Source organism: Chiloscyllium punctatum, chromosome 10 (assembly GCF_047496795.1).
Source record: "Chiloscyllium punctatum isolate Juve2018m chromosome 10, sChiPun1.3, whole genome shotgun sequence".
Classification (NCBI taxonomy): Eukaryota; Metazoa; Chordata; class Chondrichthyes; order Orectolobiformes; family Hemiscylliidae; genus Chiloscyllium; species Chiloscyllium punctatum.
Window position 1 is genome coordinate 101,759,532 of NC_092748.1, and position 72,089 is coordinate 101,831,620.

Here is a 72,089-nt window from a genome sequence, read left to right on the forward strand (position 1 = left end):
ATACGCGCTCACAGATACCCACACACACCCTTACAGACAGACACACACTTCCACACTCACTAATGTACCCCCTCACAGGTTTAAGACACTCTGCACTCACTGCACACACACATACACTTTCTCACACTCACCCCAACTCAGACAGACAGACAGACAGACACACACACACACACACACACACACACACAGAGACAGACAGACAAAGACCCACATGCACACATATATTTTGTGGGGTGAATTTGTACTTACAGAGTTACATTGTACTTTGCTCAAAAACTGCATGAATTTATATAAAACTCCGTTATCTCACTTTTTAGATTAGAACCAATCTAAACATCAGGTCATAGACAGAGAACACAGGGGGGGCAACACCTTCAACATATTGTCTAGCTATCACCATTGTTAACAGCTAACCCAAGAATGCAACTTTTTAAAAAAACGGTTTTGTGATTTATACATGAAAGAAGTGAAACTATCACTGTATTCTAACAGATGAAAGGCTTAACAGACAATCAATTTTTCAATGTATAATTTCAGTTACATTACACTGGAAATTTTTGCTATAAATTCTGTGTGTTAGGATTGAGCCCTCCACTACCACCTGATGAAGGAGCGTCGCTCTGAAAGCTAGTGTACTTCCAATTAAACCTGTTGGACTATAACCTGGAGTTGTGTGACTTTTAACTTTGTGAATTAGGTGAATAGCTGGTGTAAAATATCTTTGGATCTATGACGTAACTGCATTGAGTCACTACCTCCTGCAAAATGAGGTGAAACAGTCTCAAATCTACACCCCACCCAACCTCGAAGATGTCATATGGAATGGAGTATTGATCTTATTTTGATTAGCAATCCTGGGTAAGGCTGTATTAAATCTGTAGGGAGTGTAGACAGTGCATTACGTGTTCTTGACTGAGAGATTAGAAAGGAGATAATTAAGTTATTCTGTATGTGGGTGTGCAAGATGTTTATTTCAGAGGTTCAGCACAGATCACAAAGATATATTTTAGATTAGGTTAATTAACCCCTCTTTGGTGCAAACATGTTTCTCGCTGCTTCATTTTATACTTCATTTTATACCTCATTTTATTTGGTTCCTCTGTGTTGCTACCTGTTTTGTCCAGGAGAGGGTGTGTGGTTCAGGCCTCTGTCTATATTTCTCGAGAAACAGGTAGGAACTTGTTGTTCAATCTTCCCTTTCTTGTCTTTGAGGAAGAGCTTGGTCTGTCCTGAATAGTTCTACCTGAAATTAGGGGCTTGCTATTATGAAAATTATGACACTTTGTGTCAGTATTCACCAAAGAGAATGGTGGGGGTGGGATGGGGGAGGGGGGTGGGGGGTGGCAGGACAGGGGTTTGGTGGTGGAGGATAATCTCAGGGAAGGAAGTGTTGAATCTCTAAGCCAGGTTGCTATTAAAAAGGCAGAGGCGTTGTGTATCTTAAAAGTATTAAGGTCGGTAAGTCCCCAGGTCCTGATGGGATCTATCCCAGAAAATTGAGGGAGACAAGAGAATAAATTGCTGGAGCATTGATAGACATCTTTGTATTCTCTTTGGCCACAGGTGAGTCTCCAGAGGACTGGAGAATAGCCATTGTTTCCCATTGTTTAAGAATTTAACAGGGATAATCCTGAAAATTACAGGCCTGTGAGCCTGACTTTGGTAGTAGAAAAATTATAGGAAAGGATTCTCAGGGACAAGATCGAGACACGTTTAGAAGCAAATGAACTTATTAGCAATAGACATCATAGGTTTGTGTGAGGGAGGTTGTGTCTTACTAACTCGATTAGGTTTTTGAGGAGATGGTGAAAATGATTGATGAAGGGAAAAACTGTTGATGTTGTCTGCATGGAATTCTGTAAAGCCTTTGACAAGGTCCCTCATGGCAGACTGAGACAAAAGATGAAGTCACATGATATCAGGAGTGAGCTGGCAAGATGGATACAGAAGTGGCTCAGTCTTAGAAGACAGAGGGCAGTGGTGGAAGGACTCTTTTTGGAATGGAGGGTTGTGACTAGTGGTGTTCCACAGGGATCAGTGCTGGGACCTCTGCTGTTCATGACCAACATAAATGATTTGGTGGAAAATGTAGATGGTTTAATTAGTACGTTTGTGGACAATACAAAGATTGGTGGAGTTGCAGAGATTGAGCAAGATTGTCAGAGGATATAGCAGGATTTAGATCAGTTGGAGGCATGGGCAGAAAAATGGCAGATGAAGTTTAATTCAGACAAATGTGAGGTGATGCATTTTGGAAGGTCAGATAGAGGTGGAAATTATACAGTGAGTTACAGAACCCTTGTGAATATTCATATGCAGTGGGGTCTGAGTGTGCAGGTCCACAGATCGCTTAAGATGGCAGCGCAGGTAGATAAGGTTGTAAAAAAGACCTATGACATGCTTGCCTTCATTGGACGGGCCATTGAGTGTAAGGATAGACAAGTTATGCTGCAGCTTTATAGAACTTCAATTAGACCACATTTGGAACATTGAGTACAGTTCTGGTCACCACACTATTAGAAGGATATGGATGTTTTAGAGAAGGTACAGAAAAGTTTTACCAGGATGTTGCCTGGTATGTGGGATTTTAGCTATGGAGAAAAGTTGAATAGACTTGGCTTGTTTCCACTGGAATGCAGTAGGTTGAGGGGTGACCTGATAGAAGTTTATAAGATTGTGAATGGCATGGATAGAGTGGGAAGTATGAGGCATTTTCCTAGGGTGGAGAGGTCAATTACTAGGGGACACAGGTTCAAGGTTTGGGTGGGGGATGTTTAAAAGAGATGTCCAAGGCAGGTTTTTCACACAAAGGGCAGTGAGTGCCTCGAACGTTTTGCCAGAGGAGGTGGTGGAAGCAGATACAATAGCAGCATTCAAAAAGCACCTGGATGAATACATGTATAGGAAAGGAATAGAGGGATAGGGATCCTGTAAGTGAAGACAGTTTTACTACGGAATGGCAAAATGTGCCAGTGTAAGATTGGAGGGCCGAAAAGTCTGTTGCTATGCTTTATTGTTCTTCATTCTATTCCTCCCCCCCATGTTTACATTGGGAGGGATTTTAACTTATAAAGTGGGGTGGGTTTGGTTTGGGGTTTTGGGTCGGAGGTGAAGTGTGAGAAATCTGTTCCCTGACTGAAAACTGTAACTAGTTAGGAAGATGTAGTGAGTGGTATCCCACAGAGATCATTTCTGGAAGATGAGCTTTTTACAATTTAGGTAAATCACATGGATGAAGTGCCAAATTGTGGTTGCTAAATTTGCTGATGACAAAAATTAGTAGGAAAGTAAGTTGTGAAAAAGACATAAAAAGGCTATGAGGGCATATAGATAGTTGAAGAGAATGGGTTAGGACCATTTTTCAATGAGAGCAAGCTGAACTTTAAAGTTGCAGACATTTCCTCTTGTCTGGGAGAATCTGGAACAAGGGATGTCTGTTTCAAAATAAGGTGCAACCCATTTAAAATGGTCATAAGGAGAATATTTATCTGACAGAATCATGAAGCTGTGCAACTCTCTTCCTCAGAAGGCAGTGGAAGCAGAAGTTGGATAATTTTAAGGCAGAGATAGATGGATTATTGATAAGCAGTGGTTTAAAAGGTTAGGAGGGTGGGAATGTGGAGTAATCAGGTCAGCGTTGACCTTGTTGAGTGGTGAAACAGGCTTGAGAGACGAAATAACCTACTCCTGCACATTATTTGTATCTTTGTATGTATGTTCATATATATTTTCTAGCTGTGAGCAGCTCAGATAAGATTAAGGAAATACCAGTCTAAAATCTCTCCTACTTAACCCGATAGAGGAAACATGAAGTAATCGAGGTTAATAATCCATCTCCTTTTTCAAATGATTTGACGAATTGATTTATTTTTGAACCTGTGCTCCATTGTTTTCAGATTAAGAATGAGGTCAGTAGGTATTTGGGTTGGTCTGCTTCAGACAGCTACCTGAGTTCAGTTTTGTGTAATTTGTATTAATCTCCTTTATTGACAACCCCTTTACCAGTGTTCCATTTGCAGACACTTAGTACTTAATTAATTAGAATACTGCAAACAAAACCTCACATTTTATCAGATTTTTGTCTCTGCTTACTAGCTTTCCTCTTTTGTTAAGAGGGTGGGGCCGTTATCTTGTGTTGGGAAACTTTCTTGCACCTCTTGCTATTAGTAGCGTGTTCTTTACTGAAACTGTTTGATTCTGTAAAGCAATTTTATTATAGTTTCACTTCCATCCTGAGTTATAATGTGCCATTGTACACACCCATGAAGAAACCACTTAATATGGTTAAAATGAGTCAGTTTAAATATTAAGCACTGTCTGATTTATTTGCATCAAACAAACACAAATGCACTCCATGCCTACACACCCTGTTCTGGGTGTTATTACATTTCTGCAACAGCAGTTTTATCAAGCCCTTTTAATGTAATAAAACATCACCAGACACTTAGAAGCATCATTAAACAAAATGTGTTTAAAATATGCCAGTTACCATTCATTCAGTCTACTCTCAATCAACAGTAAAGTGATGGAAGGTGTCATCAACAATGCTATCAAGCAGTACCTGCTCAGCAATAACCTGCTCAGTGACGATCAGTTTGGGTTCCAGCAGGGACACTCGGCTCCTGACCTCATTATGGCCTTAGTGCAAAGACAGACAAAGGTGAGAGGTGAGATGAGAGTGACAGCTCTAAATATCAATGCCACATTTGACAGTGTGAAAAGAAGGAGCCCTGGAATAAAATGGAATCAATGGGTAACAGGAGGTCAGTCTTCTCAGCTCCAGGACATCTCTGCAGAAGTTCCATAGGGTAGTATCCTAGGCCCAACCATCTTCAGCTGCTTCATCAATGACTTTCCCTCCATCATAAAGTCAGGAGTGGAGATGTTCACCAATGATTGTGCGATGTTCACCATCATTTTCCACTCAGATACTGAAACAGTCCATTTTCACATGCAGCAAGATTTAGACAATATCCAGGCTTGAATTGTCAAGTGGCAAGTAACATTTGTGCCACATAAATGTCAGGCAATGAGCATCTCCAATAAGAGACAATCTAACCACCACCCTTGACATACGATGGTGTTACGCACACTAAATTGCCCATTATCAGCATTGTGGGGGGGGGGGTGTTAACATTGACCAGAAACTCAGCTGGACTTGCCATATAAATACAATGGTGACAAGAGCAGGTTGAAGGCTAGGAATACTACAAAGAATAGTTCACCTCCTCACTCCTCAAACTCTGTCCACCATCTCCAAGCACCAGTCAAAAGTGTGAAGTAATACTCCCCACTTGCTAGATGAGTGCCACTCCAACAACTCTCAAGAAGCTTGGCACCATCCAGGACAAATCAACCCACTTGACAGGCACCGCACCCATGTTACAACATGGGGAAACCCCTCTGCTAATTTAAACCAGATACACGGAAGAAGTTTACCTCACGCCATAATCTGTTAAAATTCGAGAGGCAAAGAGCTATCCCAGAGATCACTGTTTTAAGTAAAAATTAAGTATTTTATTCTTTAAGTTCAACAGAGAATATTAAAGCCAACAACTATTTATAACTCCTTTCTCTTAAAATGATCTTTTACCTCCTGCTCTATAATACTAGTCTGATAAAAACTCTGATAAAGATTTTAAAATAAATCACGTTTCCAAAGCCAGTCGGCTTTGTTGATTTTCCTTTGTATATTTTTCTCTATAGATTTTCTTTAGGTTGGTTTTGATGTTCTGCTGCATAAACTTATAGACAGGTACCTTTCAGAGAGCTTGTTGGTGGCTTGGCAGTTCTCCCTCTAACTGCTCAAAATGTCTGGATTTATACCCAAAAACATTGGATTGTTTCATTGGTTTTAATATTATCAAAATACTAAATTAAATTTGATTGAATTTTTGTATCTTGGGGCATAATTTAAACTGATTGGCTAAATTTGCATTTGTTTCTTTGTTTCAGGGCAACTGATCTGCAGCTATTTGCTTCTCAAGTGTTACATTCTTACTTTGATCAAGATTCTCTGTGCTTTATCAGTCCTTGCTAGTTTTTCAACTCTCTTAAAGGTATAGTAGACATCTGCACCTTCATAACATCCACAAGCATTCACTTGTTCCACCACCAGCGTTCATTGGCAGCAGTGTGTACTGTCTAAAAAATGCCTTGCAGAAATTCACCAAAGATCCTCTGACAGCACCTTCTAAGCCCATGACCACCTTCCATCTAAAAGGACAAGGGCAGTAGATACATGGGAACAGCATCATCATCTAGTGTATAAGCTGCAGGTATCAGAGAGCATAGAGCATCGAACAGTACAGCACAGAACAGGGCCTTCGGGCCTCAATGTTGTGCCAGCCTTTTATCCTACTCTAAGTTCAAACTAACCTACATACCCTTCATTGTACTATCTTCCATGTGCCTATCCAAGAGTCACTTAAATGCCCCGATGTCTCTGACTCTACTACCACCGCTGGCAGTGCATTCTGTGCACCTATCACTCTCTGTTATAAGAACCTACCACTAATATCTCCCCTAAACTTTCACTCCCATCACCTTAAAATTATGCCCCCTCATAATAGCCATTTTCACCCTGGGAAAAAGGCTCTGGTTGTTCATTCTATCTATGCCTGTTGTCATCTTGTACACCTCTATCAAGTCACCTCTCATTTTTCTTCGCTCCAATGAGAAAAGCCCTAGCTCGCTCAACCTTACTTCATAAGACACGCCTTCCAGTCCAGGCAGTATCCTGATCAATCTCCTCTGCACCCTCTCCAAAGCTTCTACATTCTTCCTATAATGAGGCAACCAGAACTGAACACAATATTCCAAGTGTGGTCTACCAGGACTCTTTAGAGCTGCAGCATAACCTCGCGGCTCTTAAACTCAATCCCCCACTAATAAAAGTCAACACACTATAACCCTTCTTAACAGCCCTACCAACTTGGGTGGTAACTTTGAGGGATCTGTGGATATGGACCCCAAGATCCTTCTGTTCCTCCACACTGCCAAGAATCCTGTCTTTTACTCTGTATTCTGCATTCAAGTTCGACCTTTCAAAATGAATCACTTCACACTTTTCCAGACTGAATTTCATCTGCGACTTATTGGCCCAATTCTGCATCCTGTCAATGTCCTGTTGCAACCTACAACAGCCCTCCACACTATCCACCACATCACCGACCTTCGTGTCATCGGCAAACTTAATAACTCACCCTTTCGCTGCCTCGTCCAAGACATTTATAAAAATCACAAAGAGCCGAGGTTCCAGAACAGATCCCTGCGGAACACCATTAGTCATCAAGCTCCAGGCTGAATACTTTCCATCTACTATCACCCGCTGTCTTCTATGGGCTAGCCAATTCTGTATCCAGACTGACAGATTTCCTTGTATCCCAAGCCTCCAAAAGAAAGAAAAATGAAGTAGAAAGGTTGAGAGAAAAATAGAAAATAAGAATGGGGTAGGCCATTCAACCCTATAAACCTGTACACTGTTTAATATAATCATGGCTGATTACCCAATTTGGTACCCAGTTACTGCTTTTGCCCTATACTTTTGATACCTTTAACCCTATGAACTATATTTATGCCCTTCTTGAAAACATTTAATAAATTGACCTCAGCCATCTTTCTGTGGCTGAGAATTCCATGAGCTTACCACGCTTTGGATGAAGAATGTTCTCCTTATCTTAGTCCTAAATGGTTTACTGTGTATCCTTAGTTGATGACCCCTGGTTCTGGACTCACCCAGTCTCCGGAATGTCCTTCCCATTTTTAACCTATCTATTCCTGTTAGAATTTTCTAAGTTTCTATAAGATTCCGCCTCACTCTTCTAAACCCCAGTGAATAAAGTCTAACCAATCCATTGTCTCTTCATGAATCAGTTCTGTTATCTCAGGATTAAGTCTGGTAAGTCTTCATTGCACTCTGTCCATAACCAGATCATTCCAGAAACGTGTAGAGAGGATCTGTGGATCAAAGTGTATAAGGGATGAAAGCATAAAACAATTATCTTAATAAGGAATGCTAAATCAACGACACCATTCAAATGAATACTGGATCATTGTTTGAAAGATACAAAATTGTTTGTGGAAAAGCTGAAAAGTAGAACTGGTAACATTAGCGCCCAAGAAGGGTCTAAGTTTAAAGTCAAAATGAAAGCGCTAAAGATTTTCTTTTCTTGGTTAATATCTTGAAGGGTGATGTTTGGGAGAGATTAGCAGAGAAAAAAAACCCATCAAATCAAAGCAAATTATGTTGGAAATCTGAAACAAACACAGAAAAAGCCAGAGAAACTCAGCAGCTCCTTGACCAGCGGGGTTAAGGAGAATCGAAAAGTCTGGGGCTGGAAAAGCACAGGAGGTCAGGCAGGATCTGAGGAGCAGGAGAGTTGATGTTTTGGGCATAAGCCCTTCATCAGGAATGGTGAAGGGCTTATGCCCGAAACAGAGACTCTTCTGATCCTTGGATGCTGCCTGACATGCTCTGCTTTTCCAGGCCGACACTTTTTGACTCTGATCTCTAGCATCTGCAATCCTCACTTTCTCCTTGGGTTAAAGAAAATCTCATGGTACTTTATGCATCTATGAGGAGCAAAATGATAGCTGGAGAAAGAGTAAGCCTGCTCAAGGATAAATGAGGGAGGTTATGTTTGGAGCCACAGAAAATGAGTGAGATCCTTAATGGGTACTTTACATCTGTATTCAAAAAAGGAAGGGCTGTTGAGGTTAGAGAAAGATGTGCGAAAACTCTCGGGCAGGTCAACATAATGATGGAAGGTAGAGCAAGATTAAGGTAGAGCAAGATGGGATCTATCCCAGGATGCTGTGGGAGGCAAAGGAGGAAATAATAGATATCTGTGCAATCTCTTTGGCTTCAGGCAAGATTCCAGAGAACTGGAGAATGTTTCTTTGTATAAGAAGGGAAGCCAAGATAATCCAGGCAATTAGAGCGCGGTGAGTCTGATGTCAGTGGTGGGGAAGCTATTGGAGAAGATATTGAGAAATATGATTTATTCACATTTGGAAGCAAATTGACTTGTTAGTGATAGGCAGCATGGGCTTGTGTGGGGAAGACCATGTCTTACCAACTTGATTGAGTTTTTTGAGGAGGTGACAAGAATAATTGATGAGGAAAGAGCAGTGGATGTTGTCTTTGTGGACTTTAATAAGACATTTGATAAGATAATTCATGGCAGGCTGGTACAAAGGATAGAGTCTTTTGGGATCCCAGGTGTGCTGGTTAGATGTGTTTAGAACTTGCCTGGTCATAGAAGACAATGAGTAGTGGTGGAAGAATGGAGATCAATAACTATTGTTGTTCTGCAGGGGCCAGCGTTTGGACCTTTATTGTTTGTAATATATATATAAATGATCTGGAAGTGGTCTGATTAGTAAGTTTGCAGATGACACCAAAGTCGGCAGAGTTGCAGATAGTGGGAAGAATTGTTAAAGGAGACAACGGGATATAGATAGATGGATTGCAGATTTGGCAGAGAAATGAGATAGAGTTTAATCTGGACAAATACATTTTGGAATATCAAATTCAGATGCAAATTATACAATAAATGGCAGAACTCTCAGGAGCATTCTGAATTAGTGGTGCTGGAAGATGAGAGGCACAGATAGGGTGGATAGTCAGAAGTTTTTTCCCAGGATGGGAAGGTCAACTACAAGAGGGCAGAGGATCAAGATGACAGGGTGAGGTGTAGGGAAAGTGAAGTGCAGGAGAAATGTTTCATGCAGTGGGTGGTGGGTGGAGGTGGCAGAAGCAGGAACATTAGCCATGTTTAAGGCATTTTTTGATAGACACATGAAGAGGAGGTGAACCGAGGGATAAAAACCATATATGGGCAATAAGTAACAGATCTAACTAGGAATTACAAATTGGTGGAGTCTTGGTGTGCTGAAGGGCCTGTTCCTGTGCTGTCTTGTATTATTGTATTGTAGGTCTGACAGCAACTGTGGAGAGTGAAACATAGTTGATGTTTTGCATCTTGTATGACTCTTCTTCAGCTTTGGGTTCTTCAGTTCAGAAGAAGAGTCATAGTCTACTAGAAACATTAAAAAAACTTTCATAATCAGTATAGTTCCATCACTGCAAAAGTGTGAAGGGACAAATTGACATTTCTGGCATGTACACTGAGTGGCCAATTCTGATCTCCATTGTGAATATACTCGAAAGTTGTAAGACATATTTACAAATATATTTCAAGTTTAGTTCTGTCTCCTTGTTTATGTTTTTGTTTTAACTGACAGTGACCGCAGTACAAATGAACACCAATTGAAGATCATTCACAAAGGTAGTGTCGTAGAAGCAGCAATTAATATTAAATCAGTGAGTTGTTGCAACCTGGAATACACTGCCCTAAAGAAAGTTTATGGGAGATGGTAGATTCCTGGTAATGTCACTGAATTGTTACTCCACAGCCCAAAGCTGTTACTCTGAGGACCTGTCATGACAGGTGGCGAAATTTGAATTCAGTAATAATCTAGAATTGAAATGGAATGGCCATGGAATCATTGTTGTCTGTCATTACAACAAACCCCATCTGGTTCACTAAAGTCCTTCATGGAAGGAAATCTGCCTTCCAGACCTGGTCTGACTTATGCGTGACTCCAGATTCACAGCAATGTAGTTGATGCTTAACTGCTTTCGGAAATGGCCTAGCAAGCCAGTCAATCCAAGGGCATTTGGGTGACAAATGCTGGCCCAGCAAAGAGCATCCACATCCCATGGGAGAATTAAATAATAGATACTATAGTAATCCCGAAAAATGTATTGGATTTATAAGAAAAATAACTGCAGGGCTTTGTGGGAATACTAAAGGTATGAGGTTGATTGGATAGCCTCCACAATGAGCTGACACTGATGTGATCAATGATTATCCCATTCCACTTAAAATGTTATTTTAGAAATGTGCTGCCATTTTTTGTTTCTTCTTTATTCATTCACAAGATGAGGGCATCATTGGCTAGGCAGCATTTATTGCCTTTCGCTAATTGCCCAGGGGGCTGTTAAGAGTCAGCTACATCGCTGTGGGTATAGAATCACATGTACGCCAAGACAGCTGAGGAAGGCAGTTTCCTTCCCTAAAGGACATTAGCGAGGCAGATGGGTTTTTCCAACAATTGACAATGGATTAATGATTTTCATGAGGCTCTTAATTCTAGATTTTTAAAAAATTGAATTCAAATTCCACCTTCTGCTGTGGTGGGATTTAAACCCGTGTTCCCAGAACCTTTTCTGGATCTCTGTATTGACAGTCCAGTGATAATATCACTAGGCCATCTTCCATGCTATCTGATTCCATGATAATTATGATTGAAAATATTGACCACAACATAAAAAAATGCTTTTTTGAGCCAACCCTAACTTTTTCTTTTAAAGATTATAATTGTTGCATGATAATCCTTATTTCAGCACTAGATGCAAGTCAGACAGTGCAATGTGTAAAGGTTTTCAAATACATTTGGACCAATTTGAGTGAAAGTGCTTATTTTTAATTAATAGCTTTTGCTGGTTACATATTGTTGATTAGATATTTTTATATCTTCCATGTAGATTTTAGTACCCAAGAAGAGATTGCTATGCTAAGAGATTGTTTGAACTTCTCAAAAAAAAGGCTAAAAAAAGGTCATTTGTATCATTACATTGAGGATTTTGCTCAACTCCCATTGAATATATATCAGATCATAAGAACTGCTCAGGTCTTTACTTTTATATTTCAGTGAGGAATAAAGTCTTGAATGTGCTGTCAGGCATTTGGCAGAACAGAAAGGTGTCCCATCGAAAGGTAGGTTTGGGAATGATCCCATCAATTGGCATCATTAAGGGATGGCCTAGGATTTGGAGTTGATGGGGACGGTCCTTCATTTGGACAGTATAGTGATGGTCTTGGAAGATGCTGGCAGGCTTGTTTCAGGCTGAAAAAATGTCAGCAATGGATATTGAGGGAGCGAAAGGTGGAGAACAACAGGCTGACCCTGATGGTGAAGAATGGATTAGGGTCAAGGCTGAACACGACAGATGAAAATGGGCTGACAGACGGATATGGCCATTGAGGTAGGCTGCACGCCTGAGTTTCAGACACTTGCCAATTCCTCAAGAAATGAACTGAACAGATATATTTCTAACAAGCACGTAGCAATTTAGTTGCCTGAAAACCTTCTCTGCAAAGCATTTGCATTTGTATGTTAATTATGGAATAAATTGTAGTTTTCAAAATTGTCTTCAGTCAGAAATTCTTCAGGAAATATTTTCTTTTTCCTTCTTGCTGACAAATTTCCACTTGAATTCCACACAACTAATAAATTTAGATTTGTGCCAGCTATTTAGAATTAATTTGCATTATCTGGCATAAATTTGCATATCAGACAACTATGTAAAATGAATATATGTCAATTTTGGCAATTAACCAGCAAGGAATCCAATAAATATTAGTACTAGCAGGGAAACCGATAGGTAAATATAAATGTCATACACCATTGTTTGACTGCGAGGGCATCTAGGTTTCATTGTCAGTCCTGTAAATAAGATCGACTTCATTGTTCCAAAGTCCCTCTGGAACGCTTGACTGCATTTTGGTTTAACTAATACTAATTTGTGAAAATTCCTGGAAAAGCACAGAACTCTTGAACATAGGATTGGTCCATCTGGGATAAATTGAACATTTACAATCATAAAATCCCCACAAAGCAGATAGTGGTCTTTCAGCCCAACAAATCTGCACCGGCCCTCCGAAGATCATCCGAACACCCCACCCTATCCCCATAACTCCACAATTACCATAGCTAGGCAGACATGGGTTCTGCAGATGCTGGAGATTAGGGTCAAAATTAGAGTGGTGCTGGAAAGGCGCAGCAGGTCAGGCAGCATCCGAGGAGTAGGAAAATCGATGTTTCAGGCAAAAGCCCTTCATCAGGCTGGGAGCCTTTGGGGTTGAGTGATAAATGGGAGGGGGGTGGGGCTGGGGAGAGGTAGCTGAGAGTGCAATAAGTGGATGGAGGTGGGGGTAAAGGTGATAGGTCGGCGAGGAAGGTGGTGCGGATAGGTGGGAAGGAAGATTGACAGGTCAGACAAGTCATGAGCATTTTGCTGAGCTAGAAAGTTGGTACTGGGATAGGGTGGGGGGAGGAGAAATGAGAAAACTGGTGATGTCCACATTGATGCCATGGGGTTGAAAGGTCCCCGGAGGTGGACGATGAGGAATTCTTCCTCCAGGTGTTGGGTGGTGAGGGAGTGGTGGTGAAGGAGGCCCAGGACCTGCATGTCCTTAGTAGAGTGGGAGTGGGCGTTGAAATGTTTGGCCACGGGGTGGTTGGGGTTGATTGGTGCGGGTGTCCCAGTGATGTTCTTTGAAATACTCTGCGAGAAGGCGTCCAGTCTGCCCAATGCAGAGGAGACCGCATTGGGAGCAATGAATACAATAAATGACATGTGTAAAAGTGGAGGTGAATCTTTGATGGATGTGGGAGGCTCCTTTGGGATCTTGGATGGAGGTGAAGAGGGAGGTGTGGGTGCACGTTTTGCAATTCGTGTGGTGACAGGGGAAGGTGCCAGGAAGGGAGGGTGGGTTGTAAATGGGCATGGAAAGGGGTGGGGAGGGAAATATATCCCTGGTGGTGGGGTCCGTTTAGAGGTGGCGGAAATGTTGGCTGATGATGTGATTCATGTGGATGTTGGTGGGGTGGAAGGTGAGGATCAAGGGGGCAGTTCTGTCCTTGTTGTGCTTGGAGGAGTGAGGTTTGAGGGTGGAGGTGCAGGATGTGGATGAGATGTATTGGAGGGCATTTTAAACCACGTGGGAGAGAAATTGTGGTTTTTAAAGAAGGAGGCCATCTGGTATGTTCTGTGGAACTGGTCTTCCTGGGAGCAGATACGGCGGAGGCGGAGGAATTGGGAATATGGGATGGCATTTTTGCAGGAGGAAGGGTGGTAAGTGGTGTATTCCAAGTAGCTGTGAGAGTCAGTGGGTTTGTAGAAAATGTTAGTGTTGAGTCAGTCATCGTTGATAGAGCTGGCGAGGTCCTGGAAAGGGAGGAAGGTGTCAGAGATGGTCCGGGTGAATTTAAGGTCAGGGTGGAATGTGTTGGTGAAGTTGATGAACTGTTGTGCTTCCTCACGGGAGCACAAGGTGGCGCCGCCATTTCCACCACCTCCAAACAGACCCTACCACCAGGGATATATTTCCCTCCCCACCCCTATCCGCTTTCCACAAAGACTGTTTCCTCCGTGACTACCTGGTCAGGTCCACGCCCCCTAATAACCCACCCTCCCTCCTGACTCCTTCCCTGTCACCACAGGAATTGCAAAACGTGCACCCATTCCTCCCCCCCCACCTCCGTCCAAGACCCCAAAGGAGCCTTCCACATCCACCTAAGGTCCACACATGTCATTTATTGTATTCATTTCACCCGATGCGGTCTCCTCTACATTGGGGAACATTTCAACTTCCCCTCCCACTTGGCCGAGGACATGCAGGTCCTGGGCCTCCTCTATCACCACTTCCTCACACCCGACACCTGGAGGAAGAGCGCCTCATCTTCCGCCTCGGGAGCCTTCAACCCCATGACATCAATGTGGACTTCACCAGTTTCCTCATTTCTCATCCCCCGACCTTATCCCAGTTCCAATCTTCCAGCTCAGCACCGTCCTTATGACCTGTCCCACCTGTCAATCTTCCTTCCCACCTATCCGCTCCACCCTCCTCTCCGACCTATCGGCTTTACTCCCACCTCCATCTACCTATTGCACTCTCAGCTACCTTCTCCCCAGCCCCAACTCCCCTCCCACTTATCTCTCCACCCCCGAGGTTCCCACCTCATTCCTTATGAAGGGCTTATGCTCGAAACGTTGATTTTCATGCTCCTTGGGTGCTGTCTGACCTAATGTGCTTTTCCCGCATCACTCTAATCTTGACCCCAATTACTATAATAGACAATAGACAATAGGTGCTGGAGTAGGCCATTCTGCCCTTCGAGCCTGCACCACCATTGTTTATGATCATGGCTGATCATCCTCAATCAGTATCCTGTTCCTGCCTTATTTCCATAACCCTTGATTCCACTATCCTTGAGAGCTCTATCCAACTCTTTCTTAAACAAATCCAGAGACTGGGCCTCCACTGCCTTCTGGGGCAAAGCATTCCACACACCCACCACTCTCTGGGTGAAGAAGTTTCTCCTCATCTCTGTCCTAAATGGCCTACCCCTTATTTTTAAGCTGTGTCCTCTGGTTCGGCACTCACCCATCAGCGGAAACATGTTTCCTGCCTCCAGAGTGTACAATCCTTTAATAATCTTATACATCTCAATCAGATCCCCTCTCAGTCTTCTAAACTCAAGGGTATACAAGCCAGTCACTCCAATCTTTCAACATAAGATAGTCCCGCCATTCCAGGAATTGACCTCGTGAACCTACGCTGCACTCCCTCAATAGCCAGAATGTCTTTCCTCAAATTTGGAGACCAGAACTGCACAAAATATTCCAGGTGCGGTCTCACCAGGGCCCTGTACAGCTGCAGAAGAACTACTTTCCTTCTGTACTCAATCCCTCTTGTTATGAAGGCCAGCATGCTATTAGCTTTCTTCACTACCTGCTGTACCTGCATGCTTGCCTTCATTGACTGGTGTACAAGAACACCCAGATCTCATTGTACTGCCCATTTACCTAACTTGACTCCATTTAGGCAGTAATCTGCCTTCCTGTTCTTGCCACAAAACCATGTATTTATCCACATTAAACTTCAGCTGCCATGCATCTGTCCACTCACCTAACCTGTTCAGGTCACCCTGTAATCTCTTAACATCCTCCTCACATTTCACCCTGCCACCCAGCTTTGTATCATCAACAAATTTGCTAATGTTACTATTAATACCATTTTCTATATCATTGTAAAAAGCTACGGTCCCAGTACTGATCCCTGTGGTACCCCACTGGTCACCACCTGCCATTCTGAAAGGGAGCTGTTTATCACTGCACTGTTTCCTGTCAGCCAACCAACTTTCAATCTAAGTCAGTACTTTGCCCCCAATACCATGCGCCCTAATTTTGCTGACTAACCTCCTCTGTGGGACTTTATCAAAGGCTTTCTGAAAGTCCAGGTACACTACATCCACTGGATCTCCCTCTTCATCTTCAGAGTTACATCCTCAAAAAATTCCAGAAGATTAGTCAAGCATGATTTCCCCTTCATAAATCCATGCTGACTCTGACCTCTGCCCCTCTACTGATATGAAATTGTTCTTCTAAACTGAAATCTAATTCTTCCGAACTGAAACTATTAATGGCCCCTGACATTTTGATGGTCAGATGTCGTAAATAAATAAAAAATTAAAATTTTCATCTTGTTTACAAATGTTAAAATTTTATTGGCTTCAAACCTAGCAAAAAGAAACATTTGAAAATATTTCATTCTGCTTGAGACTGTAATCCCTGATATGCCTACAGTGCACAGAGCAAAATAGATAGCCTTGAATGGTATATCACTTAAAAGGTCTATGCTGTCTCCAGGAAGGAGATAGGCCATTTCACAAAAAAAAGTATCATATCACACGTATGTGTGTGTGTGTGTGAATCATATGTTCAGTAATTTTGATTGATGTGTTTTTTTTATCTTATATGCTTGCAATTCATCCTCAGTTCCATATAAAATCCATTTTAAGCAAAAGTCTGCTTTTACTGCACCATGGTTAACATGCCACTTCCAGGACTACAAGTTCTTGAAGTTAATTAGACCTTCATTTGCTAGTTTGTGGTTAAGGTGGAGTTCACACCCTGCATGAGTGTCCAGAAATAAAACAATTGCACCTGACGACCTAAGGCAACTGGCACAAATGCCACCAAATTACCCCAACAGAAAGAAAACCGAGAGGGTCCTGAATATCCCATTCCCAGATTTGCAACTATAGAGTTTTGCAGGTGGCTGTTGGATGCCGTACAGCATTGTCCCAGCTTTGCCTATAAAGTTCACTTCCTTGAATCAACAAATCTTAGAGATGGATGTCAAACATGTGGGAATGTTGTACTCACTCTGTGGTGTACTTGTAGATACTGCAACATCCTGTGTTACATTACCAAATTACGGATTGTTTTGATGTATTGTTTGCTGTAAATTGTTTTTCAAAAGCAGACTAAAACAATATTAAATACCCTTTCTTTGGAAACTTATTATTGTGTGTGTGCGTGCACTGTTCTGTTAAGTCTGCATTGGTGCCAAGGAAGGAAAACTTGTCATCTGCAATGCACATAGAACATAGAACATTAGAACATAGAACATTACAGCGCAGTACAGGCCTTCGGCCCTCGATGTTGCGCCGACCTGTCATACCAATCTGAAGCCCATTTAACCTACGCTATTCCATGTACGTCCATATGCTTGTCCAATGACGACTTAAATGTACTTAAAGCTGGTGAATCTACTACCGTTGCAGGAAAAGCATTCCATACCCTTACTACTCTCTGAGTAAAGAAACTACCTCTGACATCTGTCCTATATCTATCACCCCTCAATTTAAAGCTATGCCCCCTCGGGTTCGCCGTCACCATTCTTGGAAAAAGGCTCTCCCTGTCCACGCTATCTAACCCTCTGATTATCTTATATGTCTCTATTAAGTCACCTCTACACAATACTCCAAGTGCGGCCGCACCAGAGTTTTGTACAGCTGTAGCATAACCTCCTGGTTCCGGAACTCGATCCCTCTATTAATAAAAACTAAAACACTGTATGCCTTCTTAACAACCATGTCAACATGGGTGGCAACTTTCAAGGATCTGTGTACCTGGACACCGAGATCACTCTGCTCATCTACACTACCAAGAATCTTACCATTAGCCCAGTACTTTGCATTCTGGTTACTCCAACCAGAGTGAATCACCTCACACTTGTCTGCATTAAACTCCATTTGCCACCTCTTAGCCCAGCTCTGCAGCTTATCTATGTCTCTCTGTAACCTACAACATCCTTCATCACTATCCACAACTCCACCAACCTTAGTGTCGTCTGCAAATTTACTAACCCACCCTTCTACGTCCTCACCCAGGTCATTTGTAAAAATGACGAACAGCAGTGGACCCAACACCGACCCTTGTGGTACATCACTGGTAACTGGACTCCAGATGAACATTTCCCATCAACCACCACCCTCTGTCTTCTTTCAGCAAGCCAATTGCTGATCCAAACTGCTATATCTCCCACAATCCCATTCCTCCGCATTTTGTACGATAGCCTACTGTGGGGAACCTTTTCGAAGGCCTTGCTGAAATCCATATACACCATATCTACCTGTTTTGTCACCTTCTCAAAGAGGTTTGTGAGGCACGACCTACCCTTCGCAAAACTGTGCTGACTATCCCTAATCAAATTATTCTTTTCTAGATGATTATAAATCCTATCTCTTGTAACCTTTTTCAAACTTTACCAACAACTGAAGTAAGGCTCACTAATCTATAATTACCAGGGTTGTCTCTACTCCCCTTCTTGAGGGAACCACATTTGCTATCCTCCAGTCTTCTGGCACTACTCCTGTAGACAATGACGATTTAAAGATCAATGCCAAAGGCTTGGCAATCTCCTCTCTGGCTTCCCAGAGGATCCTAGGATAAATCCCATCCAGCCCAGGAGACTTATCTATTTTCACACTCTGCAGGATTTCTAATATCTCTTCCTTGTGAACCTCAATCCCACCAGTCTAGTAGCCTGTATCTCAGTATTCTCCTCAACAACATTGTCGTTTTCTAGAGTGAATACTGTCAAAAAATATTCATTAAGTGCTTCCCCTATCTCCTCTGACTCCACACACAACTTCCCACTACTATCCTGGATTGGCTCTAATCTTACTCCTGTCATTGTTTTATTCCTTAAATACCTATAGAAAGCCTTAGGCTTTACCCTGATCCTATCCACCAACAACTTCTCATGTCTTCTCCTGGCTCTTCTGAGCTCTCTCTTTAGGTCTTTCCTGGCTACCTTGTAACTCTCAAGTGCCCTAACTGAACCTTCACATCTCATCCTGACATAAGCCTTCTTCTTCCTCGTAACCAGAGATTCCACTTCCTTCATAAACCACAGCTCCATAAACCACATAGGACACACAGGAGCTTTTCCTTGAATAAGCTCCACATTTCTAATGTGCCCATCCACTGCCGTTTCCTTCTCCATCCTATGCTTCCTAAATCTTGCCTAATCACATTGTAATTGCCTTTTCCCCCAGCTGTAACTCTTGCCCAGTGGTACGCACCTATCCCTTTCTATCATTAAAGCAAACATAACAGAATTGTGATCGCTATCACCAAAGTGCTCACCTACTTCCAAGTCTAACACCTGGCCGGGCTCATTACCCAGTACCAAGTCTAATGTGGCTTTGCCCCTTGTTGGCCTGTCTACATATTGTGTCAGGAAGCTCTCCTGCACACACTGGAAAAAAACTGTCCCATCTATAGTACTCGTACTATAGTGTTTCCACTCAATATTTGGAAAGTTGAAGTCCCCCATGACGACTACCCTGTCTCTCGCTCCTATCGAGAATCATCTTTGCTATTCTTTCCTCTACATCTCTGGAACTAGTCGGAGGCCGATAGAAAACTCCCAACAGGGTGACCTCTCCTTTCCTGTGTCTAACCTCAGCCCATACTACCTCAGTTGACTTGTCCCCAAACATCCTTTCTGCAACTGTAATACTATCCTTGACCAACAATGCCACCCAACCCTTTTTACCATCTTCTCTGTTCTTACTGAAACATCTAAATCCCAGACTAGTGGTGCTGGAAGAGCACAGCAGTTCAGGCAGCATCCAAGTAGCTTCGAAATCGACGTTTCGGGCAAAAGCACCTTTATTCCTGATGAAGGGCTTTTACCCGAAACGTCGATTTCGAAGCTCCTTGGATGCTGTGCTCTTCCAGCACCACTAATCCAGAATCTGGTTTCCAGCATCTGCAGTCAGTGTTTTTACTGATCTAAATTCTGGAACCTGCAACAACCATTCCTGTCCCTGCTCTATCCATGTCTCCGAAATGGCCACAACATTGAAATCCCAGGTACCAACCCATGCTGCAAGTTCACCCACCTTATTCTAGATGCTCCTGGTGTTGAAGTAGACACACTTCAAACCAACTTCTTGCTTGCCGGTGCTATCTTGCGTCCCTGAAACTTAATTTTGGACCTCCCTACTCTCAACCTTTTCTGTACTCGAACTACAATTTTGGTTCCCATCCTCCTGCTGGATTAGTTTAAACCCACCCTAATAGCCTTAGCGAATTTCCCCCCCCCCAGGATATTGGTACCCCTCTGGTTCAGATGAAGACCAACCTGCTTGTAGAGGTCCCACCTACCCCAGAAAGAGCCTCAATTATCCAAGAATCCAAAACCGTCCCTGTTGCACCATTTCTGTAGCCACATGTTCAACTCCTCTCTCTCCCTATTCCTTGCCTCACTAGCATGTGGCACGACCACAAACCAGAGACAACAACTCTGTTCGTCCTAGCTGTAAGCTTCCATCCTAGCTCCCTGAATTTCTGCCTTAAATCCCCATCTCTCTTCCCACCTATGTCGTTGATGCCTATGTGGATCACGACTTGGGGCTGCTCCCACTTCCCCTCCCCCTTAAGGATCCCAAAATCATGATCAGAGACATCATGAACCCTGCAACCTGGGAGGCAACATACCAACCGTGAGTCTCTCTCGTCCCCACAGAACTTCCTATCTGTCCCCCTTTAACTATGTTTCATAAACACTTCATAGAATAATAAGATCCATGTAGTGTGGAAGCAGCCCATTTGGCCCATCAAGTCCACAGCAACCTTCCGAAGACTATCCCACCCAAGCCTACTCTCCCTAACCTATCACTGTGACCCAGAATTTCCTATAGCCAATCCACCTAACCTGCCCATTCCAGGAGACTATGGACAATTCACCATGGCCAATCCACCTAACCTGCACGTCACTGGATTGTGGGAGGAAACCGGAGCATTCGAAGGAAACCCATGCTGACAAGGGGAGAATGTGCAAACAGCCAGTCACCTGAGGGTAGAATCAAACCTGGATCCCTGGCACTGTGAGGTAGCAGTGCTAAGCACCGAGCCACTGTGCCACCCTGTGTCACTTCTCAAACAATTGAAAAGGTGATGCCACTATTTAAGAAACATAGTTAGGAAAAGCCAGGGAACTATAGCCCAGTGAGCCTGACATTGGTGATGGGCAGGTTGTTGGAGGGAATCCTGTGGAACAGGATTTACTTGAATTAGGAAAGGCTAGGAATGATTAGGGGCAGTTAAGATTGATTTGTGCGTGGGAAATTATGCCTAACTTAACTGAGTTTTTTCAAGAAGGAACAAAGAGGATTGATGAGGGCAGAGCAGTGGACGTGATCTATGTGGACTTCAGTAAGACATTTGACAAGGCTTCTCACGGTAGAGTGATTAGTAAGGTTAGGTAATATGGAATATTTGGAGAACTAACTATTTGGATACAGAACTAGCTCGAAAGTAGAAAACAGAGGGTGAGTTACTTTTCACAATGGAGACCTATGACCAGTTGTGTGCCACAATGATCGGTGCTGGGTTCACTGCTTTTCCTCATTTATGTAAGTGATTTGAATGCATACATTGAAGGTACGGTTAGTACGTTTGCAGATGACACCAAAATTGGAGATGTAGTGGACAGCGAAGGAGATTACTTCAGAGTACAATGGGATCTTACCTTAGAGGTCAATAGGCCAAGGAGTGGCAGAAGGAGTTTAATTTAGAGGTGCTGCATTTTTGAAAGGCAAATCAGGGTAGGACTTATACACTTAATGGTAATATCCTGGAGAGTGTTGCTGAATAAAGGAACCTTGGAGTGCATGTTCATAATTCCTTGAAAGTGGAGTTGCAGGTAGGCAAGATAGTGGAGAACATGTTTGGCTTTATTGAGTATGGGAGTTGGGAGATCAGGTTGTGGCTGTACAGGACTTTGGTTCAGCCACTTTTGGAATATTGTGTGCAATTCTGGTCTCCCTACTATAGAAAAATGTTGTAAAAGGGTTCAGAAAAGATTTACAAGGATGTTGCCAGGGTTGGAGGATTTGAGCTATATGGAGTCACTGAATAGGCTGGGGGCCTATTGATCCTTGGAGCATCAAAGCCTGAGGGATGACCTTACAGAGGATTATAAAATCATGAGGGGTATTGATAGGGTGAATAGCCAAGGTTTGTTCCCCAGGCTAGGACAGTCCAAAACTAGAGGGCATAAGTTTAAGGTAAGAAGGGAAAGATTTAATAGGGACCTATGGGGCAATATTTTCATGCAGACGGTGTTGCATGTATTGATTGAGCTGTTTGAGGAAGTGGTGGAGGCTGGTACAATTATAACATTTAAAAGGCAGCTGGTATATAAATAGGCATACAAATAATATAAAAGGACGGGTTTAGAGGGATTTGGGTCAAGTGCTGGCAAATAGGACTAGATTTATTAAGGCTATCTGATCAGCATGGATGAGTTGGACCAAAGAGTCTGTTTCTGTGCTGTACATCTCTATGACTCTATGACTCTAAGTGATATAATTAAGTTGGCAGTTCAGCAGAGTGGCGCACAGAGCTGTGCAAAAGTTTCAATGCACAGTGAGATAGTTGCAAATGCTTTTGATAAGAATTGAAATATACCAAATGACAATAATGTTCCTCCTTTCAGACATAATTGCAATGCTTTGTGTGTCACAATATGTACAATTCCCATCTCACTGCAATGCTGTATATTCCTGTGGGAGAAACAAAATCCCGTTTGCAGGGGCAAGTCTGGAAAATAGCTCTGCGACCCCTTCAGGTGGGCAAAGTTAATCCTGTAGAAGGGTTCTGACCTGAAGAAGGGTCACTGAACCCAAAAGGTTAATTCTGTTTTCTCTCCACAGATGTTGCCAAATCTGCTGAGTTTTCAGGAAAGTTTTAGTTTTGTTTCTGACTTCCAGCATCCGCAGTTCTTTGGGTTTTTTTTGTTCTAAACCAGTTGATCCCTGGTTATGCAAGTATACCTATATTTTGTGCAAGGTGAACTCCATCTGAGTCAGAATTAGGTCTTGCTTGAAGGAATTTTCTGAAGTAAAACTCAGGGTGGCACGGTGGCTTAGCTGTTAGCACTGCTGTCTCACAGCAACAGGGATGCAGGTTCAATTCCATCCTTGGGCGACTGTCTGTGTGGAGTTTGCACATTCTCCACGTGGCTGTGTGGGGTGCTTTGGTTTCCTCCCACAGTCCAAAGATGTGCCAGTTAGGTGAACTGGCCATTCTCAAAAATTGCCCATAGTGTTAGGTGCATTAGTTAGAAGGAAATGGGTCTGGGTGGGTTAATCTTTGGAGGGTCAGTGTGGACTTGTTGGGCTGAAGGGCCTGTTTCCCCATTGGTGGGAATCTAATTTAAATTCTTTGGGGAAAGCACCAACTCTTAAACTGTAACATAACTTGACTTTGTGAACAGTTTCCCGGCTGACCTATTGAACTGAAATAACAAAAACTATTTATTTCCTTTGTTATTTAATGAACATTAACCATATCTGATCTAATTGCATTTCTTTAAAATGTGCGCTTTTCATCTTCATTCCTGATGAAAGGCTTATGCCCGAACTGTTGATTCTCCTGCTCCTTGGAAGCTTCTAAGGGCTCATGCCCGAAACGTCGATTCTCCCGCTCCTTGGATGCTGCCTGACCTGCTGCGCTTTTCCAGCAACACATTTTCAGCATTAACCAGAATTATAAATATAAACCAGTGATGGATGAAAAGTCAAGCCCAATGGGTCTGATATTGAATGGGGTATGATTACAGGGTTTATGTCAATATTTTCTCTGCTGGTACAAAAACAAAATCGTGTGGATACTGAAAATACTTAGCAAGTTTGGTAGCATCTGTGGAGAGGGAAATAGAGTTAATGTTTCATACCTGTGATCGGGCGGCACGGTGGCACAGTGGTTAGCACTGCTGCCCCACAGCGCCAGAGACCCGGGTTTAATTCCCGCCTCAGGCGACTGACTGTGTGGAGTTTGCACATTCTCCCCGAGTCTGCGTGGGTTTCCTCCGGGTGCTCCGGTTTCCTCCCACATTCCAAAGATGTGCAGGTCAGGTGAATTGGCCATGCTAAATTGCCCGTAGTGTCAGGTAAGGGGTAGATGTAGGGGTATGGGTGGGTTGTGCTTCGGCGGGGCGGTGTGGACTTGTTGGGCCGAAGGGCCTGTTTCCACACTGTAAGTAATCTAAGTAATCTAATCTAATCTAATCTTTCTTTGGAACGAGACGTTATGGACCAAGCCAGAACCCCTCAAAACATTTCAAGAAAGTGGCCCAAACCCTAACTTTGTGAGTTGTTTTAAGCAGATGTAACATTCCAGGAGTGATGCAGTTGGTCAAACTACTTAGTGTTAAACAAAACAGAATTTATTTGCAAGATTACCGAATGAAACACAAACAAAAGTGAGCAGAATGTAGAATAACTTAACCTATCCGAAAACTCAATAGATTATCCCAAATTACTGTTCTAATACTTGCATCAATCCCCATAAACACTCCTTGGCACAAAAGGAAAAATCAAACACAGGTTCATACAAGACAGAAGTCACAGAGAGATCAGCACGGAACTGCTTCTTTGAGTCCAGCACCAGGGTCACAGGTTCGATTCCAGCCTTGGGTGACTGTCTGTGTGGAGTTTGCACATTCTCCTCGTGTCCGCGTGGGTTTCCTCCGGGTGCTCCGGTTTCCTCCCACAGTCCAAAGATGTGCAGGTGAGGTGAATTGGCCATTCTAAATTGTCCATAGTGTTAGGTGCATCAGTCAGAGGGAAATGGGTCTGGGTGGTTACTCTTCGGAGGGTCGGTGTGGACTTGTTGGGCTGAAGGGCCTGTTTCCACGCTGTAGGGATTCTAATCTGATACAAAACTATACTGTGCTAAAACCAAACCAAACTGCAAATGTTGGAAATCAAAGTTGAGAGTGGGGTGCTGGGGCAGCACAGCAGGTCAGGCAGCATCCGAGGAGCAGGAGAATCACTGTTTCGGGCAAGAGTCCTTCGTCAGGAATTCCTGTTGAAGGGCTCTTGCCCAAAATTTTGATTCTCCTGCTCCTCGGATGCTGCCTAACCTGCTGTGCCTTTCCAGCACCCCACACTCAAACCAGAGGAAAGCTGAGCTGGGAGCACTGGCCACTCCTCTTTAATTGTACAAGTGTTTTTTTTTTAACTTAGAAGCCTTCTGACCAAGGCAGTATCTGTTAGCTATAGTCAAATTGACCCTGAAACCCTTCAACCCCAGACTTTTTGGAGTCAATGTCTTTTACGATCTCTCTGAAAAAAAATGCCTAACCTTGCTAAAGGAACTGCATTGTCACAGAGGAAAAGTGAGAAATATCATAGTTTTTTGAGGTGTCGCGATAAAAGAACAAAAGGGACTATAAGAGCATAAGAACTAAGAGCAGGAGTAGGCGATTCAGGCCCTTGTGTCTGCTCCACCATTTAATACAATCATAGCTAATTTCATCTTGGCCTCAACTCCACTTTCCCACCAACTCTCCAAAACTGTCCAACCCATTACTAATTAAAACTCTCCTCCTTAAATTGCTCAGTGTCCCAGCATCCACCACACTCTGGGGTAGTGAATTCCACAGATTCACGGCCCTTTGACATAAATAATTTCTTGTCATTTGTTTTAAATAGCTACGCCTTATCCTAAAACAATTACTGCTAGTTCTAGATTTCTTGACATAAGGAAGCATCCTTTCTACATTTACATTTTCGGTCCTCTTTAGCATCTTACGTACGTCATTAGATTTCCTTTCATTCTTCTAAATTCCAGAGAATATAGACCTAAACTGTTCAATCTCTCTTCATAAAACAAATGATTTAACTCCAGAATCACTCGAGTGAACCTCCTCTAAAATGCCTCCAATGCACCTTATCTCTCTTCAAGGGGACCAAAATTGTTTGACTAGTACTTTGTATAATTGAAGGAGTAACTCGCTACTTTTATTCTCTATTTCTTAAACAATACCTCAAAGTCCTTTCAATCTACAGACACAAACCTAGTTGTCATTTAGCCCTGTACCTTCTTCCCACTCTTACTTTGCTGCCATTGGCCTTGAGTAGAACCAAGAACAATAGGGACAGCTATAAGGAGAGGCTGAACAGGCTGGGGCTGTTTTCCCTGGAGCGTCAGAGGCTGGGGGATGACCTTATAGAGGTTTACAAAATTATGAGGGGCATGGATAGGATAAATAGACAAAGTCTTTTCACTGGGGTGGGGGAGTCCAGAACTAGAGAGCATGGGTTTAGGGTGAGAGGGGAAAAATATAAAAGAGATCTAAGAGGCAACTTTTTCACTCAGAGTGTGGTATGTGTGTGGAATGAGCTGCCAGAGGAAGTGGTGGGGGCTGGTACAATTGCAACATTTAAGAGGCATTTGGATGGGTATATGAATAGGAAGGGTTTGGAGGGATATGGGCTGGATGCTGGCAGGTGGGACTAGGTTAGCTTGGGATATCTGGTTGGCATGGACGGGTTGGACTGAAGGGTCTGTTTCCATGTTGTACATCTCTATTACTCTATGATTCTAATACATACAAACATTCCAATGCAAAAGGGAAGCGCTATTGATAGGGTGAAAAGTAGGAGAGATTAAATGACTAAAAGATTCCATGGTGCAAGGCTAAATAAAGTGGTAATGGGTCAAAAAGAAACAAAAGCTTTGTCTTGAGGAGCTGTGAATGGTACGATTCACAACAGATGCCATATGAAATCAAAGTAAATAAAACATGAGAGAAACAAGAGAGAAATAAAAACAAAGAAATGTGTGAGCAATCAAACATTGTTGCACTCAGTGTTAAGTCAAGAGGCTGTAAATTGCTCTGTCTTAAAATAAGATGTTGTTTCCGGAGCATGCATTGTGTGGCACTGGGATGGTACTTTTTCGCACAGATGTGCGAGGCAAGTTTTTCACACAAAGGGTGGTGAGTACTTGGAATGCACTTGCCAGAGGAAGTGATGAAAGTAGACACAATAGCAGCATTCAAGAAGCACCTGGACGAATACATGAATAGGAAGTAAATAAAGGAATACAGATCCTGTAAGTGAAGTCAGTTTTAGCATGGAAGGGAAAAATGTATCTGCGTGGGCTTGGAGGGCCGAAGGGCCTGTTCCAGTGCTCTGTTGTTCTTTGTTCTACTCAAGGCCGAGGGCAGCAAGGTAAGAATGGGAAGAAGGTAGATAACTAAAATGACAACTGGTTTGGGCCTATAGATTGAAAGGTCTTTGCCAGTGTAATTTAATGTTGGCTCCACTTGAAGCCTCACTAAGTCTCCCCTTGCAAAACCTTACTGAGCCTGCCTGTGGAGCTGTAAGAGTCAAATAAATGCATCTCTGAGGGCATCTGGTTGAGAAGCAATAAGAACAGAAATTGCTGAAAAAACTCAGCAAGTGTGGCAGCATCTTTGGAGAGAAGGCAGAGTTAACATTTGGGGGTCCAGTGACCATTCTTGAGTGGTCCTCCTTTTTCCATTCTGAAGAAGGGTCACCGGACCTGAAATATTAACTCTGCCTTCTCTCCACAGCTGCTGCCAGACCTGTTGAGCTTTTCCAGAAATTTCTGTTTTTGTTTCTGATTTCCAGCAGTTCTTTGGTTTTCAGATAGAGAAGCAACAAAGGTATTAAAAAGAATGATGTACACACGGGCTATAAGTGGATTAAGAAAGGACAGGGAACTGGGACTGAAGAGGTGCCGAACGCAACTAATACAAGCATGTTTTATTGTTAATCTTCATCTTCTTTTCAGACTTGGCAACAAACCAGTTTATAATAACTACCAAATGTGTTCAATCATTTTATTCCTTTTTTGAAGACCAGGAGGCCACCTGAAGGTAAACATGATGGATTTGCATCAGTGCCGCCCATGAGCAGCAAAGACTTTTGAAGCCATAAAGGACTTGTCAGTTTTACTCCGCATGCTTTATAATAGCACTGTGGGGGTGGACACCAAATGAAGAAGTGGAGGATGATGAATTATTATTTTATTTATTATTCAACAGCTTACATTAAACTGTACACAGATAAAATTTAATTACATCGACCAAAGCGCATCAGATGTCATTTTAAACTTGAACAAGAGAATTTTATTATTCACAATCGCTTTAATATTGCAGCTTTTACATGTGAAATGGAATTGATTTGAAGGACCGCATTAAGACTGGATATAATTTGTCTGCTGCAGGATTGTGACACTTCAGAATGACACGCACCAAGCATCTGGTGCTTTGTTTGACTATTATCATATTAAATCACAAAATGGATAAGTTTTCTAGGTTAACATTATACAGAAAAATTCAAAATAAAAGCCAGTTGTTGCAGGGTCTCAGCTGGACTCAGCTGAGCGTAAGCAAGATTTCAAATAGTAATAACCATTTTAACCTCTTAGCCCTCTTCTAAGCTTGCTTTTTAGTCTTGTCTTTTGCCAGCCATTTCAATGCGTAGCGCTACATCTTACTTTTTTTAGGCTGTGTCAATTTTGTTGAATTGAATTGAATTTATTGTCACATGTATCAAGGCACAGTGAAAAGCTTACAGGCAGATCACATAATTAAGTAGTATAGATAAGTAAATAATAGGTAAACAGCAGCAAAAACAAAAACACAGGTACAGGCGAACGTTAAGACATTGTGAGTCCATTCAGTATTCTAACAACAGTGGGGTAGAAAGGGTTACGAAACCGGCTGGTGCATGTGTTCAGGCTTCTGTACCTTCTCCCCAATGGTAGAGGTTGGAGAAAAACATTGCCAGAGTGGGATGGATCTTTGAGAATGCTGGCATCCTTTCCTTGACTGTGGGCCTGGGAGATGGATTCTATAGATGTGAGGTTGGCCTTTGTGATTATCTGGGCCGAGTTCACCACTCCCTGTAACCACTCTAAAGTCTCCGATCTTGAATGGTACAGTTACCATACCAGGTAGTGATACATCCAGACAGAATGCTCTCGATGGCACATCTATAAAAATTAGCAAAGGTATTCACTATCATACCCAATTTCCTCAGCAGCCTGAGGAAGAAGAAACATTGTTGGGCCTTTATAACCAGTGTGTCCACATGAAGAGTCTAAGAAAGCTTGTTGTGGATGACCACTCCCAGGAGCTTCACATACTCCACTCATTCCACCTCAGTGCTGTTAATGTGCTGGGATTGGGCGGTGGGGGGGGGGAGCATGAGTGATATCTCGCCGAAAGTCAATAATGAGTTCCTTGGTTTTGCTGGCATCAAGAGCTCGGTTGTTCTCAGTGCACCATTTTTTTACGTCTTCTACCTCCCTCTGTAGTCTGTTTCGGTGTTCTTCATCTTTGATTCTCATCACATTCTCCCTATCACCTAGACTGCAACAAGTCACCACTGTTGGGAGATCCTGAAATGGAATGACATGCCCAGCACTGGTGCCATATGTAATGGCCGTTATGGTCCCAGACATGTGCGGATAGTCCACAGCTGCCCTGTATGATTCTTGTCATTACAGGCCAAGGAGAAATTGGTGCCTTTCTTTGTGAATGAAATAACATGGAGGAGGGATGACTTCTTCCCTCAAAAGTCGGGTTCAGGTGCTCAGGGTGGGGTTTGTGCAGTCTGTCCAATACCTTGACCTTACCTCTGGGTGCTCCTGATGAAGGCTCTTCAGGTGTTAATGTCTTCCAGAATGAACATAGTTGGTTTTGGTCACTCACAAGACAGGGACTCACTTAACTTGGTGGGGGATGTTTGATCGCTTCATGGATGCTTGGTTGTATCCCCAACCCAGATGGGCAAGGAAGGCATATAATGTGCTAAGCTCCAGGTGTTGACCTTTCCCCTGTGTCCTGGGAAACCATAGGCTGACTAGGAAATCTGCTTGTGCATCCTCCCCTCCCATTGTTCTGTATTCAACTGCCCAGACTTTCAGCTCTTGGATTCTCTCCTTAAATCCCTCATGTGACAATCTTAAAGAGCCTTTATTGATATGTTATTAAAACATCAGACTATTGTGCCAAGGAATCCATCAAAAATGTATTTTTTCACATTATCTGCATTCACATCTAATGGTAGATGTAAGAACCCCTTGAGAAGATATCATAGAGTAGGAAATTCACAGTGAAGTAGATAGCTCTTGTCTGAGTAGTAGTTATTCAATAGTAATGTTTCTGTGCTCTGTTAACAAACGACAAAGAACTACTGTTTAGCTTATAAATAGCTGGAATCTTTGTGTGTGGCCTGCCCTACTCTGAGTGGATCTTCCCTGACATTTTCATATGCATTCTGCAAAAAGAATGCTTTTGTCACACAACAATTAGTGAATATAATGCGAACAACAAAAGTCTTCCCGTAATGATTCCGTGTCCAACTCTGCTGGAATCTTTAACTATCCCATTACAAAATAAAATGTAAAAGAATTCTATCATGATAGAATACTTATTAGACATCAATGTGAATGCAGATAATGTGAAAAAATACATTTTTGATGGATTCCTTGGCACAATAGTCTGATGTCTTAATAACATATCAATAAGGCTCTTTAAGATTGTCATATATACTGCGGCCAAAAAGGTTGAGCGGCATTTTCATGCTCAGGCTTCATTACTCTTCAATCAGATTCCGCAAATTCGGCCTTATGTTATGCCTGTGTAAAGAGGTACAGTATGTACACTTCTGCTTTCAAAGAGCAAATGACTTAATCCCTTTCCTATTCAATAATACAATGCTATTTAGATACTGGTAGACGCAGATACACAGTTTAGGCAGGAGTGACGTAACTTTGAGCAGGAGGTAGCTAGGACAAGCAGTTATACCATATACAAAAATGATTGGCTATGATGAAGCAACTTAATATTGTTCCTTTAACAACTCACTGCAAACATGTTTGGGGGGAGCAGAAGTCACACTGAAGCATTCATTGTCTCGACTTCAGACAACACCCCAACATAAGAAAAGCTAATATACTTTCTGGCTTGTTGGTTTCCTCAGACAAAATGTCAAATGCACTTTGCCAGAAAGATGACATCTTTGTAAGCACCCAGTAATTAATTCTGGAGAGAAGGAGGAAGAGAGGTGACCTGATCGAGGTATACAAGATAATGAGAGGAATGGACAGAGTCAATAACCAGAGACTTTTCCCCAGGACAGGATTGACTGGCACGAGGGGTCATAGTTTTAAGATATTAAGAGAAAGGTATAGAGGGGATATCAGAGGAAGGTTCTTTACACAGAGAGTTGCCAGCGGTGGTGGTGGAAGCAGAGTCATTAGCAACATTTAAGCGACTGCTGGACAAGCACGTGGATAGAAATGAATTGAGGGGCACATAGGTTATTTTATTTTACATTAGGATTAATGCTTGGCACAACATCGTGGGCCAAAGGGCCTGTTCTGTGCTGTACGTTTCTATGTTATGTCCTAATTCAATGGACTGTTCCTCGCCCCAACCGACTGCTCACTCACTTCTGCACTGCAATAATTTTGACACATCATTTTAGTCTTTCTCAACCTTTATAGCGTGGGGAAATAAGATACAATTTCTATTTTTAAAGTGCCCTTCATGAAATGAGGCAAGTTAAAAATACATGCTGATCTGAAGAAGGGGGCATTTAGAGTGACTGAAAGCTTGATTGAAGAGCCAGGTTTTAAGGAAGATTGAAGGATTTTTAAAAAAGCTGGTCAAGCAGAGGGATTAAAGGAGAGAATCCCAGAACTGAAGGTCTGGGCAGTTGAATACAGAACAATGGGAGGGGAGGATGCACAAGCAGCCTTGAGGTTGAACTTGCGGGTAACACTGACATTAGGAATCATGAAGATTAATCACAACTACACTCATTGGGAGTGTTGCTGAAAATAAGTAATGGGGACCAACTGGGATTTCCCAGTCAGCCTATGGTTTCCCAGGACACAGGGGAAAGGTCAACAGCTGGAGCTTAGCACACTATATGCTTTCCTTGCGAGTGACCAAAACCAACTATGTTCATTCTGGAAGACATTAACACCTGAAGAGTCTTCATCAGGAGCACCCAGAGGTAAGGTCACGGTATTGGATAGACTGCGCAAACCCCACCCCGAGCACCTCACCTACTGGACATTGGAGCATGACCTGGCCAACAGGTGGCAGTCTGCAAATCACAAGCTGGATTTAATAGCCATCTCAGAGTCTATCAAGCCAGAATGAAAATAGGTCAACTTCAATACCTAAGAACTGCCTAAGGAGAAGGTAGCCAAACACCTCCTAAAAGGAAGTCCCCCAGCACAGGTCAAGGGCAGGCACTGATACCCATCTAGGAACTTAGACACGGTCAGTCAGCCACTCGTGGCAATCAGGATGCTCTTCACACAAGACATAAGGAACTGAATGTCAGGCAGCCAAACATCCTACTTTTTTTAACACCAATCTTTGTGCCCTATTGTAGGCTGTTTTCCTTTTGGAATGTGAGAGAGAGAGAGCGAGGCAGGTATTAATTAAGGTGAAAGGGTGTAGCAAGCTGTTATTGTTGGTGCAGTTGGGGTAAAGGTGAGTGACTGAGTGGGTAGTGCAGAGGGGATGCAGAGTTGGTAGTGGGTTGGAATTAGTGAGAGTGAGTGAATGAAGATGTTGTGAGATCGAGAATAAACCTTGATGGGAGGGAGGTACAGTACGGAGAGAGAGGAGTTATTGGAGAGAAGATGGTGCCATCTAGGCTGGAAAGTCATTGAATTTCTTCTGGCTGTGCATTCCTCCAGCCGACTGAGATTACACTGACCTAAGTGACAATCTCGGGCTTGGCATGATCTTGTATCATGGACTCTTCAGGTTTTTTTGAGGGAAGAAGTCATCCCTCCTCCATGTTATTTCATTCACAAAGCAAGGCACCAATTTCTCCTTGGCCTGTAATGACAAGAATCATACAGGGCAGCTGTGGACTGTCCACACGTGTCTGGGACCATAACGGCCATTACATACGGCACCAGTTCTGGGCATGTCATTCCATTTCAGGGTCTCCCAACAGTGGTGAGTTGTTGCAGTCTCGGTGATTGGGAGAATGTGATGAGAATCAAAGATGAAGAACGCTGAAACAGACTACAGGCGGAAGGTAGAAGACGTGAAAAAATGGTGCACTGAGAACAACCTAGCTCTCAATGCCAGCAAAACCAAGAAACTCGTTATTGACTTTGGCGCGATATTACTCATTGCCCCCCCCCCCCCCCCAACCCAGCACATTAACAGCACTGAGGTGGAATGAGTGGAGTATGTGAAGCTCCTGGGAGTGGTCATCCACAACAAGCTTTCTTAGACTCTTCATGTGGACACACTGGTTATAAAGGCCCAACAACGTCTCTTCTTCCTCAGGTAGCTGAAGAAATTGGGTATGACAGTGAATACCTTTGCCAATTTTTATAGATGTGCCATCGAGAGCATTCTGTCTGGATGTATCACTACCTGGTATGTCAACTGTACCATTCAAGATCGGAGACTTGAGAGTGGTTACAGAGAATGGTGAACTCAGCCTAGATAATCACAAAGGCCAACCTCACATCTATAGAATCCATCTCCCAGGCCCACAGTCAAGGAAAGGATGCCAGCATTCTCAAAGATCCATCCCACTCTGGCAATGTTTTTCTACAAACTCTACCATTGGGGAGAAGGTACAGAAGCCTGAACACATGAATCAGCCAGTTGCATTCATGAAGGAGGCCTTTTGGCCAATTCTGTTTGCTTTGTCTTATGATTTAAGCCAATCTGCTATCTGTACATTGAGATTCAGTTTAGGGCATCTCTGGGCTATTGGTGTCTGCATTCACACTGCCCCTGAGGCTGGATATTCTCTTTCTTTCGACGTAAGGTTCTTCAACTCCTTACATACTGTAACATTGCTTTAATCTGTACGTAATAGATGATAAAATACATCTTTCTAATGTAGTATCCAAGACTTCTCTCTTTACGTGCTTATTTTAGTTTGATATTTTTGCTCCTCCTGATTTCAGAGGCATGTCAACAGTTATATTATTATCATCTACATATATCAAATTGTACTACATCCACCCCCACAGTTGCTTTCTAAATTCTCTTTGTAGTTGAGAGTGTGTTGCTGGAAAAACACAGCTGGTCAGGCAGCATTCGAGGAGCAGGAAAATCGACGTTTTGGGCTGGAGCCCTTCATCAGGAATCCTGATGAAGGGCTCTGGCCTGAAACATTGATTTTCCTGCTTTTCGAATGCTGTCTGACATGCTGTGCTTTTCCAGCAACACATTCTCAACTCTGATCTCCAGCATCTTCAGACCTCACTGTCTCCTATTCTCTTTGTAGTTGTCTGCCGTATTCACTACTTACAATGTAGTCTCCTCTATGTTGGGGTGATGAAAGACAGACCGGGAGACCACTTTCCAGTACACCTACCTTTTGTCTGCAGAAGTAACCCTGAGCTTCCAGTTGCCTGCCACTTCAATACACCACCATGTTCCCTGACCCATATCTCTGTCTTGGGCTTGCAGCAGTACTTCATTGAACCTCAGTACAAGCTGGGGAAACAGCATCCCATTTTCAGCTTGGGGACCCTGCAACCTTTGGGACTCAATATTGAGTTCAATAATCTTAGGGTCTGAACACCTTCCCCCATGTTGTTACCCCAACTCCAACACACCAGGCTTTGTCATCACATGAGATACTACCATAACCATCCTATTGTCAGCTACAAATGCTCCCTGTACATTCTCCCAGGCTGACCATTGCCCATTTCTTTGTCCACTCGCTGTTCTCTCTGGGCTCCATCTTTATTTAAGGATGTTATCTTCACCTCTAGATCTTCAATTTCTTAAACATTTTCCTTGTAGGATGCCTAAAGAATTTCTTTTTATATGACATTTCCTTCATTTTTGAGGTAATGAAGGTGCTGTTAACTGGCAACATTTTTCAAGTGTCCAAACTGGCCGCACACACCTACAGCACATACTTCCCTCCGCTGGACATTCATTGTGCTTGTGGTTCTGTTTGGATGCACATTTTGTCTGACCTACTATGGTTCATAATGTTGATCTCACTGTTTTGGCAGGCTTTGACGAGGATGATGACACCATGATAGGGCCTACCCATCTGATCAAATCAGAAAAATCCCCAATGTTCCCTTACAATACTGCCTAAATTTTGGCTCTGATATCTACTTTGGAGTGAATCGGATTGCCTGTTTCAATATTAAATCATCATTGGATTGAAGAAAGTCTGATGGCTACTCATTGCTCACACTGATTACTATACAGTCTCTAATTAATTCATTCTTCAAAAGCTCTATATCTGCTCCAACCTGTTTGATTATATAAAGCCACTGAAAAGGATTCTATTGATTCTCCTAAATGCTGAGATTAATAACCACTTATTGGCTGTGCTATTACCAAATATCTTTTGGGGTTGAAGAATACATTGAAAGCTTTAATCAATGCATCATACTCCATCATACTTTCTTTTATGCTTTCCCTGAGCAGCAAATAAAAATATATAGACTTGATGGTGCTGCTCCTTTATGTGTGAATCTGCAGGAGCTCCCTCATCTGGGACATCACAGTGGCTCAATGCTTAGCACTGCTGCCTCACAGCACCTGGAACCCATCTTTGAATCCACCAATGGGTGAGTGTGGAGTTTGCACATTCTCCCCGGTCTGCATGGGTTTCCTCTGGGTGTTCCAGTTTCCCCTGCACAGTCCAAAGACGTGCAGATTAGGTGGATTGGCTTTGGGAAATCCAGGATTACAGGGATAAGGTAGGGGTTGAGTCTGAGTGGGATGTTCTTAGTGACTAGCTGGGCTGAATGACCTGCTTCCACACAGCAGGGATTCTATGATCTGAAACTGAAGCTTCCAAACCTTCCAATTCTGACATCATTGTGAGCTGACCACATTATCAAAAGGTTGATGTAGTGGAAAGGTCTCTACCAGAGCTACCATCTCACTGCTTGTTTTGCTTGACCTTTCCCTTCTTACAATAAAAATGTTCTGTTTCTGTGTTCTTACCCTTCAGAGTATTGCTGCTTTGTGATTAGGCTTTTAGGCCTTTTGAAGTGCTTTTTCCCATCCTTCGGAGTCTTCTTGCTCAATCGCTTTGGAATTGGAAGACTACCAACATTCTTCTCCTGCCTCTGGAGTCTCCTCTTTATCCAACCTTTCATTTGAGGTCTTCCAATGTCTTGTTTTGTCTTTGAAGTATTTGCTTTTAGCTGTGTCCCTTCAACATTGTTTTGAGTTCAGATCCTAGTACTGGAAATTTCTCCTGAGCTGCTAAGATGTTTGCTCTTGTGCTTTAAGCTAATTTAATTCTTTGTACATTGAGGTTCCGGTCTCATGTTCCTCTGGGCTGTGGTGCATACTCTGCCCCTGAGGTTGCTAGCTCCTCAGCTTGAAGTAAAATTCTTCCACTCTTGATGCACTGGAACAGTCTCTAGTCTTATGTCTAAGACCTGTCTCTTCACTAAGTCTCCAGAGGCAGGAAAAGAATTTTGGCAGTTTTCCAATTCCAAGGGCGATTGAGCTGGGAGACTCCAAAGGATGGGAGAAAGAACTTCAAAAGGCTTTGAAGCCTAGCCACCACCTCAATTCAGTCTGATTTCTTCTCTCCTATCGAGTCAGATTTACTTCATAGAGATATGGAAAATAGGAGCAGGAGTAGGTCATTTGGCCGTTCAAGGGAGAAAGGGAGAACTGCAGATGCTGGAGATCAGAGAAAAAAAAATGTGGTGCTGGAAAAGCACAGCTGGTCAGGCAGCATCCGAGGAGAAGGAGAGTCGACATTTCATTCCTGACGAAGAGCTTATGCTCGAAATGTTGACTGTCCTGCTCTTTGGATGCTGCCTGACCGGCTGTGCTTTTCCAGCGCCACACCTTTTGACATTTGGCCCTTCTAGCCTGCTCTGTGATCATGGCTGATCATCCTAATTAGTCCCCTGTTCCCACTTTCACCCCACATCCTTTGGTCCCTTTAACCCTAAGAACTATATTTAACTACTTCTTGAAAACTCCTTCTTGATCCAGGTCAAAAATCCAATGATCTGAACCTCCAGTGTGATTTAACATTTCAGTGCAGTAGTGAGGGAATGCTGTATTGTCAGAGATATTCTCTGTTGGATTAAATTTTAACCCAAAGTTCTCACTGGTTGATCTAAAAGCTCCCAGGACACTCTGCTGTGTTCTGACTCATATTTTATCAGCTACATCATCAGGATAGACGCATGTCACAGTGTATTATACTATTTTTGATGGCTCTTTTGAAACAGCACTGCTCCAGCATGACAGGCCTGTAAAGCTTTTAGTTAACGTATTTATATCAAGTTCTAAAAAAAACCCAAAATACTATAAGTTTGAGTCAGCTGCAGAAAACACTGGATATGGTTTGACAGATCAGGCAGTCTCAGCATGATAGAAAAAAATAAACTATTTCCATTGGTTGGTGTTTCTAGAATAGGGGGCAGAGACAAATAATTGGGACCAGCCAGATCAGGAGAGATGGTAGGAAGCCCTTCAATGTGCAAAGGGTGAAGAGGTTTGTAACTCTCTTCCACAAATGGCAGTGGGTGCTAGATCAGTTGTTAATTTTAAATCTGACGTAGATACATTTTTGTTAAGGAAAGGTATTAAGGGATATGGGCTAAAGGAAGATATATGGAGTTAAGACACAGATCAGCTATGATCGCTTTGAATGGCAGAAGAAGCTAAAGGAGCTGAATGGCCTCCTCCTGTTCCTATGTTCTGATGTTAATGGAAGAGTTAGTGATTTTGGTGTGGATATTGCTTTTGGCTTCAGAAATTCAATATACCTGGTGAGAGCTGTTCCAAATTTAAATCCGTTTCAAGAATATGTTCTCAGATGACTGATAATTGAGGTGCACTGGATAATTTAGTTTGCAAAAATCATATCAGATTTAGTAAATGAGCAGGCAATCAAATGCCTGACTGCAAGATAAAACCCGAGTCAGTCAAAGATTCCTTCCCCTTGTAACCTATTGATGTTGACTTACCTGAGCAGAGACAATCTTACCTGGCTTCAACATGAGTCTCTGCTATTGTTGATTACCTCGGGTCAAATGTCAGTGGTGGAGAAACCTTTAGGGACAATAATCTCAGACAAAGCTAATATACATTTGAGGAAGAATGGAACACTAAATTGAAGTCAGTTCTGATATGTTCAAAGTAAATGGTGATTGACTACTGTGATCAAGTTCAGTGACATAGCAAAGGAGAAAGCTGCTAAATTTGTGTGAGATGTGTGTATATGGACTTTCAAAAGTGTTTGATGAAAAGCTACATAACTGACTTGTAAGCAAAATTACAGCCACGGTCTTAAAGGGGGATTGGCTGAAGAACAAAAGGCAGAAAGTAACATCGTATTTCAGAGGGAAATCTGCTGTGGTAATCCCCAGGGTCAGAGTTAGGACCACTGCATTTTTGACATATATTAATGCCCTTGTCTTAGGTTATACTGAGCTTCAGGAGAACTCAGGCAGACTGGCTGAAATAAGGGCAGATACCTGGAAGATGAAATATGAATTCATTCACCGAGCTCGTGTGTTTTTCTACAAACGTTTCATCGCCTCGCTAGGTGACATTATCAGTGCCTCTTTGATAAGGTGATGGTGTCTGTCCTGCCCGGTATTTATATTGTATTATATTATATTATGTACACACATGGGATCCACAGCAAGTTGGTAAGTTGGATGCAAAATTGGCTTGGTCGTAGAAGACAGAGAATAGTTGTGGAGGGGTATTTTTCTGACTGGAGATCTGCATTCACTGGTGTTCCACAAAGATGGGACCTCTGATGTTTGCAATGTAAATGCAGATGATTTCGATGAAAATGTAGGTGGTCTGATCAGTAAGTTTTCGGATGGCATGAAAATTGTTGGCATTGGGAATGTTGTCAAAGAATAATGCAGGATCAGTTGGAAGGTAGGGAGGAGAGATGGCAGATGGAATTTAAACCAGACAAATGTGGTGATGCATTTTGGGAGGTCAAATGCAAGAGGAAAGTATATAATAAATGGCAGGACCCTGAGGAGCATTAATATACAGAGAGATCTTGGGACGTAAGTCTATTACTCCCTGAAAGTGGATAAGGTGGTAAAGAAGGCATATGAAGAAGTCTTGCCTTCATCGATCAGAGCACTGAGTATGAAAGTTGGCAAGTCATGTTACAGCTCTATAAAACTTTATTTAGACCACATATGGGCATTGTGTGCAGTTCTGATTGCTACTCTGCAGGAAGCATGTAGTGGCTTTGGTGCTGGTGCAAAAGAGGGTTACCAGGATGTTGCCTGGATTGGAATCTATGAATGATAAGGAAAGGTTGCATAAACTTGGATTGTTTTTGCTAGATTGTTGGAGACTGATGGGTGACCTGACAGAAATATATAGGATTATGAGAAGCATGGATAGGGTGGATAGTTAGAGTCTTTTTCCCAGGGTGGAAATACTAGGGAGCATAGGTTTAAGGTGAGAGGGGGAAAGTCTGAAGGAGATGTGTGATGAAATTTATGCAGAAGGTGGTAAGTGCTTGCAACATGCTGCTAGGGGAGGTGGGAGAAGTAGTTATGATAGTAACATTCAAGAAGCATTTAAACAAACACATGAACAGGTGGGGAATACAGGAATATGGACCACGTGCAGGAATTAGTTTCGAGAGGCATCATAGTCGGCATAGAAATGGTGGATTGTAAGGCTCGTTCCTGTGCTGTACTACTCTATGCTCTTTTGAGAAGGGATGTAGTTTGATAGGGTGAATAAGGAGACGCAATCTGAACTGAATGATTCAATTATTAATGGGGTGCAAGGACATTCAGATCTGGAATGTAAGTGTATAACTCTTTGAAGGTGGGAGGACAAATTCAGGAATCTGTTGAAAAAAATCATGATCCGTGGCTTTATTAATAGGGAAATAGTGTATAAGGAAGTTATGCTGAACTTTTACAAAGCACTTATGCAGCTGTTGTGGAATGTTCTGCCCAATCCTGGGCACCATACATTAGGACAGATGGATAAGGCGTAGATGTGACTTATTGGAATGGTATTCAGTCATGTAAACAGAGTGGCTAAGCTGTGGTCTAATCCTGAGAATTTTAGGAAGAGATTGGATAGAGTTCAAATTTATGAATGATGATGACAGAAGGGTCACTCTGCAGAACACGCTGATTAAAGGTGAAAGCCACATACAAAAAGCTATTGTCATTTGGAATATGCTGCCTGAATGGGTGGTAGAAGCTGATTCAATTGTAGTTGAGGGAATTAGATAAATACATTTTTTGAATTTATTTGTGGAATGTGGACATCTCTAGCTGGACCAACATTTATTGGCTACTCCTTGTTGCCTTGAGAAGGTGGTAGTGAGCTGCCTACTTGAACTGCTGTAGTCCATTTTCTGCAGGTACAGTAGATCTGTGATTCCTTTAGGGAGCGGCTTCCAGGATTTTGGCCCAGCGACACTGAAGGAATAACAATAACTGTCCACTCCAGGATGTGAGTGACTTGGAAGGGACACAAAACTTTCAGGCAACAGAAAAAATGTCACCATCGAGTGGGATTTAATTGGTTAGTTCCATCATAAAAGCCAGTGAAGACGTGACGCCTTCTGCACTCAATCAGTTTATTATTCTTGTTTTGCCTTGTATCTAGGTTCTCCTGAGAATTTTATAACAGCTCCTTGAAGTAGGGTCCAATCTTCCCTGAAGGCAGGTTCACATCATTTGAATCTCCACATTGGCTAATTTTCAGGCCTCCCTGCCATCTTTTACAGCGGTACTGCCCCATTTTACTATCCCCTTCTACACTTAATTTATTTTTGATGTGGACGAGGAGATGGAAGAGATACCAAGGTGAGTATTATTGGCCTCCCAAATTTCACGAAATAACATCCTCCCTCACTGAAGTTTCCACCCAAGTTGAACTGTACCTGCTTAATGTGTCTTTAAACATAAGAGTATTTCTAAGTCAACCTGTCTGGATACATTCGGATGTAAGCATCCAGGGGAGGTAGTATTTGAACCCAAAACTTTATTTCCAAAAACAGCTATCTTATTTTTTGCAGATATAGAGACTCACTGTCTAGTTTATAAGGCCTAAATTAGAGATAATTTCTGCACTGTGATTGCTTCAAAATCAATCAGTATACTTAATGAATAGCTGGCAACGTGGGAATAATTAAGACATACATGAGCTGCTCGCTGTTGGTGATAACAGATGGTTCTGCTAATGATCTAAATTTCTACATGTGGGTGGTTTGATTCTACATGTTTTTTTCTGTTTCTTGTCAATATGTTTGTATTATTTATTATCCTACATATTAGCTGGAGTAGTTAAATTCTTTGAAATAGGTCAACAGGAAACCATATTTAAATGATTCAAAAAAGATAAGACAGATCACAAATTGAGGGCTGTATGTTTTTCCAGACAGACATGGGTAAACAGGGGAATGAGAGCAATCAACTACAGAGACATGGTTTTATTTTTGCTTCTAATGCCAAGTTGCATTTATGGTAGATGCGAACTGTCAAATTGTTTGCACTCACAATAAAATACGTTGGGACAAAGCTTGAGTCAGGTCTTATCTGACTCCAAATCTGACCTGCCTTCCACTCCTTCTGTGGTAGAAAATTCTGTGAGTGAAGAAATATTTCCTCATCTCAGTCCTGAATGACCTCCTCCGTATCTTGAGACCTCGTCCCCTGTTGTAGACTCCCCAACTGAGGAAACCATCCTCCCTGCATCTACTTGGTCTCCTGTTGGAATTTGATATGTTTCAAACAAATCCCTTCTCAATCTTCTAGTGAATGCAGACTTATTCAAGCCAATCGCTCCTCATGGGACAGTCCTGCCAGCCCTAGTATCAACCGAGTGAATTTCTGCTGCAATCCCTCTGTGGCACCTTTATCCTTTGTTAGGTAGGGAGAAAAAAAGTGCACATCATACTCCAGGTGTGGTTTAACCAAAATCCTGAACAATTTCAGAAACATGCCTCTACTTATGAACGCAAATCCTCTTGCACTGAAGGCAAACATACCATTTGCCTTCCTAATTGCTTGCTGCACCTGCCTATTAACCTCAATGACTGGTTAACAATGACATCCAGATCCTTTTGTACATCCTCACTTCCCAATATATCACCGTTTAAAAAATACTCTTCTGTTTTTTACATCGAAGAGTAGAACTTCACATGTAGCCACTTTGTACTGTATGTACCATGTGTGTGCCCATTCACTCAATTTATCGAGATCATCCTGCAACCTCCTCACCTCCTCTTTACAACTCATCATTCTGCCCCGTTTTGTGTCATCAGCAAACTTGGAAGTGCTGTATATAGTTCTTTCATCCAAGTCAATGAAAAGTCTATGAAATGAATGCTATGGGCCCAAAGACTGATCCTTGCAATAACTCACTAGTTACAGCTAGCCACTTGTACAATGACTCATTTATTCCCTGTCTGTTTCTTGTCTTTCAACCAATTCTCGATCCATATCTTAACCCTTATCTCTTATGCTTTGATTCTGTCCACTAACCTCTTATGTGCAACCTTATCAAAAACCTTCTGAAAATTCAAACACCACCCCATCCATTGGTTCTTCCCAACCAGTTCTATTACTTACATCCTCAAAATACTGGTTTCTTTTGATTCTATTCTCTCACCCTTGTTCCCCAATAAGTGATGTGAAGTCAGAACCAAAGTCTATGTTTAATTCTTCTGCTGTTTCATTGTTCCCTGTTATGATTTTCCCCAACCTCTGACATTTATCTTTACCTGTTTCTCTCTCTTCTCTCATTTATAGAAATGTTTCGGTAATTTTCTATGGTCCCTGCAATTTTACTGTCATACACTACTTTTCTCCTCTTGCTCAATTTGTTGGTCATGTTTGGCTGAATTTCAAAATGCTCCCAATCCTTAGACTTGTTGCTTTTTTGGGCAATTTCATATGTCTGGTTATATCAATATGGTGGAGTCAACCACCCTGCTATGGGTCTGTAGTTATAAGTAGGCCAGACCAGTTCAAGATAGCAGATTTCCTTGTGTACATGGGCAGGCAGTTAGGTCCTGTAGGCTTGCTTGACATGCTGAAAACCAGACCAACCACCAGGAATGCACCTTTGTGCAGTTAACCAGAACCTTGCCACATGTGTTAACCCAGAGACTGTTAAAAATAAATGCACCTAACTTCTTTTAATTGGCCTCACTTGTCTCTCAGAGCCATGTCAGCTGCCATGCACATGCAGGAAGTTAGCTGTGCCACAACCCCTCTATATCCTATTGGGGGTGAGTTTAGCTCAGTTGGCTGGATAGTTAGTTTGCTAAAGCAATGTGATGCTAATAGTATGGGTTCAATTCCCATCATCAGCTGTGGTTACCTCGAAGGACTTTCCTTCTCAATCTGTCCCCTCGCCTGATGCCTGGTGGCCCTCAGGTTAAAGTCATCTCACTCTAATGAGGGAGCAGCCCCATGGTGACACAATATTCTATCTCTGGATAAATGGCCTGAAGACAGATGGAACTGACTCCAAATGGTTGTGGACTAGAAATTATTGCAGCCACCTTTTGGGCACATGTGTCACAATGTACGAACTAACATCATCTATGCAGATGAGGTTGGCAACCCCCAAACCTGCAGCACCAACTTCATCTGCATTATCATGGGATTGGCCTGAGTGGCCTCTTTGCTACTATCTGCAACCCCACCCTGCCTGTTGCGTCCGATTACAGCAGAAGGATCAGGCAGACCATGTTGTCCAAGGCCTATTCAACCTAAAAGCAAGCTGACTGAAACAAAACAGCATTGCTGCAATGTAAATTCTCACAGTGAACACTAGAACAGCAGAGGTTCCGTCGTGATAAAGGGTTCAGAAAAGATTTACAAGGATGTTGCCAGGGTTGGAGGATTTGAGCAATAGGGAGAGGCTGAACAGGCTGTGGCTGTTTTCCCTGGAGCGTCGGAGGCTGGGGGGTGACCTTATAGAGGTTTACAAAATTGTAAGGAGCATTGATAAGGTAAGTAGGCAAAGTCTTTTCCCTGGGGTCAAGGAGTCCAGAGAGCATAAGTTTAGCGTGAGAAGGGAAAGATATAGAACATAGAAAAATACAGCGCAGTACAGGCCCTTTGGCCCTCGATGTTGCGCCGACTGAAGCCTACCTAACCTACACTAGCCCAATAACCTCCATATGCTTATCCAATGCCCGCTTGAATGACCATAAAGAGGGAGAGTCCACCACTGATACTGACAGGGCATTCCATGAACTCACAACCCGCTGAGTAAAGAATCTACCCCTAACATCTGTCCTATACCTACCTCCCCTTAATTTAAAGCTGTGTCCCCTAGTAACAGCTGACTCCATACGCGGAAAAAGGTTCTCACTGTCAACCCTATCTAAACCCCTAATCATCTTGTACACCTCTATCAAATCTCCCCTAAACCTTCTTTTCTCCAATGAGAACAGCCCCAAGTGCCTCAGCCTTTCCTCATACGATCTTCCTACCATACCAGGCAACATCCTGGTAAACCTCCTCTGCACCTGTTCCAGTGCCTCCACATCCTTCCTATAGTATGGCGACCAGAACTGTACACAATACTCCAGATAAGGCCGCACCAGAGTCTTATACAACTGCAACATGACCTCAGGACTCCGGAACTCAATTCCTCTACCAATAAAACCCAGTATGCCATATGCCTTCTTCACAGCACTATTTACCTGGGTGGCAACTTTCAGAGATCTGTGTACATGGACACCAAGATCCCTCTGCTCATCGACACTACCAAGTAGCCTACCATTAGCCCAGTAATCCATCTTCTTGTTACTCCTACCAAAGTGAATGACTTCACACTTGGCTACATTGAACTCCATTTGCCACCTTTCTGCCCAGCTCTGCAACTTATCTATATCCCGCTGTAACCTGCCACATCCTTCTTCGCTGTCCACCACTCCACTGACTTTCGTATCATCGGCAAACTTGCTCACCCAGCCTTCAAGCCCTTCCTCTAGGTCATTTATAAAAATGACAAACAGCAATGGTCCCAAAACAGATCCTTGTGGAACACCGCTAGTAACTAATAAAAGAGACCTAAGGGACAACTTTTTCATGGAGAGGGTGGTACGTGTATGGAATGAGCTGCCAGAGGAAGTGGTGGAGGCTGGTACAATTGCAACATTTAAGAGGCATTTGGATGTGTACATGAATAGGAAGGGTTTGGAGGGATATGGGCCAGTTGCTGGCAGATGGGACTAGATTGGGTTGGGATATCTGGTTGGCATGGATGGGTTGGACTGAAGGGTCTGTTTCCATGCTGTATATCTGTATATCTCTATGACTCTATGCAGGTAGATAGGAGGAGAGATGACATGGTTCCAGGGTGAAATGGAAGGTCTGAAGGACTATCCTCAGAAGGGACTGAAAGAAGGTGGATATAGAACATAGAACAGTTCTAATGTTCTATGTTCTATGTTCTATATCCACCCTCTTCCAGTCCCTTTTGAGGATAGTCATTTAATCTTTCACGATATGAAGGCCAACTGTCAGAAACTGGACCTGAGATCCCGGCAGCAATGCTACAAGAGGACTGATAATCCTTACAGGGTTGATCAGTGGCATTGTATGTATCTTAACATGATATCGCACACCCACCATGGTTCCAGCCTCCTATTTCACTCAATACATCACACCCACACCTCTCAACCAATAGCTCTCTCTGGCACTCAAGTCTTAGGCCTAACATCGCACCCTCACACCACATATCCCCCGACTCTGTATATCTTCAGCCATTCCGCAATGGTAGACACATCACCCAAACACAACCTCTGATACTCTGCCTTTCTTCTCGCAGGATGAGGTGGGCACATGATTGAATGGCGAAAGTGAGGACTGCAGTTGCTGGAGATCAGAGTGGTGCTGAAAAAGCACAGCAGATCAGGCAGCGTCCGAGGAGCAGGAAAATCGACTTTTCGGGCAGGAGCCCTTCATCAGGAATGAAGGGCTCCTGCCTGAAATGTCGATTTTCCTGCTTCTCAGATGCTGCCTGACCTGCTGTGCTTTTCCAGCACCACTCTAATCTTGACATGATGGAATGTGTGGGACTAGTGTGGGAGCAAGGGACATCTTCTGCATTTCATGGAGGAAGCTTATTTTCTAAAACCTGGGGCCAATGATTTCTAAGCTCCTCCTCAGTTCCCAGCACAATCTCATCCTGCTGTCGGTCATGATGAGCAAGCTTTTGATGATGAAGCCATGGACCTCTTCCCTCCCGGCATCCTTTTCTCAAAATAGCTTTCCCTTTCTGAGTTCCTGCCTTCAAGTACTCAAGAACCATGATGCTGCTCAGCCCTGCAGCCGCTTAATGACCCTTGAACTATACATTGGCATGAGGCCGGCCCTCTGAACCCATCACGGAGGAAAACCCACCTTTGGAAGCTGCCAGCCAGTTGGGTGGCTGGAGCAGATACTGCAACAGGTACCAAAGAGGAGATGCCAGCGTGGCTCAAGGCAAGTCCAGGCACCTTGCCAGAATTCCTTGGATGGTAGGATTGCGTGAAAGACCAATATCCGGCCTTACCTCCCCTTCCTCCGTCTGCTTGTCTTCACCAGATGCCTGAGCTCTCAACTCTCGAGCTCTAGAATTCTCTCCTGAAATCAACTGCGCCCCCTCCACCTCTCTATTTTTTTCTTCAATGATTTATTACAACTTCATGCTCTTCACTTGCCCTAGTATCTCCTGATGAGGCTTGGTGTCAATTTATTTTGTCTGATACAACCTGGACCAGCTGCCTGCAAATCTGGAACTGTTCGAAAAATACACATTTTCGAAAAAGAAGTCAAATTGACATTTATTTCAATGAAATTCAGGCTTTTTGTCTAAATATAGGGATAGCTGAACTTGGCAGTAGTTCACATCGGAGAGGTAATCAGATTTGCCATTTGTTTACAGTGACGTACTGATCTAGACCCTACATTCTGAGTCGATATTGTATTCTTTGTTAATTGTATCATTCATTTAAACAGTATCATTCATTCATGTGTCTCTCATCCATTGGATTTAGGTTAGGGGAGTTTGTTATCCAAAATCCAGGAAAATCCAAATCCTGGCACTAACTTGGTCTCAGATTTTGGATGTCCAACCTGTGATTTCTCCTATGAAGTATCTCTTGGAATGTTTTGCAGAAGTTGCTATAACACTGCAATTTTAGAATTCCTACAGTGTGGAAACAGGCCCTTCAGGCCAGCAAGTCCACACTGACCCTCCGTTAAGTAACCCACCCAGACCCATTTCGCTACTATTCTACATTTCCCCCTGACTAATGCACCTAGCCTACATATCCATGGACACCATGGGCAATTTAGCATGACCAATTCACCTAATCTGCATATCTTTGGATTGTGGGAGGAAATCGGAGTATCCAGAGAAAACCCACACAGACGCAGGGAGAATGCGCAAACTCCACACAGACAGTCACCTGAGGCTGGAATCGTACCCAGGTCCCTAGTGCTGTGAGGCAGCAGTGCTAACCATTAAGCCACCGTACCACCCCATGTCATTATGCTATAAAAGAAATAAGTTTTTATGTATTGGAAGGAATCTTAAATACACAAATCTGATTGGTCCTGTTATATGTGATATGTCGAGTCAGTATGCAGTGAAACATCAATGGTACAGACAAACCAAAGAGCTGCAGATGCTGGAAATCTGAAACAAAACCAGAAGTTACTGGAGAAACTCAGCAGGTTTGGCAACATCTGTGGAAAGAAAGGAAAGTTAATGTTTTGGGTCCAGTGACCCTTCTTCAGAACCAACGATACAGATTTGTCACAAAATGGAATAGGGTCATAGAGATATATAGCACGGGAACAGACCCTTCAGTCCAACTTGTCCATGCCGACCAGATATCCTAAATTAATCTACACATGTTTGCCAGCACTTGGCCCGTATCCCTCTAAACTCTTCCTATTCATGTACCCATCCAGTTCTCTTTTAAATGTTGAAATTGTACCAGCCTCCACCACTTCCTCTGGCAGCTCATTCTAAACATGCACCACTGTTTGTATGAAAAAATTGCCCCTTAAGTCCCTTTTAAATCTTTCTCCTCTCATACTAACCTTATACCCTTTAGTTATGAACTCCCCCAACCCAGGGATAAGACCTTATCTATTTACCCTATGCATGCCTCTCATGATATTATAAACCTATAAAAGGTCACCCCTCAGCTTCTGATGCTCTGGGGAAAACAGCCCCAGCCTATTCAGCCTCTCCTATAGCTCAAACCCTTCAACCCTGGCAACATTTTTGTAAAGCTTTTCTGAACCCTTTCAAGATCATGGTAACTCAGTGGTTAGCACTGCTGCCTCACAGCACCAGGGTCCCAGTTTCGATTCTGGCCTCAGTCAACTGTCTGTGTGGAATTTTCACATTCTCCCCATGTCTGCATGGGGGTGCTCTGGTTTCTTCCCACAGTCCAATGATGTGCACTTCAGGTGAATTGGCCATGCTAAATTGCCCATAGTGTTAGGTACATTAGTCAGAGGGAAATGGGTCTGGGTGGGTTACTCTTTGGGGGTTTGGTGTGGACTTGTTGGGCTGAAGAGGGTGTTTCCACACGTAGGGAATCTAATCACAACATCCTTCCTATGGGAATGTGTGTGCTGTTTTCTATTTCTCAGACTACTGCTTTTCAGTGTTTCTCAATTATTTTAAATGCACAACAACTGGATAAGGCAGCACTGATACATACTCTATTACAACTTAAAGACATTTTGTGAATGTTACAGTTTCATAAAATGTCTGATGTGTGCCTCAAAGCAATTCAAGCCAAAATTGAAGCCCTAAATTTTAATTTTTTTTACAATGTTTAATGCGACTGATATAGTCTAATCCTTTAGACCACTTCTCCAATATGCACTCAAGGACTGCAACACCATTCATCTTTTGCTGATAAAATCATGATATCGACAGCTGCGGCCTTTAAATTTCAAAATGACTTTAACCCATGCGTCTCTGGGGTCATTGAGATTTCTGTGGTTGACAAGTGCAATATTTCCTTTTTATTTGTCCTTGGGATGTACTGACAAGGCCAGTATTTATTGCTAATTCCCCTTGCGAATGTAATGATGATCCACCTTCTTGAACTGCTGCATTCATGTGGTGTAAGTGCACCCACAACATTTATTGTAGTGGTTCAATAAAACTAAATGGCCTGTGGGGCAATTTTAGACAGCAGTTAAGAATCAACAATATTGCTGTTGTTTCAGCAGTCACACAGTGGTCAGATCTGGAAAGGAGAGCAAGTTTTCTCCCCAGAAGTGAGGCAGGTTTCTTTATTCCCCCAACATCTGCTAATTCCATGATCATTATGGACGAGACCAACATTTTATTAAGAGCCTGAAAAATTGATTCATCATTGTTATTAACCATCAATTGCCTGGCTGCTCTTGTAGTCCCAGCAGCACCAGTCAGGAGTCTGCTGGGACAACAACCAAATCTCCAATGGAGGTTGTTGATCCAGCAAGACACAAAGCAAAGTGGATTTCACCAGTCAGTGCGGTGAGAAACCAGGAGAGAGGGCAACGGGGAAGTCTGTTTGGCAGGGGTGGGTGCCTCCGATGGGCACAGGGAGTCAGGAACGGTAGTCTCCACATCTTGCCTTCCACTCAACTGTGCAGTTAGAGCAGCCAGGCTTCCTAAAGCCAATCCTCACTGGTGGTAAAGGAACAATACCGGTCGGATGAGGCCCTTAGTTGGCCAATAAAGGCCTTTAAAGACTTAAGAGTGGTTAACTGCCCCACAACTTGTCGTCAGGCGATCCATGACCTCCAAAATTATTGCAGAAACCTTGATATCTTTTCATGAGCATGGATAAAACTTTGAAATTTGGAAGCCAAATTTAAACGTGGCCAGACTCTGCAATTTGCAAATGGAACAGACAGTATTCATGCAGCCAGACCTTGGGCAATCAACTTCCCACTGAAACCAGACGGGCCAGGAACTGCCTGGCCAGGTGTCAAAGGCCATATTGTTTCAGAACAAACTGTTGTTTATACCTCCAGTGAACCTGCTTGGTTAGAAGAATGTTACGCAGACTTGGTGGCTTCAAGCTCAATACAAGGCCAACAGCATAGTGTGATAAGGACAGCACTTGATAATTGAAGGTTCAAAACTATAGTCTATGACCTCAAAATATGGAAAGCAGTCACCTCATTGGATTTTCTGCTCTACCTATGTTAGTATTGGACACAGGCAGCAGAATCTTTGAGAAGAGCATGAAGAGGGAAATTAAAAGGAAACCTGGAGCCCCAGTTAACTCTGCTTTTGCACCTGCATTTCCAAAGAGCACGTTCAACTGGCAGCTGAGCTACCCAGCATCCCCAGCTCCTTGTACCTCATGGTGAGAATCCTCAGACTGACCAGACCCAGAGACACCACCTCGGTGTGACGGCCCGAAGACGAGATCCCACCCTAGATGAGAGGGGAAGCCCGACTTGATGACTGCAGATCCTGAACCACTAGCCAGCCCTCAAGGGCCAAGAAACAGCCTGTCTCAGCCAGATCTTAACAGTTCTTTCAGACAAACAGCTCAAATACAGCAGTGGATAGGTGTGGTGAATCCTCAGAAGTGTGAGAAGCCAATGTAGCTTTGAGAACATTTACTTACAGATTTAAGATTGTTTCCTGAAGAGTCCTGTGAAAAGATTGATAGAGTTTAATTAAAGTCTGTTAAATTAGAGTCTGATAAATATTACTTTTCCTTGATACAGTGTTCAATAAAGTTGTGTTGGACCTTGCCTTGACTTTTGTCCCCTTTGTCTGACCTCACCATGTAACATGCCCGAGCTAAAAAGGGTTACAGCAAACTGGGCAAGAATGGTCAGGGTACATTTACCCAACTTTCACTTTACAACACCCTTCATCCACTGTCTGTAAAATCTCATACAAGAAAGAAGTGAGTGAGTGGAAAGGCCACACACTGCATTTTCTCAGGCCCTTTTCTGCTTTCAAACCTTACAGTAGGAGAGTGCACTATCCTGCCCAGCATTGCTTTAATCAGCAGAATATTCTCCTTGTTGGAACTTTGGACTGTTGTTTGCACAAGCAAGTTCTGCCACAGGAATGAATTGACCTTTATTACATTTTTACATTATGATCATATTTCCATAGCTGAATTAGAGAATTTTTCATTTGTTCCCCTTGATAAGTGGTTAGTTAAGTACATGGGAAATCTGAACATGGGATTATTACGGGCTGCATTCTTATTAGAGCTAATTGATTTAGATTTTGTGCATTCACAAGCGAATCTTGTGCAGCTGCTGTTTTGATTTTCGTTGTTTAAAATTCTTGAAAATTAACTGCTTTTATTATGAGAAGAATAAGATAGACTCCACATTTGTCAAGGAACAGAGGGACAAATCGAATGCCTTCTATCTTTGTAAATTCTGATAACTCTTATGTAGACACAGTCCATGCTCATTAAAGGGAATGGGCTGACAAATATCAAGTAATTCTTGCACCACAAGAAGTGTCAGGTAATGACTATCTCCAACAAGCAAGAATCTAACCTTCATTGGCATTACATATCACTGAACTATTATCAATATCCTGGGGTGAACCAGCTGTGGCTATAAGAGGAAGTCAGACGCTAGGAATCCTTTGGCAAATAACTTGCTTCTTGACTCATTAAAACATCTACCACCGACAAGGCACAGTCAGGAGTGTGATGCAATACTCCCCACTTGCCTGGACAAATGCAGCTCCATCAAACCTCAAGAAGTTTGACACCATCCAGGACTAATAACCCTGGATACTTGGCAGTACATCCACCAATACTCACTCCCTCTTTCACTGATGCAGTGACAGCAGTGTGCACCATGTACAAATTACACTGCAGAAATTTACCAAGGCTCTTTAGACAGCACCTTTTACACCCACGACCACTACCATGTACAAGGACAAGGGCAGCAGATACATGGGAACATCATCACCTGGAAGTACCTATCCAAGCCACTCACCATCTTCCTCCACTGTCACTGGATCAAAATCCTGGAATTCCTTCCGTAACAGCGTTGTTAGTCTATCTACAGCACATAGACTGCAGCAATTCATGAAGGCAATTCACCACCAATCTTTCAAGGGCAACTATAGTTGGGCAATAAATGTGCCACCCAGTGGTGCCCACAACCCATAAATAAATAAACTAAGCATCAGAAGTGCAATGATACACTGTCTCTAACACTCAAGGAATTTAACAGGATCCAGGTGAAAGCAGCATCCAACGAGCAGCAAAATCAACGTTTCGGGCAAAAGCCCTTCATCAGGAAGAAAGGCAGTGAGCCTGAAGTGTGGAGAGATAAGCGAGAGGAGGGTGGGGGTGGGGGTGGGGAGAGAGTAGCATAGAGTACAATGGGTGAGTGGGGGAGGAGATGATGGTGATAGGTCAAGGAGGAGAGGGTGGAGTGAATAGGTGGAAAAGAAGATAGGCAGGTCGGACAAGTCAAGGAGGCAGTAACTGAGCTGGAAGTTTGAAACTAGGATGAGGTGGGGGAAGGGGAAATGAGGAAGCTGTTGAAGTCCACATTGATGCCCTGGGGTTGAAGTGTTCCGAGGCGGAAGATGAGGCATTCTTCCTCCAGGCGTCGGGTGGTGAGGGAGCGGCGGTGAAGGAGGCCCAGGACCTCCATGTCCTCGGCAGAGTGGGAGGGGGAGTTGAAATGTTGGGCCACGGGGCGGTTTGGTTGATTGGTGCGGGTGTCTCGGAGATGTTCCCTAAAGTGCTCTGCTAGGAGGCGCCCAGTCTCCCCAATGTAGAGGAGACCACATCGGGAGCAACGGATACAATAAATGATATTGGTGGATGTGCAGGTGAAACTTTGATGGATGTGGAAGGCTCCTTTAGGGCCTTGGATAGAGGTGAGGGAGGAGGTGTGGGCACAGGTTTTACAGTTCCTGCGGTGGCAGGGGAAAGTGCCAGAATGGGAGGGTGGGTCGTAGGGGGGTGTGGACCTGACTAGGTAGTCACGGAGGGAACGGTCTTTGCGGAAGGCGGAAAGGGGTGGGGAGGGAAATATATCCCTGGTGGTGGGGTCTTTTTGGAGGTGGCGGAAATGTCGGTGGATGATTTGGTTGATGCGAAGGTTTGTAGGGTGGAAGGTGAGCACCAGGGGCGTTCTGTCCTTGTTACGGTTGGAGGGGTGGGGTCTGAGGGCGGAGGTGCGGGATGTGGACAAGATGCGTTGGAGGGCATCTTTAACCACGTGGGAAGGGAAATTGCGGTCTCTAAAGAAGGAGGCCATCTGGTGTGTCCTATGGTGGAACTTGTCCTCCTGGGAGCAGATATGGCGGAGGCGGAGAAATTGGGAATACGGGATGGCATTTTTGCAAGAGATAGGGTGGGACGAGGTGTAATCCAGGTAGCTATGGGAGTCAGTGGGTTTGTAAAAAATGTCAGTGTCAAGTCGGTCGTCACTAATGGAGATGGAGAGGTCCAGGAAGGGGAGCGAGGTGTCAGAGATAGTCCAGGTAAATTTAAGGTCAGGGTGGAATGTGTTGGTGAAGTTGATGAATTGCTCAACCTCCTCACGGGAGCACGAGGTGGCGCCAATGCAGTCATCAATGTAGCGGAGGAAGAGGTGGGGAGTGGTGCCGGTGTAATTATGGAAGATCAACTGTTCTACATAGCCAACAAAGAGACAGGCATAGCTGGGGCCCATACGTGTGCCCATGGCTACACCTTTGGTCTGGAGGAAGTGGGAGGATTCAAAGGAGAAATTGTTAAGGGTGAGGACCAGTTCGGCCAAACGAATGAGAGTGTCAGTGGAAGGGTACTCATACGTGTGCCCATGGCTACACCTTTGGTTCATACGATCTTCCGTAATTACACCGGCACCACTCCCCACCTGTTCCTCCGCTACATTGACGCCTGGAGGAAGAACGCCTCATCTTCCGCCTCGGAACACTTCAACCCCAGGGCATCAATGTGGACTTCAACAGCTTCCTCATTTCCCCTTCCCCCACCTCATCCTAGTTTCAAACTTCCAGCTCAGTTACTGTCTCCTTGACTTGTCAAACCTGCCTATCTTCTTTTCCACCTATTCACTCCACCCTCTCCTCCTTGACCTATCACCTTCATCTCCTCCCCCACTCACCCATTGTACTCTATGCTACTCTCTCCCCACCCCCACCCTCCTCTAGCTTATCTCTCCATGCTTCAGGCTCACTGCCTTCATTCCTGATGAAGGGCTTTTGCCCGAAACGTTGATTTCACTGCTCGTTGGATGCTGCCTGAACTGCTGTGCTCTTCCAGCACCACTAATCCAGTATTTGATTTTCAGCATCTGCAGTCATTGTTTTTACCCTATCCAGGTGAAAGCAGCCCATTTTATTGACAATCCAACCTCTCCTTAACATATGTTCCTTTCACCATTCAGCAACTGTCTGTGCTCTGGAGGAATAATGACAATGGACACCTCAGAGCACCACCATCCGCAAGTTCCCCTCCAAGCCATATACAGTCCTGGATTGGAATTATATCACTATTCCTTCACTATTGTTTGGTTATAAACCAGGAACTCCCTTTCTATTAGCACAGGAGTGTATGCACAACACATGGACCACAATATTTCAATAAGGTGGTCAGCCACCAGCCCCTCAAGGCCAATGTCTATAAATCACCATCTCATGAATAAAAAAAGTCTAGTGGAAAGATCTGCCCTTTAGTCACAATGACATGCATGAGATTATCAGGTGAGGTTGGAGCTACAACACAAGAAAAGGTCAATTAACAAGTTGTATAACAAATCTATGTCCATTCAATTGAAATAACAGCCTTGGATCAATGGTAGCACTGGTTCCTCTTAGTTTAAAGATTTTGCATTCATGTCACATTTGAGGTCAGAGAGATGTTCGTACCTCAGAACTGAGGGAGCACTCCATTGTTGGAGCAATGACCTTCTCTCCCCTCTTTACATATAAAATCCCATAACATTTTTAGAGGAAGAACTGGGAAGGCCTCCTGGCATTTTGGCCAAAGGTTATTCCAAAATTTAAAAATTGAAGTAACTGCAGATGTCGCAAATCAGAAACGAAAACAGAAGTTGTGGGACAAGCTCAGCGGGTCTGGCAGCATCTGTGAAGAGAAAACAGAGTTAACATTTTGGATCCAGTGATCTGTCCTCAGAACTGGGGGAAGGGGGCTAACTCTGATTTCTCTTCACAGATTCTGTTTTTATACCAAAATATAGCTTGACCGAGGCACAATTGTTTACAGCAGTAGCTACCCTTGAAGAAATACCGAATTGACAATGTAGCATTTTGAAATGTCCCGTGATTGTGGAGGGTATTACATAGATGCAAGTTTCTTTCTTTCAAAGCAAACATTCTTGTGGTCATGTATAATGGCTAGGTCCTAGAGAAAGGAATGTGCAAGTAAACATTTAAGTGAAATCAACTGTTATTAGCTACATCTGCTTGATACTATTTTTGCTGCAAGCTGATTCCATTTTATAGATGATGTTTGCTGACAGTGGATTATCGTTGAACCTTGAGGTTTATAGTCAGATTAATATAGAAAGGTGTAAAACCTTTTCCTGATGTCCACAACGGGTGATTTAAGATTTCTTGTTCAATAGATTAAGAACAGTTTTATTCTTCTCATGTTTTATACTTATACACATATTTATACATAGTAAATTATACAATACTGAACGAGTGGGAAGTTTCAAGTTGCTGAATAATTGTTTTGACCAAGATTGCTTTCCAACCAAAGATTTAACAAAATGTAGAAGCAAATTACTGCAGATGCTGGAATCGGTACTGAAAACAAAAAATATTGGAAGTCACAGCGGGTCAGGCAGCATCCATGGAGAGAGAGCAAGTTAATGTTTCAAGTTTAGATGACTCTTCATCAGAGATGATATGAGGTGTGGAGGGGGCAGCATTTATGCAATAGTGTGGGGTGGAGTGCTGGGGAGAAAGGATGTTGACAGTACAGATTAAGTCATTGAATCATACAGTCATAGAGATGTACAGCATGGAAACAGACCCATCGGTCGAACTCGTCCATGCCAACCAGATATCCCAAACCAATCTAGTCCCACCTGCCAGCACCCGGCCCATATCCCTCCAAACCCTTCCTATTCATATATCCATCCAGATACCTCTTAAACGTTGCAATTGTACCAGCCTCCATCATTTCCTTGGGCAGCTCATTCCATGCCTGTACCACCCTCTGTGTGAAAAGTTGCCCCTTAGGTCCCTTTTATATCTTTCCTCTCTCACCCTAATCCTACGCCCTCGAGTTCTGGGCTCCCCCATCTGACCGGAGAGACTTTGTCTATCCTATCCATGGCCCTAATGATTTTATAAACCTCGAGAAGGTCACCCCTCAGCCTCCGATACTCTAGGGAAAACAGCCCCAGCCTATTCAACCTCTCCTTCTAGCTCAAATCCTCCAACCCTGAAAACATTCTCGTAAATCTTTTCAGAACCCTTTCAAGCTTTACATCATCATTCCAATAGGAAGTGATCTGAATGTGAAAATGTCAGAACAATAGTATGTCTAACTGCCAAACTGGAAAGAACAGATGATCCCACTGGAGTCGAGCGAGGGGAGAGAGGACATGGTAATGGAGAATGCAACAAGTAAAGCCAAAAGAAAGGGAAGAAATGGCAGTGGGTTCACACTCTGAACTCAATATTAAGCCCAGAAGACTGTAAAGTGCTAAGTTTGAAGATAAGATGTTGTTCCTCCAGTTTGCGCTGTGATTTGCTGGAGCATTGCAGCATGCCGAGGACAGATTAAAAGGGCATGCAAGTGGGATGCTGTGTTAAAATAACCCTTTCTCCCCGTGCTCGACCACCCGCTCCCCAACTATTGTATAAATGGTGCCCCCGCCTTACTTCACATCAGCTCTGATGAAGAGTCATCTAGACTTAAAATGTTAGCTTGCTCTCTCTCCACGGACGCTGCCTGACCCGCTGTGATTTCCAGCATGTTTTGCTTTCAGTACAGATTTAACAAATATATTTTTATGAAGGCTTTGGGTGTAATTCTGACGTCGGGCAATAAAGGCAAACAGACAATAATGAATAATGTTGAAAAGTGTGACGCTGGAAAAGCACAGCACATCAGACAGCATCTGAGAAACAGGAGAGTCAACGTTTCAGGCATAAGCCCTTCATCTGAAGCCATTTCTGATGAAGGGCTTATGGCTGAAATGTCGACTCTCCTGCTCCTTGCATGCTACCTGACCTGCTGTGTTTTTCCAGCGCTACTCTGGTCTCTGATCTCCAGCATTTGCAGTCCTCACTTTCTCTTAGGCAATAATGAATAGTTCAGATGAAGGATCCTGACCCGAAATGTTGACTTTGCTGCTCTCCGATGCTGTGTGATCTGCTGCATTTTTCCAGCTTCTCATTTTATTGACTGACTTCCAGCATCTGCGGTCCTTTACTATCTCCAATAATGAATAGTAGCCTGTTTTACATCTCTCTCAGACTACTGTTTATTATTTTTGTTATCCCTGATATAAGTGAAAAATAAAAGAAGAAATATAAAGTGGACTTACAATTCAGACATTTCACACACCTTCACACATTTGGGAAGGAGAGACTCAGCCCTAGTTAATATGTAGTTTGGGGATTTTGAAGGCAGTTTGGGAATTCGGTGAAGATGGGAACAGGTGCTCATTGCTTGCTTTTTTGGCTCATAGGTTGCAAGTTTTTTTTGGTAGGATAAATTGAAGCCCAGGCTCATGGACACAGCACAAAAGAAAGAGTGACATCATAGATAAACTGTGAGTTCATTGTTGGGAATAGCTGTTAATTTGACTAGCTGTTGCAGATTACATTTAGTTTGAAGGTTAATAGAAATACAGTTTACAAACTAAAAGACCAGTAAGCCAAGTGATATGTTATACCTGCATTATGTGGGGCTGGTGGATTATACTTCATAGTGACCACATTTGTAGCAAGTGTTACTTGCTTGAGGAATTCCAGCTCAGCGTTGATGAGCTGGAGTCTGAGCTTCATACACTGTCACACATCAGGGAGGGGAAGAGTTATCTGGATGCTGTGTTTCTGGAGGCAGATTTACTCTTTAGGTTAACTACCTCGAATTCAATCAATGGTCAGGGACAGGAGAGTGTAACTGAGAGAGGCAGGTAGAGGGATCCAGGAGGTGGTGCTAAAGGAGCTTTAGCCCTTGAACTTATCTAACAGGTTTGAGATGCTTGCTCCCTGTGTGGATCACAGCGGGGCTGTAGGGAGGACGAGCAAGCTGACTATAGCACCATGGTATAGGTAGCCATTCAAGAGGGGGGAGAAAAGAGAAATGTAATTGTAATTAGGGATAGTACAGTCAGGGGAATAAACAGTTTCTCTGTGGCCAGGATCAAGAGTCCTGAAAGCTGGGTTTAGATTAGATTCCCTACAGTGTGGAAGCAGGCCCTTCGGCCCAACAAGTCCACACCGACCCTCCAAAAAGCAACCCACCCAGACTTGTTCCCCTACATTCACCCCTTGACCTTACACAACGGGCAATTTAGCATGGCCAATTCACCTAACCAGCACATCTTTGGACTGTGGGAGGAATCCAGAGCACCCAGAGGAAACCCACGCAGACACAGGGAGAATGTGCAAACTCCACACAGATAGTTGCCTGAAGCAGGTATTGGACCCAGGTCTCTGGCGCTGTGAGACAGCAGTGCTAACCACTATGCCACCGTGCCTGCTTGGTACCTGGGTTCAGGCTATTTCATCTGACATGCCAAGAAACTTGGAGTGGAAGGGGAGCCAACCAGGAAGCAGACCGTAATGGGTAATGTTTAATATATGATCTCAGAGTAAGCAATCCTCTAGGAAGTAGTGATCAAAATATGATAGAATATAATATTCAGTTCGAGAGTGAGAACCATGGGTTGGAACCAATTGTGTTTCACTTAAACAAAAGGAATTACAATGCAATAAGGATAAACTTAGCTAAAGTGAACTTTGCAGTTGGATCAGAAAGAATGGCAGTAAGCAAGGAGTAGCAGACATTTAAGGAGGTAATTCATGACTCTCAGCAAAAATAAATATCAGAAAGGAGGAAAGATTTTAAGTGAAGGATAAACCTACCAGAAAGGGAGGCCAAAGTCAGAAGTAGCCCTCAAAGACGGGGATCAATTCAGAGTCAGCAAAGAGGCACTGAAAAGCTAATAAAGAGGCAGAAAATAAAGTACAGCAGACTTTGTATTAGCCATTACCAATGGGACCAGAAGTGTGCCAGCTGATGAAATATTCCGGATCATCAAGAGGCATGCTTAACCGCAGTAAACCCTGACCAAGTAAAACTTTGAGACATCAACATCCCTTTAAATAAAAACAGGAAAACATCAACACACCTCCTAAAATCAATGTGAAGATACACAGTCAGTAATAGAAACGTAATGCAGTGGTATACACATCACTGTTATGCTTTATTTATCGCATAAATACCCGGCCATCGCAGTAGATCACGGTATTTGAGGTATATAATTGTTGCTGGTTTATGAAGAGTGCTGGTTGATTAAGGTGCCGTTAAAACAAAGTTTGCTGTACAAGTGAGGAATATAAAAACTGACAATAATAGCTTCTTTAAATGCATAAAAAGGAAGAGATCAAAGTGGACATGGGCCCCTAAGAAATGAATTTGGAGAGACAATTTTAAGAAACAAGGAAATGGCAGAGGAGTTAAATGAATATCTTGCACTCAGCTTTACAGTTGAACATACTTCAAAGGTTCCATTAATGAGAGAATACAGGGGAGCAATTAAGTACTATCACCATAAGTAGAAAAGTATTATTAGACAAACTGATGAGATTAAAGATACCCGAGTGAAACATAGAAACATACCAGTACCATAGTGCAGTTTGTCTTTGAATCCATCATTTATAGAAATCTTGTTCCAAGCTAATCATTTATTTGTTCATATTCCATCAAAGCGACTTTACATCTTTGCAGTTTTGATAATCAAGCCAAAGGGGCATAAAAGTGTGAAGAGTGAGAAAAACCCACTGTCAAAATAGAATCAGGAGAGTTGTGAGCACTTGGCAAAGGTTGTGCCCAATATCGAATGACTCAAGTAAATTAAACACTGAAAGTCAGTGTGGGAAAACTTGTCCTCATACCTACCTTAACCTATATACGTGATCTGCAAATTCAATATCATTTAGCTTGTGGCTTAAAGTTAATAGTCTATGCCATATGTTATGATATTATGAAATAAAACCTTCATGTCTCAACAATGACAACTAATCAGTATTGTAAGTATGTTGTGTGAAATAAGCATTAAAGAACTATTAGAAATATGATACTGGCCATGAACGTTTCTGGTGATTGTTCTTTTCCCATTCAAACATCCACAATTGATGATTATATATTTGATCAAGATTGATGAGAGATAGCACCTATCGTGCAGAAGGAGGCTATTCAGTCCATCAAGTCTGCACCAACTCTTTGAAGCATATCCCACCCAGACCGCTACTCCCAGAACTTTGTATTTACCAATACTAATCCACCCAAGCCTGCATCTTCTCAACATTAATTTAGCATGGCCAATCCTTCTAATCCTCACATTTTTGGACTGTGGGAGGAAACCAGAGCACCTGGCAGAAACAAGGAAAACATACAAACTTTACACAAACAACCACCCAGTATTGGAATTGAACCCAGGTTCCTAGTGCTGTGAGGCAAGAGTGCGAACCACTGAGCCACCATGCCACCTTCATTATTATTGTCTCCTTGAAGTTGCATATTATTAAAGAAAGGACTGAAGTGACAAATTGAAATGCCTTGATTCACTATTCAGACAGAAGTATCGATTTCTGAACACTTTGCATTGGTGCAAAGCCACTGCCCAATAGGATTAATGTGAAATGTAATTGATCTGTTGCCAACTAGTCCTTTGACTTCACCTAATCCCCTTTTATCACTGCAGTGCAGTGATGTCAGGTAGACCCCAAATGTACCCCTTGCTGAGGTAATAAAACCCTTTCAGATCTTTCAGAAAATGCCATTCTTCAAATTAATGAACAGCCAAGAGAAAGTAAATCCACAAGGTCTGCTAAAAATTAGGCTGTGTATGATATCTGTGATTGATTAACTGGTTACACTTTCTTTATTGGATAATAAACAAAGATGGATTGGGGTTATTTTAAACACATTCCATTCATGGGCTTTCTAATCTATCCCTTTGACGCATTTTATGAACTTCAATGGATCTCCGGTTACAAGCTGCATCATGTGTCCTTTCTTCAGAGGAAGAAAACTTTGGGAAATGTAAAGGTCACTGTGATTGCAGAACATTTTCCTGACAACATTTCTGCTCTTTTGGCTAGGGAAAAGAATTGCAGTTAGGAACTAATAATGTTTTTTTTCTTCCATTTTTATAAAACTCAGAGGATGTGACTCTAACACAGTCAACGTCAATTGTAGGAAATATTCTGTGCAACTGCAGTCACAATTTCATGTGTACCTTCTCAGGAAGAATTGTTAAAGAACTATAAAAATAAAGAAAATTAAGATAGTCTCAATGAAAGCAATTGTAGCCTGCTTTCTAAATAACTGTTGTGGCCTTGTGTGTAATGTGCCTTACAAATTGATATCTCAAATAATTTATTTTAGGATATCCAGCTGAGGTAAGTACACTTGAACACAACATATAGAACAAAGCTATATTAGAAATTTGTTATCCCTGATATTCAGATGTGACAGTTGGGGTGTACAATCACCCACACCCATTGAGATTGGGATTGGTAACATGCAAACTTATGGTCTCATGGTCTAAACTTTATTTACCTACAAGTTTGTGTGAAGATTTGTAGCTTGGGTGCTCGTTGTTGTGGTTCTGTTCGCCGAGCTGGGAATTTGTGTTGCAGACGTTTCGACCCCTGTCTAGGTGACATCCTCAGTGCTTGGAGCCTCCTGTGAAGTGCTTCTGTGATCTTTCCTCCGGCATTTGTAGTGGTTTGAATCTGCTGCTTCCGGTTGTCAGTTCCAGCTGTCCGTTGCAGTGGTCGGTATATTGGGTCCAGGTCAATGTGCTTATTGATTGAATCTGTCGATGAGTGCCAAGCTTCTAGAAATTCCCTGGCTGTTCTCTGTTTGGCTTGGCCTGTAATAGTAGTGTTGTCCCAGTTGATCTCATGTTGCTTGTCCTCTGCGTGTCCACACGCAGTTCGACTGGGACAACACTACTATTATAGTCCAAGCCAATCAGAGAACAGCCAGGGAATTCCTAGACTCTTGGCACTCATCCACAGATTCAATCAATAAGCACATTGACCTGGACCCAATATACCAACCATTGCAGTGGACAGCTGGAACTGACAACCGGAAGCGGCAGATTCAAACCACTACAAGTACCGGAGGAAAGATCACAGAAGCATTTCACAGGAGGCTCCCAAGCACTGAGGATGTCACCTAGACAGGGGACGAAACGTCTGCAACAGAAATTTATTTACCTACTTTATCTGAATGATTTGAGTTTAATTTTATTTGATTTTGATTTTATTGTCATGTGTATTTTATATAAGAATGCAATAAAATATAATGGAAAGCTTTAATTTGTCACCACGATACAGCCATCATGTAGAATCATTTAAGAATGAGGGAAAAAAAGAAAGATATAGCTTGAAGGGAGTCCCACAGTTCTAAGCCATTAACGCTGCCTGCACTGCCATATCTCTGCCACTGCATTGCCACCTACACCAGACCCAACCAACATCAAAATCGCCAACCCTCAGGCACCATCTTTGCCGCTGGGGCGATACTCCTCTGCCACTGCCTTGCCACCGCCTGCACCATGCCTAACCAACAAGAGGGTTGCTATACATCAGGCGCTATCTTTTGCAGCTGGGTCTACCTTATCAATGTCGCCTCTGCCGATGTAGCAGCTGCCAATTTCAGGTCCTGTGCTTGCTCTGGAAAAGTAAGTAAGGGCTCACTCGAGGTCAGTGCTGGGCCCACCCCTCTGCGCTGGGCTCACCCAAGGTCCACGCCCTGTTCCGAACTGAGACAGCTGGAGGTCCAGACCTGGGCCCTCTCAAGGTGGGCAGTAATCCCACCCAAGGTATGTGTCCTGGACTGGTCTTGAGATTGCTCGAGGTCCAAGCCCAATACAAGATACTTAAGCAAAAGAATGACAAGAGAAAAGAAAAGAAAGCAAAAGAAAAGCGATTACAGTGGATGACCTTTGGTACAGGAGCCCTACCCCCTGCTGCCATCTTGCATTGGAACGAGCAGCCTGCTGTGTTGTTTTGTTCTGATGGCCTGTGGTGCAAACCAGGTGGTTCAGCTAGCCAGAAGCATATTCTTGTGAAAGACAAGTTACATCTTATGGGGAAGCTCCACTTCATGTTATTGTTGCAATGTAAATGCAAGGTGAAGACCAAGATAGACACCGAGATCTATAAGGATGGATTTTGTGTTGGAGGTACCTGTGATGTAGTTGTGCAGGAAGAGAGTTGCCAAAGGTCCATAGGGATTGCCAGAAACTCCTCAACACCCACCTGCAGAAGAGATTTATAACCAATTCCTAGGAAGGTAAATTAACTGCACAGACACTGGTACACTGTCTCCAAGTCACCCTTTATTTACATGTGTATAGTACGTCGACTTTGACCAGCCAGCTCAGTCTCTAGAATGAAAAGACACTCTGAATCTCCTGTGTATTTTCTTTTGTGTGCAGGTGTGAGACAGTGAGAGACCCAAGGTGCACAAATCTTTATTCAATTACCACCACCGGGAAGATGGGAAAACACCCGGGTGGCCAGTGACAAGCACTGCCCTTCACATCAAAGGGCAATGCTGTGTGATCAAACGGTGAAAGGGAGGGCAGGGATTAAATCAAAATAGAGTTGGAGGGGGAAATAATGCACTCCACTCCCTGCGGCGCCCACCTCTCCCTGAACAACTCCTGGGTGTTATCTCCTGTGGCTTTTTTTTCTACTGATCTAATTCTCCAGATAGGCAAAACACCAGAGTGGTAAAAACAATGACTGCAGATGCTGAAAACCAAATACTGGATTCGTGGTGCTGGAAGAGCACAGCAGTTCAGGCAGCATCCAACGAGCAGCGAAATCGACGTTTCGGGCAAAAGCAAACCAGAGTGGCCAGTGACAAGCACTACCCTTCACATCAAAGGGCAATGCTGTGTGATCAAAACAGTGAAGGGGAATCTCCTGTGTATATCCATCAGCCAGGGCATCCTGATTGGCCCAGGTTAACAGCAGCAATCAAGGATCTAATAATCAATGAGGTTCATGTGGCCCTTATATCAATCACTACAGAAGGTTAGCTTCCTGAATCTGGACATGAGGACCAAGCAAAAGTGCCATAGGAAGCCTGATCACTTTATGTGGTCAGTGAATGTATGTGAATGCATCTTCTCATGATATCTCCCAGTCACCATTCTCATATGTGCTCAGTTCAGCATGCCAAACAACAGACTCCCTGGTCAGCAGCATTCATAGCTAACAATAGATATTCCACCTCTTCTTTGCATACCTACCATTGCTGCAAGCAGTGATCAAAATATTATCTTTCTTTTGAGAATTCCTCTTGAAGTTCCTTTTTTTCATTCACAAGATGAGGGCATTGCAAGGTAGGTCATCGCAGAGGGCAGTTAGAGTCAATCACATTGCTGTTTGCCTGGAGTCACATGTAGGCCAGACCAGGTAAGGATGGCAGTTTCCTTCCCTCAAGGATATTAGTGAACCAGATGGGTTTTTCCTGACAATTAATAATGGATTCATCATCATCATTGACTCTTAATTCCATCTCAAATGGCAGAACTAGGTTATCTCCTTTTTGAGGGCTATGTTTTGGTTTGTGTGACATACAGGTCATTTAGACACACATAGATGTGGAATTAGAAGATTTTAATCATATCTACTTGAAGCACAAAGTCATATCACAAAAGAAAAACCTCAAATTCCCAGCTACCAGCATGTTTAACTTGACACAAGGTAACAGGAATAAGTTTGCAATAAATGTTTTCCCAAAAACCTGCCATACTTCTACACACAAAAAGCCATCACCCCAAAATGCATTCTGAAGACTGGTAAGATCACTGCCAAACAGTTGCATGTTTATCTGTAGCACAGTCACGACACCTCAATTAGTTTATAGCATTTGTGAATATTTGAATTGTGATAACCTATAATTTTTCAGAATTAAATTATCCAATTGACACAGTATTTGAAGTAATTTTAATGAGGTCAGCCAGTTAGATCTCATAGAATATGAGTTCCCTGATTGGGGCTGTTAATCTGGTGCAATCAGGAATCACTGGTTGACAGATAAGAAGAGGAGAGTCAGTGATTCTGGCATTCTGACAGCTGATTCTGAACAGGCAATACTAGAGTACATGTGCAAATCAAAGGTGACTTGATGACGGGATAAAGTACTCTGTGGAGTTATTTCAATGTTCATTACAACAGCATGTACTACATTTTCTTCACATGTTGTAGCTCCTGAACCTCTGAAGCCTTACGTTAGAGACTCAAAACGCATTTGTAAAGAATGTATTACCTCAGTGATTTAAAGTTTTCCTAGTGAGCAGAGTATTCTATTACTGACAGGATTAAAATTGCTCTGCTCTCTTTTTTGAGATTCCCTACAGTGTGGAAACAGGCCCTTTGGCCCAACCAGTCCACACTGACCCTCTGAAGAGTAACTCACCTAGACCTATTTCCCTCTGACTAATGCACCTACCACTATGGGCAATTTAACATTGCCAATTCACCTGACCTGCACATCTTTGGACTGTGGGAGGAAACCAGAGCACCCAGAGGAAATCCATGCAGACATGGGGAGAATGTGCAAACTCCACACAGACAGTTGTCTGAGGCTGGAATTGAACTCGGGACCCTGGTGCTGTAAGGTAGCAGTGCTAACCACTGAGCCACTGTGCCACCTCCAGCCTATCGTTTCTCATTGCAGTCTCACTTCATCTCCTGGTCCGCCAGTCTCATTAACCTTCAGCCTGCTTGCTTCGGGGCCTCATTCGGCTGCCCTTCTCACCTGACAAATGTGCGTCCTTGCTTTGGCCCAGCAGCCTTGCGGCTGCCTCCCGCCTCGGCCCAGCAGCTTCACTCTCCATGCTCTGGTCCTGCCAGCTTCCCATTCTTCTCCTCTCACCTGAATCTTCTGAACTGCTTCATTTGTGCTTAGTCTTCAATCACAAGTACTTTTCTCCTGAATTGGCCATGCTAAATTGCCCGTAGTGTTAGGAGAGTGGGTCTGGGTGGGTTACGCTTCGGCGGGTCGGTGTGGACTTGTTGGGCCGAAGGGCCTGTTTCCACACTGTAAGTAACCTAATCTAATTCAGAGGGAGATGGTTGTCTGCTTCATGGAACCAGCTACAACAGAGTCAATGACAGTTGAGATCACTGAGACGATTGAGGGTGATGCAGCTGATTGAGCTGTGGGATATTAGAATAGCATGGAGTCAACTTCTGATGTGTGAAGGGACACCCTTCTGTGCACCTTTCTCCTTGGAGAACCATGTGTGAGGCAGGCAATGTTAAACACATGGACAGTTCAAGAGTATTACTTGTCCCATTAATTTAAGCTTTTTAAAAAAAGTATGCAAGTTCACTTGCTGCAATTTTAACATCATAAATGCTAGTAGAAGCAGGTATCATGGTCATGTTCAAAAGGATTTAGTAAAGCTTTTGCCAAAGTTCCATAGAATTGACTAATTGATAAAGTTAAATAGCATGGGATTCAGGATGAATTTGAAAATTGGATACATTATTGGCTTGACTGTAGGAGACAGAGGATGGTGGTGGAGGGTTGTTTTTGGACTGGAGGCCTGTGACCAATGGTGTTCAGTACAGGGATCAGTACTAAGTTCATTTTTGTTTATCATTTATATAAAGGATTTGGATGAGAATTTAGGAAGCATAATTTGTAAGTTTGCAGATGACACAAAAATTGTTGGTATAGTGAACGGTGAAGAAGGTTATCTTAGATTACAAAGAGATCTTGATCAACTGGGTCAATGGGGTGGGGAGTGGCAGATGCAGTTTAATTTGGATAAATGCAAGGTGTTGCATTTGGGAAAACAAATTAGGGCAGGACTCATGCAATTAAGGTAGAGTCTCTGGTAGTGTTGTAGAACAGAGAGACCAAGGGGTTCAGGTACACAATTCTTTTGCATAACATGTAGACAGGATAATTAAGAAGGCATTTAGCACACTTTCCTTCATTGCTCAGACCTTTGAGTACAGAAGTCGGGATATCATGTTGAGGTTGTACAGGACATTGGTAAGGCCTCTCCATTTGGATATCACCTGTGTGCAGTTCTGGTCACCCTGCTACAGGTAGGATATTATTAAATTGGAGAGGATTCAGAAAAGATATACCAGGATGCTGCCAGGCATGGAGGGTTTGAGTTAGAAAGAAAGGCCGGATAGGCTGGGGCATAGGAGGTTTCACTGGAGCATAGGAGGTTGAAGGGTGACCTAATACAGGTTTGTACAATCATGAGCGGCATAGATAAAGTGAAGAACAGGGGTCTTTACCCTTGGGGGAGTTCAAAATTAGCGGCATATTTTTAAAGTAAGAGGAGAGAGGTTTAAAAAGGACGCAAGGGGCAATGTTTTTACACAGAGAGTGGTTTGTGCATGGAAAGAATTGCCAGAGGAAGCAGTTACAATGTTTAAAAGGCATTTGGATAAGTACATGGATAGAGAGGGTTTGCAGGGATATGTTCCAAACACAGACCTGTTGGACTGCTTTGGTTTGGGAACATAGTCAATGTGCACGAGTTGGAACAAGGGTCATTTTCTTTGCTGTATGACTCTATGACTGTGAAATTGGATAATTACCTTCATACTAATAACTGGATAATTGGCATGGTGGTGGCATCAACTAACAGAGCTGTTGGGAAAACTAGGATGAGTGGGACTAATTGGATAGCTAATACAAAGAGCTGACAGATACATAATGCACCAAATGGCCCCCTCTTGAATTGTATCACGAAGTCAAGACGTAATTACACCGGCACCACTCCCCACCTATTCCTCCGCTACATTGATGACTGCATTGGCGCCACCTCGTGCTCCCGTGAGGAGGTTGAGCAATTCATCAACTTCACCAACACATTCCACCCTGACCTTAAATTTACCTGGACCATCTCTGACACCTCGCTCCCCTTCCTGGACCTCTCCATCTCCATTAGTGACGACCGACTTGACAATGACATTTTTTACAAACCCACCGACTCCCACAGCTACCTGGATTACACCTCTTCCCACCCTATCTCTTGCAAAAATTCCATCCCGTATTCCTAATTTCTCCGCCTCCGCCGTATCTGCTCCCAGGAGTACCAGTTCCACCATAGAACACACCAGATGGCCTCCTTCTTTAGAGACCGTAATTTCCCTTCCCACGTGGTTAAAGATGCCCTCCAACGCATCTCGTCCACATCCCGCACCTCTGCCCTCAAACCCAACCCCTCCAACCGTAACAAGGACAGAACGCCCCTGGTGCTCACCTTCCACCCTACAAACCTTCGCATAAACCAAATCATCCGCCGACATTTCTGCCACCTCCAAAAAGACCCCACCACTAGGGATATATTTCCCTCCCCACCCCTTTCCGCCTTCCGCAAAGACCGTTCCCTCCGTGACTACCTGGTCAGGTCCACACCCCCCTACGACCCACCCTCCCATTCTGGCACTTTCCCCTGCCACCGCAGGAACTGTAAAACCTGCGCCCACACCTCCTCCCTCACCTCTATCCAAGGCCCTAAAGGAGCCTTCCACATCCATCAAAGTTTTACCTGCACATCCACTAATATCATTTATTGTATCCGTTGCTCCCGATGTGGTCTCCTCTACATTGGGGAGACTGGGCGCCTCCTAGCAGAGCGCTTTAGGGAACATCTCCGAGACACCCGCATCAATCAACCAAACTGCCCCGTGGCCCAACATTTCAACTCCCCCTCCCACTTTGCCGAGGACATGGAGGTCCTGGGCCTCCTTCACCGCCGCTCCCTCACCACCAGACGCCTGGAGGAAGAACGCCTCATCTTCCGCCTCGGAACACTTCAACCCCAGGGCATCAATGTGGACTTCAACAGCTTCCTCATTTCCCCTTCCCCCACCTCATCCTCGTTTCAAACTTCCAGCTCAGTAACTGTCTCCTTGACTTGTCCGGACTTGTCGAACCTGCCTATCTCCTTTTCCACCTATCCACTCCACCCTCTCCTCCTTGACCTATCACCTTCATCTCCTCCCCCACTCACCCATTGTACTCTATGCTACTCTCTCCCCACCCACCCTCCTCTAGCTTATCTCTCCATGCTTCATTTTCACTGCCTTTATTCCTGATGAAGGGCTTTTGCCCGAAACGTCAATTTCGCTGCTCGTTGGATGCTGCCTGAACTGCTGTGCTCTTCCAGCACCATTAATCCACTAAATCATTTATGTCTGCTCTAAGGAAAACAACCATACTCAATCCAATCTCTCTTCATAATTGAAACTCTCCAGCCCAGGAAGCATCCTTGTAAATCTCCTGTGCTCCTTCTCCAGCGTAAACATATTGCTCCTGTAATGTAGATTCCAGGGCTGCACACAGTAATCTAGCTGTGGCCTAGCCAACATTTTATACAGTTCCAGCATAACCTTTCTGCTGTAAAACTCTATCTTGGCTAATAAAGGCAAGTATTCCATTTGCCATCTTAAGCACAGCATCTAACTTAAGGGACAGATACACATGTAAGCCAAGGTCCCTCAGATCCTGCCAGAGTCCTACTGTTCCTCATTTATTCCCTCTCTTCCTGCCCTATGGCATCTCCTCACACTTATTCATATTGAATTATTTGCCACTGATCAGCCCATTTGACCAGCCCATCTTTATTCTTTTGTAATCTAAGCCTATCCTCACTATTTGCCGCACCATCAATTTTTGTTATAATTTGTGAATGTGCTGATGAACCTTTCTACCTTCAAGACTAAATCATTTAGTCATTCTGAAGGAAACTCATTGGATTCAAATTGTTAACTCTATTTTCCTCACCTCTCCATTGATGTTGTCAGACCCACAGAGTTGCTCTAGCACATTTTGCTTTTATAACTACTGCAGCAATGATTGTCTCCACGAGAAAACCATTATATATAGAATTGCAAGTTACACCCATCCTTATGAGAAGGTGTGTTAATGACTTTCCTTTTAATCCTAGAATGGACAATGTACATCTGGCTATCTGTAAGGCAAACTTTTATCATGAGGGCAACTGTTTCTCCTCCTCCAGGAGGCTTAGTCACATGACTCCCAATGTATTGAAACCAGCTGCCTTTTTGAAATTACAAGTTTGAAACATAAAGTTTTAGAGGTCACTGCTGCTCCTGTAACATCTACCATGTAACAACAGCCCTAACTCCAGGCTACAAAGGAAAAAGCTTCTGGCCTATAAAAAGCCACCGACAACCTGTATTTGTGCTTTGCGCTTCGAAAGCTAGTGCTTCCAATTAAACCTGTTGGACTATAATCTGGTGTTGTGTGATTTTAGATTAGATTACTTACAGTGTGGAAACAGGCCCTTCGGCCCAACAAGTCCACACCGCCCCGCCGAAGCGTACTTACCCATACCCCTACATCTACATCAACCCCTTACCTAACACTACGGGCAATTTAGCATGGCCAATTCACCTGACCTGCACATCTTTGGACTGTGGGAGGAAACCGGAGCACCCGGAGGAAACCCACGCAGACACGGGGAGAACATGCAAACTCCACACAGTCAGTCGCCTGAGGCGGGAATTGAACCCGGGTCTCCGGCGCTGTGAGGCAGCAGTGCTAACCACTGTGCCACCGTGCCGCCCACAAATTTTGTACACCCCAGTCCAACACCGGCATCTCCAAACCATGCCTACACAATGTACTGGTGACAACATGTTATATTTAAATTGAAAATCAATTTCCAAAACACACAGCAGTTGAAAGCATTCAGGGGAACCTGATTTCTATTTATTTTTTATTGACTATCAATGGACAGGACATCCAGTTAATTCAGCATCCTAAGATGTATTCATTCAGTCCCTAATTTGAGCCAGGTTTTTTTTTGCTCTATCTATGCTCTTGGACTGTAAACTATATGCAATTCATCTGCCTCACTACTTAATGATATTAAAACGTCTTCCTCTCCATAACATCCCCATAACTTATTATCAGGCTTTCTCACACGTCTATTCCTAATAATACTGGTTGAAATTTTAAGTTAGCTAAACTGATCTAATTCTGTCCATGAACTCTCCCAGTTCTGAAGCAGGTTCACAGGACCCAGAACATCAACTCTAATTTCTCTCCACAGATGCTGCCAGGCCTGCTGAGACTTTCCAGCAATTTCTGTTTTCATCAAGCCAGTTCTTGGCCTTTTTATTATTTAGATTAGATTACTTACAGTGTGGAAACAGGCCCTTCGGCCCAACAAGTCCACACCGCCCCTCCTAAGAGCAACCCACCCAGACCCATTCCCCTGCATTTGCCCCTACATCTAACATTACGGGCAATTTAGCATGGCCAATTCACCTAACCTGCACAGCTTTGGACTGTGGGAGGAAACTGGAGCACCCAGAGGAAACCCACGCAGACACGGGGAGAATTTGCAAACTCCTCACAGACAGTTGCCTAAGGCGGGAATTGAACCTGGGTCTCTGGCACTGTGAGGCAGCAGTGCTAACCACTGTGCCACCGTGCTGCCCATCTTTTCTTCTTTGCACACCACAGTTGTTTTTTGGCAATTCATGGATGCTCTTTGTCTTGTTAGACAGTTAGCATTTTCATATGGCATTCTACTGCTCCTTGCTAAAGACCAGCATTTAGTTCTTATTCATTAGCAAAGGAAAGCCAAAAATCATGGGATGGATTTTGGAGGCAAGCGGGAGATAAAAATACCCTCTTCTGATGGTTCCCCAGCTCCAGCTTGTTTCCAAAGCTGGACTCTGATATCACGTCATCAACCTGAAACTTTAACTCTGTTCCTCTCTCAAAGGATCTTGTGGCATTGTCAGTTTTTATTTCAACTCGTTGGGAGTCTAATTGAGGCCAGTTGAAGAAGAGTTGAAAGGTGTGATGCTAGAAAAGCACAACAGGTCAGGCAGCATCCGATGAGC